The sequence below is a fragment of the Hordeum vulgare genome, chromosome 6H (genome assembly GCF_904849725.1).
Source record: "Hordeum vulgare subsp. vulgare chromosome 6H, MorexV3_pseudomolecules_assembly, whole genome shotgun sequence".
NCBI lineage: Eukaryota > Viridiplantae > Streptophyta > Magnoliopsida > Poales > Poaceae > Hordeum > Hordeum vulgare.
The window spans coordinates 555757323-555829411 of record NC_058523.1 but is presented as its reverse complement, the minus strand read 5'-3'; the positions used below and the strand labels follow the sequence as shown (position 1 = coordinate 555829411).

At 47.4% G+C, this 72089-nt stretch overlaps 2 protein-coding genes and 2 pseudogenes across 6 annotated transcripts in view; all 4 read left to right on the top strand.

Moving 5' to 3' along the window:
• The window catches only part of LOC123402485, a 2460-nt gene extending 1034 nt beyond the window's left edge, over window positions 1-1426 (top strand). The window contains exon 2 of the mRNA XM_045096407.1: window positions 1-1426. This exon is cut by the window's left edge and continues 742 nt beyond it. Within this exon, the coding sequence (XP_044952342.1) occupies window positions 1-1329 (1329 nt within the window). The 3' untranslated portion in view covers window positions 1330-1426.
• A 26466-nt stretch (window positions 1427-27892) lies between these two features.
• Window positions 27893-33437, top strand: LOC123403611 (LRR receptor-like serine/threonine-protein kinase EFR). 5 transcript variants are annotated; one of them, XM_045097533.1, is made up of 3 exons: window positions 27893-28114; window positions 30067-30210; window positions 31903-33437. In XM_045097533.1, the coding sequence occupies exons 2-3, from the start codon at window positions 30168-30170 to the stop codon at window positions 32997-32999; spliced, it is 1140 nt and encodes a 379-aa protein (XP_044953468.1). In that variant the 5' UTR covers window positions 27893-28114; window positions 30067-30167; the 3' UTR covers window positions 33000-33437. The 5 variants fall into 5 exon arrangements, with proteins under 5 accessions (XP_044953468.1, XP_044953467.1, XP_044953470.1 ...); XM_045097532.1 differs by having other exon boundaries at window positions 30026-30210; XM_045097535.1 differs by lacking the exon at window positions 30067-30210 and having other exon boundaries at window positions 27895-28114.
• Window positions 33438-38156: 4719 nt separating this feature from the next.
• On the top strand, window positions 38157-62206 carry LOC123405887 (annotated as a pseudogene).
• Window positions 62207-66833: 4627 nt separating this feature from the next.
• On the top strand, window positions 66834-67440 carry LOC123403849 (annotated as a pseudogene).
• Window positions 67441-72089: the final 4649 nt, after the last annotated feature.

Below are 72089 nucleotides of genomic sequence, written 5' to 3'. Positions count from 1 at the left end.
CAGCTGGTTGGGATGCAGCTCTCTCTGATGCGGGACATTCTCTACACCAAGGCCCTGGTGATTGGAGCTTGGTACGGATGCCTGTCTCGTACTGCCTCCATTGCCGCCACCGTCGTGGCGTTCTGCCTCTTCCGTGAGCACAGTTCCGCTATGGGTGGTGGCAGAGGTTACAGCAGGCGGGACATGGTCGTCACCTACACCTTGTTGGGTGGGGCATTCGTCTTGGAGGTTGTATCCCTGCTGAGGACCATATTGTCTACATGGACATGTGCCTCGTTAAGAGCTTCATCGTGTTCCGTCTTCATACAACTACACGAGGCCGTGTTGCGTGTCCGCCGGGGTGCCAAGGAAGCAGAGGGATGCAGGAAGTGGCCGGCCTCCATCGGGCAGCATGACATTTTTGAGCTGCACAGCTATCGCAAGAGGAGCACATGCTACTTGTTGATGGACTGTTTGCGGCTTGAGCAACGGTGGATCAGGCTGCGTTTCTTCGGCTCTGTCATTATGTCACGCGATGTGGAGGACATGGTGGTGTCCCACATAGAGCATATGGTTCAAGACTATGTAAAAAAGAACCACAACCGCACCCAGAGTGGCCTTGGACAGCTCGTGCTAGGCGGATGGGGCAAGGATGGTGCTGGCGGTTCATTATACGCCAGTGTGGCCGGATTGGACCAGGCTGGTTTTGACGGCAGCATACTCGCTTGGCACTATGCCACCGACGCCTTTCTCTGGAAATGCAATTTGGATAAGCCGACTAGACCCGACATGACCCGTGAAGAGAGGAGACGGCAAAAGAGCCTCGTCAAAACCATCCGCACACTGTCAAGATACATGGTGTTCCTTCTTGTGGAGCGGCCTCACTTGTTGCCAAGCCCTGTTCGCCGAAGCCAGTACGATAGCTTTTGCTCCAACTTCCATGGGTTTATGGATAACCGGCGAGGGCAGCAAGGACCATACGACAATCAACCAGAAGTACAACTTGCATATAAAGTGCTGAATCGGTGCAACAATCGTCGCGGTGTTGAGAGGGTGTTGCGACTCATCGCACGGGTGTGGGTGGAGATGTTGTGCTACGCCGCCAGCCACTGCAGCAATGACTCACATGCCAGGCAGCTCAGCAGCAGCACTGAGTTCATCACGATAACCTGGATTCTCACCACAGCCTTGTACTACAATTGGTGTCACCACAAGGACCCCCGGCGGTTTACGGACATTGCAAGCCGCTTTTTGGAGAGGCACGAAAGGCATAGAAATTCAAGGAAACGACTGTGGTCAACCATAATGGCCTTGATAAGAAGGCTAGTATCGCGTGAGAGACCCTTGTAAATGCACTTTTGTGCTGTATCGTAGGACTCCATGTTTCTCTGTGGTGCAAATAAGTACTATGAGTTGATTATTTGACAAGTTCAGATTGGTAAGCCCAGTGAGTAGACTTGTCTCCTTTGGAACCTGTCCCACCAAACTATTACTTTTTTTAGAAAAGGAGGCCTCGCCCCGGCCTCTGCATCGAGAGATGCATACAGCACCAAGCTATTACTTGACAAATCAAGAATTACCAGTATATTGTAAACCGCAAAGGTGTAGTCATGCTTTTGATCCTTCATAATTGCTGGGATGCTCTCTTCATAGTAGTAATCCTTCGTGTCATGTGACACCACTGCCTTCATTTGCCTTCAAGTTTGACAAAGACCATGGTATTCTTCGGTTCTTCCTGATATGTTGGTATGTGCTATGTCCAAATAATGAAGACCCTGAAGGGAAGTGGGACTCTTAGGGATATGACCATTGAACATATTTGATCTCACTCTAAATATCATCAATTGTGGTTTATTTTTCTGTCAACCATTATGGCAATACTCCAAATAACCTATTGTTAGAAAGATCAAGGAACATCAAGCCTGATGACATTTGAATAAATTTAGGGAATTCACCAGTGAGGTTGTTGTTATTTAGGGCTAACCTGAACATCTCAAAACCCAAACCAAATCGATTTGCAGAGTTTGAATCAGATTCCTTCCATCACTCAATAATATCTCGTGTTAAATGGTTTCCTGATATGTACAATCCTTTTAGTGTAGCCAATTGGCATATAGACTGCGGGATAGTGCCCTTGAATTGATGCAAGCAACAAATCTTTGAGTAATAGAGCATTTAGCTGTGATGGCAATGACCCACAAGAAGAGTTTGATGATAGGTCGAGTCAGGATATAGTTACGGGCAACTGTGCTACTTGACATGTAACCTTATTGGAACCAAGAAGTATATACCGAGCCAACATGTGTTGTAGTTTTGCCGGTAATGAGCCGTGCAATTTGTTTCCTGGTGCTTGCAGGAATGCGCAAAACTAATCAGGAATAACATCACCCAAATGTGCATTAGCAAGAACAAGACCATCAATGTGAGATTGCCATTTTAGCCACTCTGGAAAACTAGGGCCTAGCTAGTTTGCATGACCGGAATCTCGCGACCTTCAATCTGAATTGATGAACCCATTTATGGTTGAAAGCTAACCTCAAAGAGTACGAAAAGTCCATATACTTTAGTTTAAAAAGTCTTGCAAAATGCTCCTCCACAAGCACACTATTTAATTTATTATGGTTGAGGTCCAAATGCTTTTAATTACGTAAACTTGTGGAGTGTTCTTTCAAGAGCAAATCACTGAAGTTGTTATAGCTGACGTGGAAATGGTGTAAATTACTTAAACCTGCAAAATTTTCCTTGAAGAATACACCACTGAAGTTGATGTAGCTGAGGTCCAAACATTTTAAGTTCTCCAAACTTGCAAAATGTTCTTTCAAGAGCATACCGCTCAAGTTATTGTCACCGAGGTCAAGTGTTTTCAAATTGCTGAGTGCTCCAACTCCTATAGGTAGAGTGCTACTTCCTCCGTACCTAAATATAAGTCTTTTAAGATATTTCAATAAGTGTCTACATGCGGAGTAAAATGAGTGAATCTATACTTTAAAATATGTCTATATACATCCGTATGTAGTCCATTAGTGAAACCTCTAGAAAGACTTATATTTAGGAACGGAGGGAGTAGTTAACATGTTTTCAGATGCTTGAAGAACACTGAGATTGGTCCTGTTCCCAATCAAGATGGGAAGATTACCGATCATATTTGCATCATGCATTGAGAATTCTTGCAGTGTATTCCATGAGCACTTTTGCAAGAGCCCCATGAACTCCCTTATGCTCTATCCTAAGTTGTTGCCGTCAAACTGTATCATTGTCAAATTGCACAAATTTTCCAATTTACCTCGCATCAAACCCACGATATTTTTTTAGATAAGGAGGCTTGCCTCTGGCCTCTGCATCAGAGCGATGAATACGTCCTCTTTATTTAAAGTTCAAGCAAAAATATTTGCAGTTCAAAACAAGGTTACAAAGAAGTTCCGGAACAGATAAACAGCCACAACCGGCGTACAATAGGACTAGAAATCTATCCAACTATTCTACTATTGGACCGTCATCCAAACTGATTGTAGATATACTGTGCTACCATCTCCCATCAGATAGATCGAGTAGCCAAAAATTCACTGCTCTCCGCAGGAGTGAGTAGCTACCATGTACGGATCAAGGACGTTGGCATGTACAGAACCTGCAAGAAATTTGTGCGATTTTGTCTGTTAAAGACCATATCATTTCTTCCATTCCAAATAGCCCAAAGTAACGCACAGACTCCTATGCGAATATTCTTTGCCATAACAATGTCTACCCCGTTTAGCCACTTCCCAAACATCATGCGAATGCTAGTTGGAGGTGTGATATTAAAGGCTATGTGAATGGATCTTTAAAGTATTTTTGCTAAAGGACAATCGAGAAAGAGGTGTTTGATAGTTTCAAGTTGATCAGAAAAGCTACATCTTTTGTTTCCAGCCCAATTACGTTTTGCCAACTTATCCTTAGTAAGAATAACTTCCTTGTAAACGAACCACATGAAGATTTTGATTCTTAAAGGAACTTTGATCTTCCAAGTATGAATCAATTTGGGGATTGATCCAAAGTCAATGAGGTCTAAGTACATCGTTTTCACCGAAAAGATGTCATTCTTAGACAACTTGAAATGGAGTGTATCGGCCTCATCCGGTAAATTAACCTCCATCAGTCTCCTGACTAGATCAAGCCATGCCAACCAACGATCTCCCAACAAACTCCTAGGAACTGAATGTTTAGAGGAACAGACTGTAATACAGTGGACACGTAAGCCTCCTTACGTTGCACAATATTATATAGAGCCAGATATTGCGTGGCTAACGGCGTATCGCCCAACCACGTGTCTTCCCAAAACCTCGTAGACTCCCCATTACCCACGATCAACTTAGACCTATGAAAGAACGCCACTTTTGTTCTCATAAGTCCTTTCCAAAAGGGTGAATCACTAGGTTTTGAAGTGGCTTGAGCCAAAGTTTTAGCATGTAGGTACTTATGTCTCAAAATTTGTACCCACATGCCTTCGGACTCTACAGACACTGTAAGACCATTTTCTAAGCAGACATTTGTTTTTGACCTCCAAGTTCTCGATCCCAAGACCTCCTTGTATTTTGGATCTACAAATAATATCCCAACGAGAGAGTCTATATCTTCTTTTGATCTCATCACTCTACCAAAAGAAACGAGATCTATAGAAGTCCAACCTTTTTCGTACCCCAACAAGTATCTCAAAAAATGACAGAAGGAACATTGGCATGCTTTCAATTGGATGTCCATGACTTGAAGGGATGTCATGTTTGCCAAATCACTGGGAATGGGCCCTAGCCATCCCGAATTTGAGAGGTAAAGATCCTTAAGGCCTCTGAGATTTCAAAACCACCCATGCTTGAGTGATGTATTGAAGTTGTCCTCAGACATATCAAGAATTTTTAGACGAGTGAGTTTGTAACGTGATATACTATAGTAGACATGCTAGTATTTCGAATACATTAGGGCAATGGAAGCACTTTAAGAGAAGGAAGCATGTTAACCCTGTGAAGCCAATCCCTCTTAGAACTACGATCAACACCACTCATTTCAAGATGGCTTAACAAAGAGAGACCTGGAGACCATTCATGATCCATTGTTTGGAAATAATTCCAGTTGTGATCAAGATATTGCAACTTAGATAGCTTATGTTATGGCGGAAAGCCAAGAATACAGGGATGCTTGTGCCGTTAAAGTAGCCAAATAAGAGCTCATGTCCCCTGCGACAATCATCAGACCCCCTTCCATTGGCAAAAATCGTCACCCTGCCATGACCGGAGATGGCCAACACGGTCTCGCTGCTGATGCAGGCTCCGGATACACTCGCTTGGCTATGCAAAGTGGACCCTGCTTGGAAGATCAATAGGCAAAGGAGCAGTGCAGTTCCTCGGAAGAGGAGCGCATGCTTAGTCATATTGGTTGGGAATGTTAGAAGTATAATTGGGTTTAAGTTAGAGATAAGGGGACGCAGTCACCACCCTAGGTGCCGACCCATGAGAGACACAATTGATGATGACGCGGCGGAGAATATGACAAAGGCGCATGACTTCAAATTCAGTCGCAATCGTCCACTTCACTCCCTCTACGACTGAGGGGGAATGTTAGAACATACTTTGGGTTTAAAGATAAAGATAAGGAGTAGAGATCGAATAGGTTTAAACCATGTATTACTTGTCTTGTACTCTAAGCCTCTACCCCCTCGTGTATTCTATATATACCCCATATGAGGGTCAGATCAATACAACAAAAACAACACCACAATAATATTAGCCATCTATATTTTCCTCAGGGAAATGGCAGATTGAAAATAGAATGGACGGAGCAACTTCTCTACATTCCAATTCCACCAAGGTAGCAATATACGATAGGAGTATCGGTCTTGCCATGCATACTTTTCCTATATATAAAGCAACAACACCAAAGAGCACATGGCCGAACGATATAATGTGATGAGATGACTCTCTTACAAAGCGGATCGCTAGATACAACGAGAAACTAGAGCAAGCCTAACACCTCGCCTAGGACCAAGCGAGGATACCAAAACTCCACGACAATGCCCCCAGGAGGGTGACGGTGCAATGCGTCGCCACTGCCGAGTCTGAGAACACACAAGGGTTTTCACCCGAAGCCCTAGCATATGAAGAAGACCCACGGCCACGCCTTCGAGAAGGGAACGACACCTAGGGTCGCCGCCGGTGTCGGTGCTAAGTGTGAAGCTTTCGCTTGGGTACTCGCCACTACCACCAGGAGGTGCCCCTGCTGCTCCCCCCGCGAGATACAGCCCAACCCCCGCCAAATTCGGGCAAGACCAGAGCCTGCCAGAGCCATCCACCTCTACCCCCGCCGCCCACACAGACAAGAGGATTAGGCATCAGCGTCACCACGAGGACGGGAAATGCTACACCCACATAATGTTACGTGAGGTTTCTACGTAAAGGCTGATTTAGAGGTAGTTAATTGGATTAGGATTAATGGTTGAGGCCCACCCACGTTGAAATCAGGAGGAAGAAGAGTATTTTGTAAATGATAAGTAAGTAGAACCTTACGTAGATGTAGGATTATTGCACGAGGACCGCCAGAAAGCCCACCGTGGATCCCGCCACCCAAAGTCGCCATCCCGACATCCCCCAACAACTCAACACCGACGCCACAACATGAGGCTGCCTCCCCACCAAGCCACGAGCCTCCACCTCAACCTGTGCAGAGAAATGGCCGAGACAGTTGCAAGAGAGCAACCAGCCCGCGGCAGGGGGACTTAGTCAAACCCCAATACCGGCGGCCAGCTCGCGCTGTTGGCCAACTGCCAACTAGCACTACCTCGAGAGGAGGACACGGAGACCCCATGGCATCCGGGACCTCCGACCATCATGTGGTAACCGGTACCTCCGGCCGCAAATCACCTGGATCCAACGGCTCCCTGCGACATGCTCCGCCCCCTCTACACCAACGTCAAGGGCCACTGCTCCAACCAACAGCACCCAGTTGTCGCATGCCCGCGGCCAAAGATTGTCGCCGCCACCTGACGTCGTCGGGCAAGTGCCATCAATGCGCAGTAACCACCGCCAGATTCGATCGACCGCCGCCCCAAGTCCGTACCACCACTGCCGCCGCCACGCCGGCCCTACCCATGCAACCAGCCGGGAGGAGAAGGCAATGGGCCTTGCTGCCCGCAGGCCCGGCCAGCCCATGATCCGCCGACACCAGATCCGACTAGAGGAGAACGACCCCCGCGCCACCACCCGAAGGAAGTCGTCCCGCATCCACCGCACATCGCCGGGACTCCGCCACCCCGCCTTGGAGCAAAGGACCAGCCGCCTCTCACGCCCATCCTTGCGCCGTCGGGCCGTGCGGCAGCCCAAACCCTCCTCCCCCTCCCCCCTCCCGTCGTTCGGACTCACGGCCTGCGCCGCCCGTGCCGAGAGGGAGGAGCGCCCCACCGCCACCTGCGCAAGCCCGGTGGCTCGCGGCGACGGCGGGGGAGGGAGGTCAGAGTGGGAGGTTCGAGCTACGGTGGCTAGGGTTTGCCCGCTTGTGGGAACAGCTCGGGTCGGAAGCGACTTGGGACCATACTTTTCCTATACTCAATTAGCTAGTGCAGTAGTTGCTAGACTTTGCCATGATTCAGAAAGCCCACCATGCACAGCACGGCAGACAAGTTGGAGTGCTCTTCTTCAAAGTCTCGTTTGATAATAAGCCCACCATTCCTCAAGTTTATTGATCGCTAAATAAAGAAATAAAGAAATTCTTCTTCTACATGCATGCTGCTGTGCGCGCCTGAATGTTGCTTGATTTAAATATAGAATGGCTAGGGGCGAGGCGCCGCTGCTGGAGGCCTGGAGCACGGCATCCGCCTTCGCCGCCGAAGACCACCGCGTTCCTATCGCTTCAACGTACTACTACAATTTGGACGATCTTGGAGAAGTGAGGACCAACCGTTTGTACAGTGTCAAAGGAGAGTAAGATGGCAGTTTTACCCAGGAAACATGGATATCTGTAGATACCCGACCCCAGGGGCAAAGCTGCACCTGCATCTACCGAAATGCTAAACATAGGGACCCTTACATGAACTTTACGGGACCTTCCCTCTAATGCTCTCCACCCTCCCCTGATTTTCAGGTGGATGGCCCCCTTTCTCACCTTAATCCAATGATAATTTGACAGCTCAAACTCAGTTTGTAAAACCCCGTAAGGGTCCGTCGATGTAGCATTACTCTGCATCTATCATGTTGCATCGTTGCTAGCTTAGCCTGATGTATTCATGCACACGCTTGATCCAAATGTCAAACTACTAATAAAAAACAACTTGACCCTCTTGCCGGCGCAATAGGATAGCTGCATGCATGCAGCTTCCTCCCTACCCGATCCGAATGGATAGGGTTTGGATATATTTTTATACCCATTGATAGGTGAATAATCCATGGCGACGAGCCGGGCACGTCCAGTGCGGGTATGGGCGCGCACTGCACATGCTGGACGCGCGCGTCGGGTCCGAGGATCAGGGCGTGCGTGTGTGCGTTGGTTGGGTGCATGGGCGTGTCCGTGCACCAGGGTAGGGTGTGAGTGTGTCTGTTGGCGAGCGTGCGGCGCGATCGGATCGTCTGGTGCAGCTCAGCGCGAGACGCGGGCGCGCGCGGGTGCGTAGCGGGCGCGGCGAGAGCATGCAGGACGTGGAGGAGATCGCGGCCGAGTAGTGGCGTGGGTACGTGCCCAGTACGCTGGCTCGGGGATATAAACCCACGGGATGATTGTTGTAACAGATGACTTGATCGAGTTCGTGCTCGAGGAAAGGAGAAGGCGTTAGAGCGCCGGAAAAATCCCTATGTCCACTGTTGTCTCTGAACTTCTCTGAATCCTTTCTTCCTCCTCTGGCCGATCGAGCTGCGGCAGCTAGGAGCGAGCTAGCTAGGGGTAGACGGGTGCTAGGGCAAGGGGTGGCAGCTCCAACATTTGGTATCAGAGCCTCGGGCGACGGGAGGGCTCGCCGGACATGGCGATGGTCCCGTACTCCGGCGGGACGGGGACGACAATGGCAACGTCCGTCCCGATGCTGACGGGGGACAACTACACCACCTGGGCCATCAAGGTGGAGGCGGACCTCGACGCCGCAGGACTCTGGGAGGCGGTGGCTCCGTCGGAGGGCTCGGCGGCGGTGATCGCCAAGAAAGACAAGTCGGCGAGGGCGTATCTGCTCCGGGCGCTCCCCGACGATCTTCTGTTGCAGGTGGCCGCGAAGAAAACGGCGGCGGAGATATGGGCTAGCCTGAAGGCACGTTTCGTCGGCGCGGACCGTGTGCGCGCGGCTCAGCTGGGCACACTGCGCGGGGAGTTCGAGCTCCTGCGCATGGCCAGCGACGAGTCGCTGGATGCATTTGCGGGGAAAATCAGCGGCATGGCGGCGCGCTACGCCGGGCTGGGAGCAACTCTCGACGACGCGGCTATGGTGAAGAAGTTCCTGGACTGCGTCCCGAATCGCTTGTACGCGGCGGTCGCCGGGATGGAGCAGTTTTGTGACATGCCGACGTTGCTGTTCGAGGACGCGCTCGGACGCTTGAAGGCATTCGACGAGCGGCTGTGCCGGCGCGGGCAGACGGACGGCGAACAGCTCTTGCTCACCGCGACACAGTGGCGTGCGCGTGAGCGGCGTCGAGATGGTGCGCGCAGAGGGGGCGAAGATGACGGCACCGCAAGCACGGCATCGGGCGGCAGGGACAACCGACGTGGGAAGTGCTACACGTGCGGCGTCAGTGGACACTTCAAGAGGGAGTGCCCTTTGCTGCGGAAGGAGCCAGCCGCGGGACATGCACTGATGATGGACGCCGACGTCGAGGACGCCGGCCTGCTCTGAGCCGCGGCTTAGGGCGTGAATGATAGGCGAATAAGCCACGACGACGAGCCGGGCACGTCCAATGCGGGTATGGGCGCGCACTGGACATGCTGGGCGCGTCTGGTCCGAGGATCAGGGCCTGCGTGTGTGCGTGCGTTGGGCGCATGGGCGTGTCCGTGCACCAGGGTAGGGTGTGAGTGTGTCTGTTGGCGAGCGTGCGGCGCGATCGGATCGTTTGGTGCAGCTCAGCGCGAGACGCGGGCGCGCGCGGGTGCGTAGCGGGTGCGACGAGAGCATGCAGGACGTGGAGAAGATCGCGGCCGAGTAGTGGCGTGGGTACGTGCCCAATACACTGGCTCGGGGATATAAACCCACGGGATGATCGTTGTAACAGATGACTTGGTCGAGTTCGTGCTCGAGGAAAGGAGAAGGCGTTAGAGCGCCGAAAGAATCCATGTGTCCACTGTTGTCTCTGAACTTCTCTGAATCCTTTCTTCCTTCTCTGGCCGATCCAGCTGCGGCAGCTAGGAGCGAGCTAGCTAGGGGTAGACGGGTGGCAAGGGGTGGCAGCTCCAACACCCATGAACAACGCCCAAACCCGATCCGACTAATGGTGGGTAGGCATGGATATAATTATGTATACCCAAACGCGACCTAATAATATGACTGGCAAGCAAATATTCTAGGACTTTACTAGGAAGCGGCGCCGTATATTAGTCTTCTCATGCGACGGCTCCCTTTCATTCATTTTGCATGCATGCAACATGACATCATTACGTATTATTTTGATTTTGTATTTTAAAAAAGATTTATCTCTCCAACCGTTATCTCAATTAATGATTTGTTTTCACCACTGACTTTATCGTGACGAAATCTTTAAAACTAGATCCCATGTCGATATGTTTCGATAACTTTTATTTACGTCGGTATTTGCCAAATTATTATCACTTACTTGTCACATTATTTATCACATAGTTCTCACATTAAATCAACTTGGTTACCAGGTTTTAAGAATGTTGATATACACCATAAAAAACTTGATTCATTGTACTTCTACTGGTTCATGCATTTACTTGCTTATTGTTAGTGCTTTAATAACCACTTTTTAGCTTCACATAACACTACAATACTTAAAAAATAAAAATTTATTGTCCCGATAACTATGCATAATTTTTGTGACAACTGTACATCCGTAAAATGACAACTATAATGACATAAATGTGGCAACTAGGAACGACGAAAAAATATCAACGAAACATGTTAATATAGGATCTTATTTTAAAGGTCTCGTCGAGACAAACCTAACGGTGAAGACGAATCTTCAATCAAATTATTAATCTATGAGATAAATCATTTTTAAAATTCAAAAAAGCATTTAATGTGATGATGTTATCATGGGATAGAAGATTTTTGCATGCCCGTGTAAGCCGCCGCATGGAAGTGATGTGATGCGGCGCTTCTCCTTAGATTTTCCCAATATTCTATGATTATGTACCACTATTTTATCCACGTCATATTTTTTCCTTATGTATTATAAAAGCAAAGGAAATAGTGCAATATCCACTGTAATTTATTCCATCGCCCCTTCCTATTCTCCGGTCTCTTGTTAAACGCTTCATTAATGTTGGAGATATTATCTATTAAGTGACCCGCCAGTTATGGGCCGGGTTACCTATAGGGCGATTCACCCTTTAAAGGTTAGTTGGGCTTCTGCCTGGACGGTTCGACGTTCCAAGATGGATATGATTTACGGCAGGTTTCCAGGATTGGCAAGGTGGTGACTTGGAGACCGCGGTGTTCATGATTTGTAAGGAGGAAAGGACTCTTCTAAACCCTAAGGGCTCGACCTATATATAAAGGCGGGTTTAGGGAGGAAGAGGCAGGTTAGAAATCATCGAGTGCTAGGTTAGGGCGAGTTACGCCTCCCTTGTAATCGAATCCACATCAATACACACAAAGCAGGACGTAGGCTATTACCTCTTCTCGGAGGGGCCGAACCTGGGTAAATCGCCGTGTCTCTCCCGCTTAACCCCTTTGAGTCGCCACCAGGGTGCGATGGCTCCAGTACTAAGTCCTTTCACGAGGACATATGCCGTGACAAAACCACGACAGTTGGCGCCCACCGTGGGGCCTACGCACGGTGGAGTTGAGTTCTCAAAGGGAGCCCTACCAGGGTTCGGGAGTTACGCGGCGGCGCTCATGACTTGGAACCGACGCGGCATAGCCTACATCGACAACCAGCGGTGGGGACCCGAAGCAAACTCCTTGGAATCAGGCTACAGGGTCCCCTTCGGCAAGATCAACGTCTTCATCGGCATAATCGGGTCACCCGTCCCTGAGCCGGGCATCTCCTCCGACATCGTCGAGCCGGCCAGGTACGTTCATCCAGTCATAACACGGAATCTGACCCGCCCAGTCTTTGTGGGATTCACGCAGGGCTCGGAGGAGCCGGAACACGCGGCGGCTCAAGGAGTCACCCCCGTCAACTCTGACGACGAGTCATCCATGGGCGATTCAGACTCCATCCAGCCCCTCCACGGAGACGGCCTCGGAGGCTTGTCATTGGCCATGGATCCGGAGATCCTCGACCGAACCCGCCGCCAGATCGCCATCTACATGGCCGGGGCAACTCAACCCGCGCACAATCCCGCCGGGGGCGATGGAACCGGCGGAACGTCCAAAAGTGTGTCGGCGATCCTGGTGGAATTAGCAGCAGAAATCACAAGGCTAATGTTGACCCCCTTGACGCCAGAGAACCAAGAAGAGGTAAATGCGGAGTTAGCAAAATTGAGGGAGGCGCTGGCGAAGGCCCACCAGGACGCAGAGACAGAGTCCGCCAGGATGGAGACTCGACAAGCCCAGATTACGGCCAAGATGATGCGATTCAACACCGACAACTGGCGGCTCGAAAGACAGCAGCGCGCAACCGACGCCGTCCATCAGCGGTGACACCAGGGACGCCTGCCCCACGATCTCAATCCGACTCGCCTGTTCGACACTCCTCAGACACCCGGGATGTGAGCCGCCCCAGCAGGAGGGCTGGGACGCCCCCCTAACCCGCCGAACCAGCCTACCGAGGGTCAAATCCCTCGGTTCCGTACCCCTCGAGGTCACTTCTCGAACCCGGTGGATAATGTGCTTGCCGCAACTCGCCATCTCGAATCTCTCCCGATCCATGGCAACACCCCCGCCGAGATCGAAGCAAGGAACGCCATCGAGATGTTAAAAACGGCGGTGGTCCAAAACGCGCAGTTCTCACACAGCCCCGAGCGATTGCATTCCACCCCCCAGGCGAGCTACACCAGGGGCTGGCCGGAGGACCAGCCAGCCGTAAACAGCGCCCCGCGACAAGACAACCCGCCGGATCGGGACCCGCCGGGCAGAGGTCCCCCTAACATTCAAGACATCCAGACTCCTCCCGCGGGAACCAGAGGGCGAGTGGGGGTGCCCTGTTTATCCCTGGCCCTTCGAAACGAAAGGATGCCCAAGGATTTCAAAGGACCAAGGAAGGTGCCTAATTACACACCAGATCTTGAACCAATATCTTGGATCGAGGGCTATGAGATCGCCATGGACATGCTCGACGTGAACGAGGCGGTTTGCGCCAGATATTTCACCATGATGCTCGAAGGATCGGCGCGCACCTGGTTGAAAAACCTACCCCCCCCCCCAATTCCATCCAGTCCTGGGCCGAGTTGAAGGAGCGTTTCATCAAAAACTTCCGGGGAACCTGCAAACGGCCAATGACGATCGTCGACTTACAGCACTGCGTGCAACGCCCGGAAGAGTCGGCGCACCACTGGTCGCGGCGAGTCGCAGAAATCATTCATTCATCTGATGGCATCACGGCAGCACAAACTGTGCTTATCCTCGAGCACAACTGCCACTATGAACCACTGGTCCAGAAGCTGGGGCGACTCAAGCAGAAGGTTCAGGATATGGGCGAGCTGATGGATACCCTTACTAGGTACGCCGAGGCTGACGATACCAAGGATCCCGGTGAGGATGGTAAAGCTAACTCACCCAAGAAGAGCGACTCGACTAAAAGCCACACCCGCCTCCAAAGCCGGAACCGTCACAACCAGGGGACCAACGGCAAGCGCAGGCCGCATGAGGAGCCCTCGGACCTGGTCGCCAACACCAACGCCAACGACGGCAAAAAGAAGAATCGGGGCTTCAGTGGAAAAAGACCGCGTAACTACGAAGAGCTGCTCAAGGGCCCATGCCCGCACCACGCCACGACCGACGGCCCGGCGGGTCACTCTTGGGAGAACTGCTTCGTGATGCGAGAATTCCGGGCCAAGGCGATCAAAAAGAGCCAGAGCGAAGATCCGAACCGTCGCCAGGACCAACTCGCCGCACCTAACCAAAGGCACAACCCCTTCGGCGGTTTTCCCGAACAGGAGGCACAGGGGGCCCGCAGCCAGGCGGCGGCCAGTACCCGGTGCACCACCACCACCGGCGGTACAACCCGCCGGGAAATTTTCAGCAACCGCCCTCACCGGGGGCCCCGCAGGATCAAGATGACCACGAGGGTTTCCGCAACAACCCTAAACAGCTAAGTAATGGGCAATATCATGTTTTTACCACTAATGCCTGCAGGCGTGATAAAAAGGTACATCACCGGGCGTTCAGCGTGATTGAACCGGCAGTTCCCCGATATCTCCATTGGTCCGAGCAGACCATAACGTGGAGCAGAGAGGATCACCCGCCACGGATAGATAACCCGGGCGACTTGGCACTGGTCGTGGCTCCCCAAGTGGGGGGATACACCCTATCGAAAGTATTAATGGATGGTGGCAGCAGCATCAATATCCTGTACTTCGACACCTTCCGGAGGATGAACCTGTTAGAGAAAGACTTGATGCCTTCAACCACGGTCTTCCACGGCATCGTCCCGGACAAGTCGGCTTATCCCATAGGCCAGGTTAGGCTCTCGGTAGCGTTTGGAACCGCGCAGAATTACAGGTCGGAGTCTTTGACCTTTGAGGTGGTCAAACTAAAAAGCCCATACCATGCGTTGTTCGGGCGACCGGCTTACGCTCGGTTTATGGACCGCCCGTGCTACGTCTACCTCAAGCTCAAAATGCCGGGTCCCAATGGGCCTATCACAATTGACGGAGATAGAAGGATTGCGAAGGAGTGCGAGGAAGGAGACGCGGCCTATGCGGAAGTCACCTGCGCGGCAGAAGAACTCAAAAATCACCGGGCCAATGATGACCCGGCCGACATGTCGCCACTGAAAAAGCCAACTACAGATTCCGAGTCTCCCCTCAAGTTCAAAGCAACGGATGACACGAAGACAGTCGACTTCGTCCCTGGCGACTGATCCCAGCAGTTTACCATTGGGACGGGCCTGGATCCCAAATAGGAAAGCGCGCTCATCGAATTCATCCGTGAGAATCGGGACATCTTTGCATGGAAACCCTCCGACATGCCGGGTGTACCGAGAGAATTCGCTGAGCACCATCTTAATATTGACCCAAAGTGCAAACCTGTCCAGCAATACCTTCGCAGTTTTAATGAGGAGCGACGGAAGGCGATTGGGGAAGAAGTCGCCCGACTCTTAGCTGCTGGGTTCATCGTGGAAGTTTTCCACCCCAAATGGCTAGCTAACCCGGTGTTGGTACTCAAGAAGAATGGCACGTTTCGTATGTGTATTGACTATACGGACCTCAATAGAGCTTGTCCCAAGGATCCTTTCGCTCTTCCCCGCATCGACCAAATTATCGACTCGGTGGCGGGATGCGAACGATTGTGTTTCTTGGACGCCTATTCGGGCTATCATCAGATCAAAATGGTTGTGGAAGATCAGGAGAAGACTGCTTTCATAACCCCGTTCGGGGTCTTTTGCTATGTATCAATGCCGTTCGGGTTCAAGAGCGCGGGGGCGACTTACCAACGCTGCATCCAGAATTGTCTTCATAGCCAAATTGGCCGCAACGTCCACGCTTATGTTGACGACATTGTGGTCAAAACTCGCCGGGGGGAAACGCTTCTCGAGGATCTTAAGGAAACCTTTGATAATTTACGAGTATATCAGATGAAGCTAAACCCTACCAAGTGCGTTTTTGGCGTACCTGCGGGAAAATTACTGGGTTTCTTGGTATCAGAGCGCGGCATCGAGGCTAACCCGGAAAAGATTGAAGCAGTTACCTCACTCGGCAAGCCGACGAACGTCAATCAGGTTCAGCGATTGGCGGGTCGTGTAGCGGCTCTCAGCCGTTTCGTGAGCCGCCTCGGCGAAAAGGCGATTCCTCTCTATCAACTGTTGAGAAAATCGGACCGATTCGTGTGGACAGAGGAGGCTGACGAGGCGTTTCAGGCCTTAAAACATCAATTGATTAACCCGCCGGTCCTGGCGGCCCCGACTGAAAAGGAGCCTATGCTCCTGTATATCGCCGCGAACTCTAGAGCGGTCAGCGTGGCTATGGTCGTCGAAAGAAAGGAGGAAGGAAAGGAATACCCGGTTCAACGCCCGGTGTACTTCGTCAGTGAAGTGTTAACTCTTTCCAAAAAGCGATACCCACATTGGCAGAAGCTAGTCTATGGGGTGTTCATGGCGAGTCGAAAGCTCAAACATTATTTCCAGGAACACCCGATCACCGTGGTCAGTTCCGCACCCCTTGGTGACGTCATCCAAAATCGCGAGGCAATGGGGCGAATCGCCAAATGGGCAATAGAGCTCGGGTCACATCATATACAGTATACCCCTCGCACGGCCATCAAGTCCCAGGCACTAGTTGATTTCGTCAATGACTGGACGGAGCTTCAAGTTCCGGAGGATCGACCTGACCTTACCTATTGGACCATTTATTTTGACGGATCCAGGCAGTTGGAAGGTTCGGGGGCGGGTGTGGTGTTAATATCCCCCCAAGGAGATAAGTTCTGCTACGTCCTCCGGCTCATGTTCCCTTGCACAAATAATGCGGCAGAGTATGAAGCCCTGCTTCACGGTTTGCGCCTGGCAAAAGAGATGAACCTCACCCGAGTCAGATGTTTTGGGGATTCAGATTTGGTGGCGCAACAGGTTTCGGGCACTTGGGACTCTCGAGATCCTATGATGGTGGCTTATAGGCGGGCTGTATCCAACGTGGCGGGCTATTTTCATGGCTACCAGGTTGATCATATTGATCGGCGACTCAACGAGGCAGCCGATGCCCTCTCGCGACTCGGCTCACAGAGAAAGCCAGTTCCCCCTAATGTATTCCTGGATGTCCTGCATAAACCATCTGTGACTATCCCCACGGAGGAGGAATTGGCGATACCAGATCCCGAGTCTCAGCTTGTGGCGGCTCTCCATGTTGCTCCGGATTGGGCTCTGCCTTACTTAGCTTATCTTGCTCGTGGCGAATTACCTACTGACGAAGTTCTGGCTCGCCAGATTGTTCGACGTAGCAAGTCCATGGTTATCATTAATGGCGAGTTGTATAAACGAAGCACTTCGGGAGTCTTTCAGCGGTGCGTTTCTTCCGAAGAAGGGTGCGTGATCCTAAATGACATCCATTCTGGAGACTGTGGGCACCACGCCGGGTCACGTTCTTTGGTATCAAAAGCTTTCCGGCATGGTTTCTTTTGGCTGACGGCCCACGCAGACGCAGAAGACATAGTGCGGCGGTGTGAGGGGTGCCAACGATATGGGAAACAGGCTCATGTGCGGGCTCAAGAATTAAGGATGATCCCCATTACTTGGCCTTTCGCGGTCTGGGGGCTGGACATGGTCGGTCCCTTTAAGATGTCTTCCAACAAGAAAACTCACTTGTTGGTGGCGGTTGATAAATTCACTAAATGGATTGAGGCGGAACCAGTCGGGGCTTGCGACGCAGAGACCGCGGTAAAATTCCTGAAGAAGTTGATTTTCCGTTTTGGATATCCTCACAGCATCATTACAAACAATGGTACCAACTTGTCCCAAGGAGCGATGTTGGATTTCTGTCGCCGTGAACACATTCGGCTGGATGTTTCTGCAGTTGCTCACCCACAGTCGAACGGGCAGGCCGAGCGGGCGAATGAGGAGGTCTTGCGAGGAATCAAACCTCGGCTCATAACTCCCCTAGAAAGAACTCCAGGATGTTGGGTGGAGGAGTTACCTTCGGTATTGTGGAGCATCCGGACCACCCCAAATCGGTCCACGGGGTTCACCCCTTTCTTTTTGGTGTATGGAGCAGAAGCCGTTCTCCCTACCGACATAAGGCATGATTCTCTTAGAGTCGCCGCATATGTGGAGCGGGACAATGAGCGGGCGCGTCAGGATTCTTTGGATGCTTTGGAGGAGGCACGCGACTTAGCGGCGGCTCGCTCGGCGATTTATCAGCAAGATTTGCGGCGTTATCATAGTCGCCGAGTGAAGAGTCGGATTTTCCAGGAAGGAGATTTGGTGCTTCGATTGATTCAAGATCGGGCAGGCATGCACAAACTTTCGTCCCCTTGGGCCTGATCTTACTACTTGATGGATCTTCGGCCTGATCGACCGACCACGGGGGCTGAGTCAACTCGCCCTTGGAATATTGCCCATTTGCGGCCTTACTACACTTGAGTTTTTTTTTAAAAAGCTCCATGCTTTGTAAGTTTTCCAGTTTCATTATGAATTAATATAATGTTTCCCTATCTTGGGAGCTTCTTTAAAAGAAAGCAATATCATCCTGTTGCGACCTTATGAGCCGACAGAACCTGCATTAAGGGTGGGTGCACGAGCTTTCTGACTCGCCTCCCCCTATCGCGACCGTATGAGCCGACGAAACCTGCATTAAGGGTGGGTGCACGAGTTTTCTGACTCGCCTCCCCCTGTCGCGACCGTATGAGCCGACGAAACCTGCATTAAGGGTGGGTGCACGAGTTTTCTGACTCGCCTCCCCCTGTCGCGACCATATGAGCCGACGAAACCTGCATTAAGGGTGGGTGCACGAGCTTTCTGACTCGCCTCCCCCTGTCGCGACCGTATGAGCCGACGAAACCTGCATTAAGGGTGGGTGCACGAGCTTTCTGACTCGCCTCCCCCTGTCGCGACCGTATGAGCCGACGAAACCTACATTAAGGGTGGGTGCACGAGCTTTCTGACTCGCCTCCCCCTGTCGCGACCGTATGAGCCGATGAAACCTGCATTAAGGGTGGGTGCACGAGCTTTCTGACTCGCCTCCCCCTGTCGCGACCGTATGAGCCGATGAAACCTGCATTAAGGGTGGGTGCACGAGCTTTTTGACTCGCCTCCCCCTGTCGCGACCGTATGAGCCGACGAAACCTGCATTAAGGGTGGGTGCGCGAGCTTTCTGACTCGCCTCCCCCTGTCGCGACCGTATGAGCCGACAAAATTACTCGTGATATGACTTGGCCTTGGCAGACTAAGTACTGCAACCATATCTTTGTTAAGGATTAACCAAATATTTTAACCCGCCTCAAGAGCGGTACAAGGGTTTTTTGCAGATGTCATCAAAAGATAGTACTAGCTATTACATGGCTCTTGGGCCAAATTCAAGGAAATTCTAATTCGCTAAGTCCTGGTTTGAGCTCTGACCAGCCTCGATTTGTAAGTCGCCTAGAACCTAGTTACATCGGGACAAAGAGGCAAAATCATCTTCATCAGTCAAGATTGAGGTCAGGTCCGCTTCCCAGTCGAAGGGATTTTTGGGTCGCCGAGGGATCAAGTTGGTCACCACGAAGGTTGGCGGGCTGATCTTCTTATTCTTCTCATCCTAAGCCGCCTGATATTTTGTCAAGTCAAGGCTGGCGGCGAGCTGAGTGGCGGCCAGTCGAGAACCTTTGACGACCTTCTGGTAATCTTCTTCCATGAATTCCGAGCCATCGTCTCTGAGCTGAGGGAAGCCGGCAACCACCTCTTCCAGATTGATTTCCGGAGCGTACGCCGAGCAGCGACTCAGAGCCGTCAGGACCCCCTTTCGGGCGGCTGATCGGGTTAACTCGCCAATTTGAGGAGGCAGCGTGGATAGGTATTCAAGGACCTTTTTGATGGACGTTATGGGCTCCTTTGCACCTATCACAGCTTTGACGGTCAGTACGCTGCCTGTGTACAGCTGTTCCGTCAGAGTATAGACAGCCTTCAGCATCAGCACGCTGTCCTTTTGGAGATTGGCGACTCTCGCACCTGAGATTGAATAACCGGTAAGTCAACGGTAAGGAATTTGCTCAAAAAGAAGATAGGATTCGAAAGTTAGATAAAAACTTACCAAAGATGGCTTGTGTCATGTTGAAAATATGGCGTTTTAAGCCGGATAACTCTTGCTGCACAGTCGCCAATTTCGCCTCTGCTTTGTCGGCTCTTGTCAAGGCAGCATTTCGGTCAGCCCGAGTTTATTCTAACTCGGCTTTGAGTTTTTCCGTTCAACTAGAGCCAACTTGTATTTGTCTTCTGATTGAGCTCGGGCATCCTGCTGGACCGCCAAATTCTTCTTTAAGTCGCCCAGAGCTAGCTCGGCTTGGGCAAGATGTTCCTGTTAAAAGATTTTAAATGAAGACAAGTCTCAGAAATATTGCAAGGCAATACCCCTGACACTTGGGGGCTAATGTATAATTTTCTAAAGGAAATTATACAGGAATCAAGACCCGACTCATCGTTTTACTGATGACTCGGCCCTTGGGGGTTACTGGTCGTGAAGCTTGTTAAAAAGACCCGACTCATCGTTTTACTGATGACCCGGCCCTTGGGGGTTACTGGGAATAGTAGAGTATAAACTTTACCTCATGCTTGTGATTTAACATCTTCAGCAGATTCTTCTCCATTTCATAACTCGTCTGCAGGCGACTTGCGAAGCCAGAACAGAGTTCTTCGAAATCTAGACCTGCGTAATCAGAAAGTTTTGCCTTGGAAGGCCCAGACTCGGGAGTCAATGGAGGAGGTGATGATGTGTGCTTGGAGAGGATCGTTGTTGCCGGCTTAGAGAAACCAAAACCAGTAACAACTACGACATCTGGTTCTTCAGCTGCTGCCATGACGATTGGCGATTTAGGGACATCCGGTGACCCTTTGGGTGAATCAGGAAGGTCCGCTTGGATTGTTGGCTCGTCTTGGCTCGGGCCATCTTGGGTCGGAGCGATTTTCCTTGGAGGTTCAGGAGTGGAGTCAGGGATTGATCCACTGGTCTTCCTTTTTTTTGGCTTGCACCCTAATGAAAGAGACAGGTATGTTAAAAATTAAAAAGCATGTTTTCTCAAGGATCAAGACAAGAAAATTACCCTGGGACTCGGATCATTGGTGGAAGGGTCGACATCACTGAGTCGCCGGAAGTAGGGGGAGAATCCTGCAGAATTTATACATCGATAATACAGGCGGGTTATGATTGTGATCCAAAGCAACACGAACAATGATTGCACAAATAAAGAAAAGGGGGGGAAGTACCTTGCTTGGTTTCTTTTTGCTCGCTGTTGGCAAGCCAGGAGTTAAGTCGCCGGAATGACTCCGTGTTTTCCGTTTCGAGGCATGCTGCATTTTCTTCAGTAAGAAATTTGGATCCAAATGGGCATTTGGATGTGAGAAAGGTACTTTCCCACATATGCGCCGGGCCGGCTTAGGTGGTGAAGGAGATGAATCGGAGGAGATGGAAATTACCTCGACGGAGTCTTCTTGACTTTCGTTATCTTCATTCTGTTACGAAAAGAGTAAGAGATGTAAATGAAAGCTGGAAAGGTGATGGGTGGCGAGTGAAGAAGAGGACGGATTGGTACCTCTGAAAGGGCGTCGCCGGCCTGGGATTCGTCGACTTCAGATGGTTCGGCCGCGGTAGATTTACCCTTGCCTTTGCTCTTCTTGGAAGGCGGCTTAGCACTTTTCATGGCTTGCTTCTTAGGTCTCCTAGACCAGAACTTGTCGCCTTTCTGGAAAGGATATGGCATGAGGTCAAGATGGCAGTAAGGCGGATGAAATAAAATGGCGAGTTAGCTTTGGTTACCTTGGGTGCCGGGTTAATCTTGCAGAAGGGCTTGAGGCCGATCTGGCCGCACTTTGCTGCGGGTTCACCAGTCAATTTCCTGATGATGGCGACGATATCTTTTTCCGTCAACGCTGTGTGGAAATAGCATTGGGGATGATCCAGGGTACCGTCAAAATCGCACATCAGGCCGTCTCGGCGACTCAGAGGAAGAATCCGCCATTCGACCCAGCAGCGGATCAGGTCGATCCCGGTGAGACCATTGTTGGTCAGAGATCTCAACTCGGACAGAACTGGGATAAAATCTGACTCTTCCTCCTCGGTAAGTTTGTCAGGAAGCTTGAAGTTGACTGGAAGGCGGGTTGGCCTGTAGCCCAATAGCTTGTTCTCGCCAGCGGGGGATGTTTCCTTGCAGTAAAACCAAGATTCGCCCCAGCCTTTGGGATGGCTGGGCATAGTGAGTGAAGGGAATGCGCTGTCCCTGCGACGTTGAACATTGACCCCGCCAAGCTCCAAACTGGGACCATTATGGAACTCTGTCTGGCGATTCAAGTGGAAAAAGTACCAGAACAGAGGGACGGAAGGCTCGATCCGTAAGTAAGATTCGCAGAGAACTTGGAACTGACATAGGTTGCTGATGGAGTTGGGTCCCAAATCCTGGAGTCGGACGTTCATGAAACTCAGGGCGTCTCTAAGGAACTTGGATCCTGGCGGCTTGAAACCCCGTTCCAAGTGTTCCACAAAAACCACTATCTCCCCTTCCTTGGGGCAGGGGAGGTCTTCTGCTAACCCGGTGCGCCATCCGATGACTTCCTGAGGATCTAAGCAGCCGGTTTTCACGTAGTTCGCCAACACTGCATCGTCGACCTTGGTGGGAAGCCAGTCGCTCTTGAAAACGGCACCCATGCTACAAATGGGTAAGAGTGGCATTATATGTCTCGTACGTTCACTATGTGAATAGGGGGCGACTCTCCGCTTGACCCGCCGGACTCGATAGCCCAGTCAGGCCGATGTGGCGACTTATAGGAGCAGGGCTATTCTCGAAGAGTACTCTATTCTTTCCGAAACGCTAAGGAAAGGACGAAGTTCACAAACAATTTTCTACAAACAGTGAATGGGAAATAGATCTGGTGGACAGTTATCAGGGTTCATCGGCAGGGCTCAAACATGAACAAAGTACTGTTGGGGTAATGCCTTGTGCTTAAATAAACTAGTACATCCGGCTAAACTGCGAGGAGATAGATGGATAAGGCTGTTTAAGGAGCCGGAACCCTAACGGCGTTTGAACTAATCAGTTCGGAAGTAACATTAGTTGCAAACGAAGGATTTTCTTTGTCGAGGACATGGCAATGGCGGAAGCAATAACAGGCAACAAATCTGTTCTTAAAAGAGGGGAGATGGGTGCCTAACCTGGAGGTCTTGGCCGGAGAAGGACGGCGATAACCGGAGTAGTAGAGGAGTCACGGGGATCCTCGACGGCGGCAGAACTTGGCGGCGGGCGACGGTTTGCAGGAAGCGTCGGGGCTCCTCGGGCAGATGGCTTGCGGGCGGCGCCGGGGTTTTTTCTCGGGCAGCGATGGCTTGCGGGCGGCGCCGGGGTTTTCCTCGAGCAGCGGTGACGCGCGAGCGGCGCCGGAGTCCTCGAGCAGAGGCTGTGGCCGGCGGCGGAGTCTTCGGGATGCGTCGCCTTGCGTTTCCTTGCTGTGATGATGGTGGGGGGGGGGGGGGTCGACAGGACTGGTAGGTAGATGCTGTCAGCCCTGTCCCCTCCGTCTATTTATAAGGAGGGGCGCAGGAATCGAGGCGTCATGAGCGGGAACCGTTGGCAAGGAGAAGATTCGCTTTGATGACGTCCGAAAATTTCGGGATAAGGATGCGCCCGAAGGATCCGTTGGGATTGTGTTGGAGTTCCCAAAAATCAAGGGCTAAGGAAGGCGCCGACGGGAAATGTGCTGGCGATTCAAAGATTTCTTTCGGTATCGTTTGGCGAGTTAAAATTTCTGGCGTATGAAGAGCGTCGAAGAGTGAATCACCTTCAAATGAAATGAAAGCATTGGCATGAGGGTTCAAGTCAATTTGGGGCCTAATGTTGGGGATATTATCTATTAAGTGACCCGCCAGTTATGGGCCGGGTTACCTATAAGGCGATTCACCGTTTAAAGGTTAGTTGGGCTTCTGCCTGGACGGTTCGACGTTCCAAGATGGATATGATTTACGGCAGGTTTCCAGGATTGGCAAGGTGGCGACTTGGAGACCGCGGTGTTCATGATTTGTAAGGAGGAAAGGACTCTTCTAAACCCTAAGGGCTCGACCTATATATAAAGGCGGGTTTAGGAAGGAAGAGGCAGGTTAGAAATCATCGAGTGCTAGGTTAGGGCGAGTTACGCCTCCCTTGTAATCGAATCCACATCAATACACACAAAGCAGGACGTAGGCTATTACCTCTTCTCGGAGGGGCCGAACCTGGGTAAATCGCCGTGTCTCTCCCGCTTAACCCCTTTGAGTCGCCACCAGGGTGCGATGGCTCCAGTACTAAGTCCTTTCACGAGGACATCTGCCGTGACAAAACCACGACAATTAAGGATCGCCTCATCTCCTCGACTTATTATACACACGACCCTCGGTATAACCGACATCGCTAGTCATTGTCTGATTGCCTTCACATATGGTGCACCCTCACGCCCATCAAGCACGGATACGGGTACGGGATAGACGATACGGATACGGAGATATGAGATACAGCAAGTTTTAAAAACAACAATATGGCAAATATATATAAATAATTAATCAAATAATATGCAATAAAGATATATAATATTGATTGGATCAAAATGTTGCTTCATTTGTTGCCTCCATGCCTTTTTTCAAGCTCATGTGTTTTTTTCCCGAGAGTAGTTTTTCTAGCGGTACCGATTTTCATCTAGTAATGGGATGCCTCACATTTCTTTTGAGAATGTGTGCATGTATTGTTCCATTATGATAACATCACACATCGTCTAATACGTATACATCACACATTGTCTAATACGTATACATCACACTATCTTCTCTCTCCTTCCATCAAGCTAACTTTCTTAGCCATCTCTATGACGTGTGGGACCGCTAGCGAGGAAGGCCCCACGTCATAGTGACTAGCGGGTAAGTTTGAAGTAAAAAAAAATAGTATTACATTCCACCCATCCATCGTTCTCAGTCTGACTACATTGTTTGTACCAACTTTATCTTCTGAATGAACTCTCCAATTCACAAACCGTTTGGGTATTAATATTCATAATATTTAACCCTTGAAAACAAAGATTAATTTTGGACACGATTGATTTTATTTAAAATTCAAATTATTTTTTGTTGGATGTTTTCATTGCTTTTTCATTCCGAACATCGGCACTAATTCATTCAGATTTCGTTTCTATTTTTTTAGTCTTGAAATTAAGTTTTCATGTTATTTGGTTAAATTATCTATCATGGTTTGGCTGAGTCCCATGCTATTTTATTTCTGTGGCGCGGCTTTGTTTTCATCATTTTTCCATCCATTCTCTTTTACATGTTTTTCGTCACTGTTTCATTACATACATCATTAATGTTTCATCTTTGGTTTTGATATAAGTTTCACTATGTTTTTTTTGCACGCTCTAATTATTGATTCACTTCGGTTTCGGTGATGTACCACTCGATACTCCATCCATCCATATATATACAGGACCATTCATATATTATGGGTTAACACAATGTTATATGACATGCGCATGTCACGAAAGGCGTACCCTCAAATTCATAGGTGAAAAGAGTTTTTGATGATATAATTTTAGAATCATACATCTCATATATTAATAATTTTATCATTGGTCAAATGCTACGTCGAAAGATGTATTATGCCCTATATATGCGGATAAAGGGAGTATCATATAATTTCCAATATTGTATCAACATTCCAAATTGAACTTATTCAAACTATGTCCAAAATTGATATTGCTTTAAAGATTTAAATGTCATGAAACCGAATCTGTGAAGCGATTAAAAACAGATCATTTGTTCAATAGTTAAAAGTGTTACGGAGTGTGGAATCAAACTAAAAGGATGGGTTAATGATCCTGGGCTGAAATAATAAAATATGTTGAGTGGAATAAATTTCTCTTGTCAAACACTGATTGAGGCCAGGAAAAAATCACATGTGTTAAAGCAAAGTTAGTGGAATACTTCGTATCTGCATTGTGGTGGGTAGGGCATGGATATAATTAAGTATCCATGGTATTCTGTCCCACTATTTTATCCCCCATCATATTTTTTTCCTTATATCTAAAAGCAAAGGAAATTGTGCAATGTCCAATCTAATTTATTCCACTGTCCCTTCCTATTCTCCCATCTCTTGTTAAACGCTTCATTAAGGATCGCCTCATCTCCTCAACTTATTATGCACACAACCCTTGATATATCCGGCATCGTCGGTCATCGTCTTATCGCCTCCACATATGGTGCACCCTCGCGCTTATGAAGCACAGATACGGGGACGGGATAGACGATACGGATACAAGGATACGAGATACAACAATTTTTCAAAACAATAATACGACGATACAGCAAGAATATATAAATAATTAATAAAATATTATGCAATAAAGATGTATAATATTGATTGGATCAAAATGTTGCTTCGTTCGTTGTCTCCGTGCCTTTTTTCAAGCTCATGTGGTATTTGCCTGAGAGTGGTTTTTCTGGCGGTATCGATATTCATCTCGTAGGAAGATGCCTCACATTTCGTTTGAGAATGTGTGCATGTATTGCTCCATTATGATAATCTCACACATTGTCTAATACATATACATCACACTATGTTCTCTCTCCTACCATCAAGCTAACTTTCTTATCCATCTCTATGACGTGTGGGACAGGGAGCGAGGAGGCCCCATGACATAGTGACTAGCGGATAAGTTTGAAGTTAAAAAATAGTATTACATTCCACCCACCCATCCTTTTCAGTCTGATTACATTGTTTGTATCAACTTTATCTTTTCACCAAACTATTCCATTGACAAACCGTTTGGATATTAATATTCATGATATTTAAATCTTCAAAACAAGATTAATTTTGGACACGGTTGATTTTTTTTAAAATTCAAATTATTTTTTCATTGCGTGTTTTCATTGTTTTTCGTTCCAAACATCGGCACTAGTTCATTCAGATTTTTTTTCTATTTTTTTTACTCTTGACATAAGTTTTCATGTTATTTTGTTAAATTATCTTCCATGGTTTGGCTGAGTCCCATACTATTTTATTTCTGTGGTACGGCTCTGTTTTCATTATTTTTCCATGCACTCTCTTTTGCATGTTTTTCCTCACTGTTTCATTCCACACATCATTAATGTTTCATCTTTGATTTTGATATAAGTTTCATTATGCTTTTTTTGCATGTTTTAATTATTGGTTCACTCCGGTTTTAGTGATGTACTATTTGATATATATATATATATATAAAACCCTTCATATATTATTTGTTAACACAACATTATATGACATGCATGTCACAAAAAGCACACCCTCAAATTCGTATGTGAAAAGAGTTTGTGATGATATAATTTTTATATCATATATTAATAATTTTATCATTGGTTAAATGCTACCTCGAAAGACGTATTATGCCCTTTATATGTGGATGGAGGCAGTATCATATAAGTTTCATTATTTTATCAACATTAGAATTTAAACTTATTCAAACCATGTCCCAAATTGAGTGCGTTCATGCTTTCTAAGATTAAAATTTGACCATAAATTTAACCGGCATGACCAACTGTGGCGGGAGTGAAAATTAAATCATTGAAAACTTTTTTCGAATACGAACTCGATGATATCATTTTCACCCACGCAACAGTCGCGCATCTTGGTTAAATTTATAATCAAAGTTGAATCTGGTAAAACACAAACGCATTATATTATGAAACGGATTTATACGTCTTTGCACAATCCGATGAATATCCATCAGGTTTGAACATGGATGCAATCTTTTGCCTGTGGGTTTTTTCTGGATGGATAAGGAATGTCTTCGTGGATTTGGATATGGATTTGCTATTATTCAATCCGAGCCGAATCCTACCGATTGCCATCCTTAAAGGAGAGCATCTCTATCCGATTCCAGCTGAGAAGCACTGAGCAAAGTGGCGAGCGGAGACGTCTATTCTCCTTTCCACTTTTGACAAAATGCCGTGCGTGAGAATATTTTTGCAGGTGCGCGGACGTAACCGTGAGCATGGTTTCCTTTAAAACCCGTGCAAGCAATGCAAGCTGAACGTCCGGCATCCAGTGTTCCAACTTCCAACTCAACTCACAGGCTTCACGGCTGATACATCTCACAGCCCGGCCGGCGGCGGCAAAACCGGCGGCCGGCGGCAAGAGAGGCTGCAGTTCCGTGCGATCCGGCCGAGCAAAGGTGCCCTAGCTACTCTCTCTTGGGCAAAGGTGACCCCTCCTGATTACTCACTCGAGTACTGCTTCTTCCATCTTGTTTGCTGTCAAGAACCAATATCTCCCAACAGGCAAAGCTAATATTTTCACATGGGTTCTACTTGTAATATTGCCCCCATCGGATCATGAAACCTATTAGTATTGTTCATTCATGACCTACCCATAAGTTTTATTTCTCTTTGAAAACAAGATATGCAGCCTAGAGCCTTATGTATAAGTTGATGCACGCAATGGCCACTCTCGCAGTAAACATAGTACGCACAATGTTTTATTCTTCATTCACACTTTGCAGGTGACAGCCTGACAGGGCCCTTGGTCAAGCCCCAAGGCTCACTTCCATCTTTATGTTACTGTCGCTGCTGCTGATTTCTTGTGGAGTCGGCATCATCCCCTGCATGAAACAAGCTCTGCATGCATGAAACAAGCTAACTTTGAGGGCACATATCCAACCTTAGAATCTGATTGCAGATCAACAAGCTCTGCATGAAACATAGTTTGTTTGGTTGTCCAGCCGTCTTGTCGATCGATTTCATCAACCATCTCTTCGCCATCCTCAATTCTCACATACTCTCCTTTCCAATTATCAAACCGTAACAATGCTACCTCTTGTTCTGGACCCCAAAAAATGCTCTCTCCAATTTTTTCCACCATATTCTTCACGACCTTCTCTTCCATGCTCTGTATGTCTTGTGGATCAATCTCTGCAAAATTAATCTCTCACTTCACAATTGTATCTCTCTATATGTCCCGCATGCTACCATCACCTAGCTTCATCTTAGAAGGAAAAATTTCCACAGTGAATTCGAACTTCCGAGCACCATGACCCGTGTTTGTCAATGGCGGGGCAGTATGAGGTGAGCTAGCGGAAGCAGACGAGGCACAAATCGCATAGGTTGGAAAGGATGTTATTGTCTCTGGCGGCTCCACTGTAGTTAGCCTTCCTCCTCCTCATCCAAAACTGGATCAAATCGATCAAAAACAAAGGGAAACAGAGGCGATGTGTTGAGATCTAACTCGATACGGAGGCGAACAGGACAGGGTTCCGGATTAACTCACCACAGCCGTCGCCGTCGCCGAGAACGCAAGCTCCGCCGCCGTTGTCACCCAGAACAAAAAGCACCGCCGCCGCCGCCGGCTCACCGCGGGGAACGAACAGGACGAAGCAACACAGGTTCAGACAGGGATACCCATTCGGACAGGCACGGAGACACGTTTCACCTGATGCACTGACAAGTGGGGCCCGTAACTCGATGCACTGCCAAGTAGGGCCCGCGCTTACGTGGATAAATTATGGGTCCAGCTCTTAACAGCTAATGGGGGGCATCAGTTCGGATTAAGGGCCATCTCCCGTCTGGGCCATTTCCTCGTTCAGAAGTGTCGCATCAAGGCAATTCGGACAAAAAACGTCTCATTCCTCTTAATTCACCTCAAAGATGTCGCATATGAGCTATTGACGCTTTCATTCCAACACAACAGCAATATAGGATACGAGAATCGGTCTTGGCGTGCGTCCTTTTCCAATACTCAATTAGCTAGTGCTGAAGTTGCTATAAACTTTGTCATGATTCAGACAGCGCACCATGCACAACACGTCACACAAGTTGCTAGTGCTGAAGTTGCTAGACTTTGTCATGATTCAGACAGCGCACCATGCACAACAAGTTGCTAATGCTCTTCTTAAAAGTCTTGTCTGGTGATAAGTCATGCTCGCTTTACCAACTCACCATTCGTCAAGTTTGTTGATCGTAAAATCAATAAATAAATAAATTATTTTTCTATATGCTGCCGCGCGTGATAAAGTGAGGTATGTGCGTGTAAAAGAAAGCACTAAGCCCAAGTGGCGAGGTCTATTCTTGTCTGCTTTAGACTTTTAATAAAATGCCGTGCGTGAGAATATTTTTGCAGGTGTGAGCATGCTGGACGCTCAGCTTGCTTTGCTTGCACAGGTTTAAAAGAAACCCATCCGTTCCAGCGTTCAAACTTCCAACTCAACTCACAGGCTTCACGGCTGATACACCTCACAGCTCGGTCGGCCGGCGGCAAAACCATGCAAGAGAGGCTGCCGTTCCGTGTGATCCGGCCGAGCAAAGGTGCCCTAGCTACTCTCTCTTGGGCAAAGGTGCCTCCTCCTCCTCCTGGTTACTCACTCAAGTTCTTCTTCTTTCGTTTGTGTGTGTATGTTTGATTGGACGTGTGCATCTTAATTATGCAGAGACCGTGTGTATATCCATTGTGTTGTATCGTCTTGATGCTTCATTTTAAACCAATAAAATTCACCCTTTGTCGAAATAAAGTATTGCTCTTCCATCTTGTTTGTTGTCAAACACAAAAATCTCGCAAAAAGGCAAAACTAGTTTCATAAGTCTTAGGACTTTTTTAAGTCCCAACTTATAAGTCATAAGTCCTTACATGTTTGTTTACAGGGACTTATAAGTCCCGAGTCCCTACCTGTTTGTTTACAGGGACGATTTATAAGTCCATGTTGCATCTAATAATACACTTGTTCATATGGATCGTCATCAGCCAACGCGTACGACACATAGGATAAGCACTGCTGCAACGAGGCTCAGGAGATGGCCTGTCCGGCGATTGGAGGCACCGCTGCAACGAACCGAGGCAGAACGAACCGAGGCGGGACGGCGACGGGGCGGCGAACCGAGGCAGAACGAACCGAGGCGGGGCGGCGACGGGGCGAGAGGCGGGGCGGCGACGGGCGAGAGGCGGGACGGCGAACCGAGGCAGAACGAACCGAGGCGGGGCGGCGACGGGGCGAGAGGCGGGGCGGCGACGGGCGAGAGGCGGGACGGCGACGGGGCGGCGAACCGAGGCAGAACGAACCGAGGCGGGACGGCGACGGGGCGGCAAACCGAGGCAGAACGAACCGAGGCGGGGCGGCGACGGGCGAGAGGCGGGACGGCGAACCGAGGCAGAACGAACCGAGGCGGGGCGGCGACGGGGCGAGAGGCGGGGCGGCGACGGGCGAGAGGCGGGACGGCGACGGGGCGGCGAACCGAGGCAGAACGAACCGAGACGGGGCGGCGACGGGGCGAGAGGCGGGGCGACGACGGGACGGCGATGGGCGAGGGGCGGGGCGGCGTGCGGGGAACGAGCCTGGAGCGACGCGGGGTAGGTCCGGCCCGGGATAAGTCCCAATAAGCTCCTCCCTGAGAGTCTTATTTGATAAGTCCCAAATCACCACAATAAGTCCCAATAAGCTCCTCCCTGAGAGTCTTATTTGATAAGTCCCAAATCACCACAATAAGTCCCAATAAGTCCCTTGTGTTTGGTTTAGGTGGGACTTATAGGGACTTTTTTAAGTCCCTAAATCAGTAAGTCCCTGGAAACAAACACCCTCTAATATTTTCACATCAGCTCAACTTCTAGTATTTTCCCTAATCGGATCATGAAACCTATTAGTATTGTTCATGAGAGCAACCTCACAAAACCTACTAGTATTGTTGCTGACCCACGCTGCGGCGGAGCGAGGAAAATTTGATTAGGGGGAAAATGAGTGATAATATTGATGAGAGGGGCCAAATGATGGTAATCTTCACAAAATTTCTTTAAATCTGAAGGGAAATAGGGGCATTATACTACACTTACTAGGTCATGGGGGACCCATGGCTCCTGCCAGTCCCCCCTAATAGCTCCGCCACTGAACCTACTCATAAGGTTTTTTTTCTCTTTGGAAACAAGATGGCGTATCGATTGATGCACACAATGACCAATCTCGCGTTAAACATAGTGCGCACAGTGTTTTATTCTTCATTCACACTTTGCAGGTGACAGGGTCCTTGGTAAAGCGCTAAGGCTCGCCCCTATCATTATGTTACTGTCGCTGCTGCTGATTTCTTGTGGAGTCGGCATCATCCGCTGCTCCTCGACGACCATCCATGGTAACATCACGGACATGATCTCGCTGCTAGATTTCAAGTGGGCCATCACTAACGACTCAAGACAAGCCTTGAGATCTTGGCATGCCAGCGTCCCTCTTTGCAGTTGGGAGGGCGTCCACTGCAGCTCGGGGCGAGTCACTAAGCTTTACCTCAGCGGACGAGGGTTGTTGGGCCCGATATCGCCCTCCCTCGGGAACCTAACGTTCCTTAGGACACTGGACCTGTCCAGAAATGGCTTCACCGGCGAGTTACCTCCTCTCAACCGTCTCCACAGATTGGAATACATTGACTTGGGAAACAACTTACTGCAAGGGACCATTCCAGATACTCTCACAAACTGCTCCACGCTAAGGATCCTAGACCTATCTGCCAACTTACTAATGGGTGAAATTCCCCTTGGTATAGGTCGGCTATCTAAGCTAAGGAAAGTATGGCTTTCCTCGAATAATCTCACCGGAACAATCCCACCAAGCCTAAGAAACAGCAGTCGGCTTGAAGACATCGTGCTTACTGATAATAAGCTCACGGGAACCATTCCTGATGAGATGGGAGAATTCACATCTCTTGTTTATTTAGGCCTTGGTGTTAACATGTTATCAGGTGGAATCCCAGAAACCCTGTACAAGTACAACCAGTCTTCACTCCAGTATTTATACTTATATTCCAATATGCTAGGGAAAACAGTGCCATCGAACTTTGGTGACACCCTCCTGAATCTTCAACATCTCTGTTTGGACAACAACAATTTTGAAGGTCATCTCCCTGCTTCGGTAGGCAATATGTCAGGGCTAAGACTGTTAAACTTGTCATCCAACAATTTCATTGGTCAAGTTCCAGGTTCTTTTGGTAATCTTGTATTGTTAGAATACCTAATTCTTCAGCGAAACAATTTTTGGGGCTTCCTCCCAACAGAGCTTGGCGGCTTAAAGCAGCTCACCCATCTGGATTTGTCTGATAATAATCTGCAAGGTGGTGTGCCATGAAACAAGAGTATTCGTTGGAAATAACAGTTCCGTCTCACTTGGAGACAACATGGATTTTTTTTTGAAGGAACATTGGATCTGCTCCCATGTTCTGCCATCTCACGGAGAGAAGAAGCACAGTATGGGACTACTCATAACAATACCTGGTTTCATGTCACTCCTTGATGCAAGGGAGCAGAGGATGCTCTGCCTCAGGGTCACTATATCCTCAATCGCCTCTCCCATTTCACACGCCACAGCCACTCTGAAATATAAATATGGCTGGAGCACACAAATATGTAAGAGACGTACATTTATCTATAGCATGTAGCATTAACAGAAACAGATCTAAATTTTGTGTGCCCTGTACACATTTACAAATCTACCATATCTTTATCTGTATAATCCACATAGTCAATTCATCAAATACTTCAAGGAATGAAACCAGAGCCATTAATACAAGTGGGGCGACAGTTTGCAATCTGATGCAGCCATGGGGCGTAATGTAAGCCCCAAGCCGTCACTTTTATGTGCGATGAATCCTTCTGGAATATGCTAAGGTGGAAGGAGAGCATAATTTTGGTGCCTGCGGCAACAGCGAGAGAAAATTTCTACTGCCACTTCCAACAGCACATGCCAATTACATAAGGAAATAACATTCTTCTAGCACATGCCAGTTACAGAGAAAAATGTCATTCTTCCAATTTCAACTAGTTGGACAGGGATATCATTCAGACTTCCAATCACCGTGTATTCAAAACATGTCCGTCATGTATTCAGAAAAATTGTTCATCGTATATTTGAAAATTGTACATCTTGTATTTAGATCATGTTCACCATGTATTTAGAAAAAAATGTTCGAGTGCATGTAAATGAAAAATGTTCGAGCTCTTTGGAGAGGGGAAGTCAAAGTTGGACCTCTCAAAATGCTTTCCACAAGATAATGTTAGCACATGATTCATTGAGGCCGAGACGGAAGAGTCTTCGACGAATAGCGGTCAGTCCGGTTGTTCTTTAGTCTCGCCTTACTGTTTTAGGCCTAGGTGCTCTGGTATCTGGCTCCGATGATGTCCCCTGATGATGTTTTTGTCTCGTCCCTATCTCCTAATTCCAGTGTCTCTTTTTTCTCGTTTTTCTTTTTTCTTTGTTTTTAGGTTTCATTCGGTTTTCCCTAATTATCCGAGAATGTTAGGTTTTTGGGCCCGGTTTTCCTTACAAACTGGACAAATTCTTTTTTTCTCAATGAACTGCAGGAATCCTGTCCCTCTCGAGGTGTTCTCGAAAAAAAATATGTGAATGCTGCATATATGTCTGTCGACTCCCGCTGAAAAGTATAGAGAAGAATTGGAACAAGGGAACAATGCCACTTGAGTATTTATTCAGGACTGGAGTGAGGTCACTGACAAGGTTGACGGGCTCGAGATCTTCGCTCTGCTATGGCGGGTAGGCTTCAAATAAGGGTGTAAGAAGAACAAGGCATGCAACATCCGGACATCCGAGCGCGTAGAATAGGATGTTGAAGTTTTTTGGTGAGCTCTCGGAGGTCAAAAAAGCAAAGGGGCCAGAACAAAAGATACACGCATATCTGGACATGTACAAAAAACCACTCTCAACGCAAGTGATCGAGACGTTGAGCTCTTTGGAGAGGGGAAGTCAAAGTTGGACCTCTCAGGATGCTTTCTACAAGATAATGTTACCACATGATTCATTGAGGCCGAGACAGAAGAGTCTTCGACGAATAGCGGTCAGTCTGGTTGTTCTTGAGTCTCGCCTTACTCTTTTGGGCCTAGGTGCTCTCGTGTCTGGCTCAGATGATGTCTCATGATGACGTTTTTGTCTCGTCCCTATCTTCTAGTTCTAGTGCCTCTTTTTTCTCGTTTTTCTTTTTTTCTTTGTTTTTTGGTTTCACTCAGTTTTCCCTATTTTTTCGAGAATGTTTGGTTTTTGGGCCCGGTTTTCCTTACCACTGGACAAATTCTTTTCTTCTCAATGAAATGCAGGAACCCTGCCCCTCTTGAGGTGTTCTCGAAACAAATATGCGAATGCTGCATATATCTATGTCGACTCCCGCTATAAAGTATATAGAGGAATTGGAACAAGGGAACAATCCCATTGGAGTATTTATTCAGGACTGGAGCGGTCACTCACAAGGTTGACGGGCTCGAGATCTTCGCTCCGCGATGGCGGGTAGGCTTCAGATAAGGGCGTAAGAAGAACAAGGCATGAAACATCCCGATATCCAAGCGCGCAGAATAGGATGTTGGAGTTTTTTGGTTAGCTGTCGTAGGTCAAAAAAGTGGAGGGGCCAGAACAAAAGATGCACGCATATCTAGACATCTATTAAAAACCACTCTCACTGCAAGTGATCGAGGCATTGAGCTCTTTGGAGAGGATTGTAGGGATGTTAAAGTTGGACCTCTCAGGATGTTTTCCACAAGATAATGTTAACACATAATTCATTAAGGCCGAGACAGAAGAGTCTTCGACGAATAGTGGTCAGTCCAGTTGTTCTTGAGTCTCGTCTTATTGTTTTGGGCCTAGGTGCTGTGGAGTCTCGCTCCGATGATGTCTCTTGATGATGTTTTTGTCTCGTCCCTATCTCCTAGTTCTAGTGCCTCTTTTTTCTCATTTTTCTTTTTTTTGTTTGTTTTTAGGTTTCATTCGGTTTTCCCTAATTATCCGAGAATGTTAGGTTTTTGGGCCCGGTTTTCCTTATAAACTGGACAAATTCTTTTCTTCTCACTGAAATGCAGGAACCTGCCCCTCTCGAGGTGTTCTCGAAAAAAATATGCGAATGCTGCATATATCTCTGTCAACTCCCGCTGAAAAGTATAGAGAAGAATTGAAACAAGGGAATAATCCCACTGGAGTATTTATTCAGCACTGGAGCGGTCACTGATAAGGTTGACGGGCTCGAGGTCTTGGCTCTGCGATGGCGGGTAGGCTTCAGATAAGGACGTAAGAAGAACAAGGCATGCAACATCCCGACATCCAAGCGTGCAGAATAGGATGTTCGAGTTTTTTGCTGAGCTATCGGAGATCAAAAAAGCAAAGGGGCCAGAACAAAAGATACAGGCATATCTGGACATGTACAAAAAACCACTCTCATTGTAAGTGATCGAGGCGTTGAGCTCTTTCGAGAGGATTGCAGGGAAGTCAAAGTTGGACCTCTCAGCATGCTTTCCACAAGATAATGTTAGCACATGCTTCATTGAGGCCGAGACAGAAGAGTCTTCGACGAATAGCGGCCAGTCCAGTTGTTCTTGGATCTCGCCTTACTGTTTTGGGCCTAGGTGCTCTGGTGGTTGGCTACGATGATGTCTCCTGGTTATGTTTTTGTCTCGTCCCTATCTCCTAGTTCGAGTGCATCTTTTTTCTCGTTTTTCTTTTTTCTTTGTTTTTAGGTTTCATTCGGTTTTCCCTAATTATCCCAGAATGTGAGGTTTTTGGGCCCGGTTTTCCTTATAAACTGAACAAATTCTTTTCTTCTCAATGAAATGCAGGAACCCTGCCCCTCTTGAGGTGTTCTCGAAAAAAAATGCAAATGCTGCATATATTTCTGTCGACTCCCGCTGAAAAGTATAGGGAAGAATTGGAACAAGGGAACAATCCCACTCGAGTATTTATTCAGGACTGGAGCGGTCACTGACGAGGTTGACGGGCTCGAGGTCTTCGATGTGCGATGGCGGGTAGGCTTTAGATAAGGGCGTAAGAATAACAAGGCATGCAACATCCCGACATCCAAGCGCGCAGAATAGGATGTTGGAGTTTTTTGGTGAGCTGTCGGAGATCAAAAAAGTAGAGGGGCTAGAACAAAAGATACACACATATCTGGACATGTACAAAAAACCACTCTCACCGCAAGTGATTGAGGCGTTGAGCTCTTTGGAGAGGATTGCAGGGAAGTCAAAGTTTGACCTCTCACGATGCTTTCCACAAGATAATGTTAGCACATGATTCATTGAGGCCGAGACAGAAGAGTCTTCGACGAATAGCGGAAAGTCCGGTTGTTCTTGAGTCTCTCCTTACTATTTTTGGGCCTAGGTGCTCTCGTATCTGGCTCCGATGATGTGTCCTGATGATGTCTTTGTCTCGTCCCTATCTCCTAATTCTAGGGCCTCTTTTTTCTTGTTTTTCTTGTTTTTTCTTTGTTTAAGGTTTCATTTTGTTTTCCCTAATTATCCGAGAATGTTTGGTTTTTGGGCCCGGTTTTCCTTATAAACTGGACAAATTCTTCTCTTCTCAATGAAATGCAGGAACCGTGCCCCTCTCGAGGTGTTCTCGAAAGAAAATATGTGAATGCTGCATATATCTCTGTCGACTCCCGCTGAAAAGTAAAGAGAAGAATTGGAACAAGGGAACAATCCCACTGGAGTATTTATTCAAGACAAGAGCGGTCACTGACAAGGTTGACGGGCTCGAGGTATTCGCTCTGCGATGGCGGGTAGGCTTCAGATAAGGACGTAAGAAGAACAAGGCATGCAACATCCCGACATCCAAGCGCGCAGAACAGGATGTTGGAGTATTTTTGTGAGCTGTCGGAGGTCAAAAAAGCAGAGGAGCCAGAACAAAAGATACAGGCATATCTGGACATGTACAAAAAACCACTCTCACCGCAAGTGATCGAGACGTTGAGCTCTTTGGAGAGGGGAAGTCAAAGTTGGACCTCTCAGAATGCTTTCCACAAGATAATGTTACCACATGATTCATTGAGGCCGAGACGGAAGAGTCTTCGACGAATAGCGGTCAGTCCGGTTGTTCTTGAGTCCCGCCTTACTGTTTTGGGCCTAGGTGTTCTGGTGTCTGGCTCAGATGATGTCTCCTGATGACGTTTTTGTCTCGTCCCTATCTTCTAGTTCTAGTGCCTCTTTTTTCTTGTTTTTCTTTTTTTTCTTTGTTTTTTGGTTTCACTCGGTTTTCCTTATTTTTTCGAGAATGTTTGGTATTTGGGTCCGGTTTTCCTTATCAACTGGACAAATTTTTTTCTTCTCAATGAAATACAGGAACCCTGCCCCTTTTTAGGTGTTCTCGAAAAAATATGGCAATACTGCATATATCTCTGTCGACTCCCGCTATAAAGTATATAGAAGAATTGGAACAAGGGAACAATCCCACTGAAGTATTTATTCAGGAAGCGGTCACTGACAGGGTTGACGAGCTCGAGGTCTTCGCTCTGCGATGCCGGGTAGGCTTCAGAGTTCAAATAAGGCCGTGAGAAAAATTGCAGATAATTTAAACTCAGAAGGCTTTTATGCTGGAGCCTTAGCAAGATGAGGATCCAGCTTACCGCCCCCCCCCCCCCCCCCCCCCCTCCCCGTGGCGGGGCGGCAGCAAAATCATGGAAGGAAGCAGGCCGCCGTTCCGTGCCAACTGGCCGAGCAAAGGTGCCATACGTACTCTGTTCTCCTCATTACTTGTCTCTAAGCAAACATCCATCTTTTCTCTTTGCCGTCAGTTTCGCCATTGCTGCCAGCAAACTCTTTCTTGACACAATTTGTGAAGCCGGCAGCATCCTCGATCTAATGCTACTGCCGTTGCTGGTCTCACTTGCAGGCCAGGGAAGCTTTACATGTGCCAGTCAACCTGTGAGGCTCGCCCAAATCTTTACGCTACTGCCGTCGCTGCTCGTTTCTTCCGGAGTCGGCACCATCCGCTGCTCCTCCTCAACGACGACGGCAGTCCATGATAATAGCACGGACATGATCTCCCTGTTGGATTTCAAGCGGGCCATCACCAACGACTCAAGTCAAGCCTTGAGATCTTGGCACGTCGGCGTCCCCCTTTGCAGATGGAACGGCGTCCAATGCGGCGAGTCATCGAGCTGAGCCTCATGAACCTATCATTGTCGGGCCCGATTTCACCGTCCCTTGGAAATCTAACGTTCCTTAGGCTACTGGAACTGTCCATGAATGGCTTCACCGGCGTGATACCTCCTCTCAACCGTCTCCAAAGATTTCAGTACCTTGACTTGGGGGCAACTCACTTCGAGGGATCATTCTGGATACTCTTACAAACTGCTCTAATCTACAGTTGTTATACCTGTATAGCAACTTACTAATAGGAGAAGTTCCCAGCCGTATAGGCCGCCTATCCAATCTAGTGTCGTTAGATTTTACAGGAAATAATCTCACCGGAACAATCCCACCAAGCCTAAAAAACATCAGTCAGCTTGAAGATATCTTGCTTGCTGCGAATAAGCTCAGCGGAACCATTCCTGATGAGTTGGGAAAACTCCCAAATCTTTCTAAGTTAGTCCTGATGGACCCTCTCGATCACATGGATAGGGGATTAGCGGTAGTAAGAGGATGAGATGGGTGTATACCTTCTCCTTGGCTCGATGAGCTCGCTCGAGTGGCCATGACGGAGGGGCGATGATGGTGGAGGCTGAGAGCGGTGAGCTGGCGGCGATGCTTTCCGTGAGCACTACGCTAACCCTAGATCGGAAGGGGATGTTGGTAGGAAGACTGGCGGCGCAATGAACCTCGTACTACGTGCCCCGGCCCCCACCTCTTTATTTATAGTACGGGTCACGGGGGCCCACCAATCATGGTTTGGTTGGGCGTCTCGATCTGGGCACGATTAAGGGGTCCGGTGGGCCGTTGGGCTCACACGAAAGAGAGATCATCCTAACATTCTTCCCTTTGATCTCAACTTTTCTTTTAACTTTATACTTTACTAGCTTCATCACCGATTAGTACATAAGGCATGTTTCATCGTCACAGCTCAATTGCCGATAGAATCAGACAACTACAACATACATCTCCGTTTTAAAACGAATTCTCTTACTTTTGGGCCTCTCATGATCCAGGAATCATAGGCTTTCCCTTAAAGCCATGCTGGCTAAGTGTTCTTTGAACACATTGGATGGTAAGCTATCATTTGTCCTTATATGCTCGAGACTTATAGTGTGATCTTGGATTTTATCTTTCACAACATAATATTTTATATCTATTGTCTTGGTAGCATTACTCGACTTCTTGTTGTGAGCATAAAATACTGCGGGCTGGTTGTCACAGTACATCTTTAGTGGTTTGTGAATACAATCAACCACTTTCAAGTCGGGTATAAATTTCTTTAACCATATCACCTGCCCGGTGGGTTCAAAACATGCTATATATTCTACTTGCATCATGGACGATGCAACTATGAACTGGTTGGAGCTTATCCATGAAATAGCCCCTCCAGCGAGAGTGAACACGTATCCTGACGTGGATTTTCTATTATCTCTGTCTCCCGCAAAATCTGCGTCTGAATACCCTTTTATCTCTAGGGAATCAGATCTTCTGTATGTTATCATGATGTCCTTTGTGCCCTGCGCATAACACAATGCTTTCTTTACCATCTTTCAGTGCTCTAGGCCTCGTTCTCTTGATATCTACTAAGTACCCCGGTGATAAAAGCTAAGTCAGGGCGAGTGCACACTTGTGCATACTGTAAACTTCCAACACTCGAAGTATATGGCACTGCTTTCATTTGATCGAGCTCATACTGGTTCTTGGGACATTGGAATTTTCCAAAACTATCACCCTTGACTATAGGAGCAGGTGTGACCTTACTCGCATGCATATTATACTTTTTGAATTCCTTCTCTAAATATGCTTTCTGTGATAGTCCTAAAACTCCATTTTTCTATCTCGGTGAATTTCAATGCCCAAAACATATGAAGCATCATCAAGATCTTTCATATCAAAATTTGAGGATAAAAACTTATTTGTTTCTTGTAGTAGACTAACACCGTTGGTAGCGAGCAAGATATCATCCACATACAAAATTAAGAAAATGTATTTCCCATTTTTGAACTTTGCATAAACGCAGTTATCCTCAACATTTTCTTTAAATCCAAAACTTGTACTTGCACTAGTGCAAACGGGCCTTTGGCCAGGACCCTTTAGTCCCGGCCTGCCTCTGGGCCGGGACTAAAGGCCCGGCCACGTCGCCCCAATTCTCAATGCCTCCCTTGAGGCTTTAGTCCCGGCCCGTAAGGAGCCTTTAGTCCCGGTTCGTGTCCCAAATCGGGACTAAAGGGCTACGCGGTGGGCAGTGGTGGTGGCAACCGTTCGTATCCCCCTTTAGTCTCGGTTGGTGGCTCAACCCGGGACTAAAGGCCTAACACGTGGCCTGCCGTAGTGGCGGCAACCGTTGGTATAACTCTTGAGTCCCGGTTGGTGGCTCAACCCGGGACTAAAGGCCCCAACGGTTTGCATCCCGCGTCGTTTCGGGCGATGAAAAGCACGAACCGGAGCAGAGTCGCCATTTCTCTGTTTCTTCTTCTCTCTCGCTCTCGCTCTCTGTTCTTCTCCTCTCTTCTTCCCTTCTCTTCTTCCACCATGCCAACTCGCTTTGAAGAGGTGCTCGCACATGGCACGACCATGCTCGATGTCGTGTACACGAACGAGAGCAGGGAGATGCCTTTTTCTTGAACAGTTGAAGGAACGATGGCTTGACGCCGCAATGGATCATGAGAAGTTCTTGGGGCTTGATTTGGAGTACACGGACGATCAACGCGGTGTTGCCGTCATCAAACTATGCTTCGCACACCATGTCTTGATCTTCCAATGGGCGAGGTAAGTTTTGAGGCTTTCTTTGATCCAAGATAATGACATTGTAAGTTTATTTGTTTCAATCATAGTTGGTTCCCTTCAAATAGTTGTAGTGAAACAATTTTGATTAGTTGAAGGGGAACACAATCTAATTGGAATAGTGTTCCATAATCTGAAAAATCGTATTAGAATCAACTAGTGTTTAAAATGTTCCATTGGAATCATAGTTGGTTCCCTTCAAATAGTTGTAGTGAAACAATTTTGATTAGTTGAAGGGGAACACAATCTGATTGGAATAGTGTTCCATAATCTGAAAAATCGTATTAGAATCAACTAGTGTTTAATATGTTCCATTGGAATCATAGTTGGTTCGCTTCAAATAGTTGTAGTGACACAGTTTTGATTAGTTGAAGGGAACACAATCTGATTGGAATAGTGTTCCACTATCTGAAAAATCTGATTGGTTCAATATGTTCCATTGAAATGATAGTTGTAGTGATACAATTTTATGCGGTGTTCTTTGATCCAAGGTTATGAAAATTGCATATAGCTAGTGATCTCTCTAGGTTCCATTGGATAGCAATATGATATGTCATAGTCATGAAAATTGCATATAGCTAGTGATCTCTCTAGGTTCCATTTGATAGCTATAGTGATCGTTCTAGGTTCCATTGCATATGTTCTATTTGAATCCTAAAGATAATTTTCTCTTTAGTTGTAGTGAAACATGTTTCCTTATTGCAGCAGTATGTAATATTTGTTCCATTTTAATTTGTTTCTGTTGCAGTAGTGACAAGCATTGTCCAGAACTCATGGACTTCCTTCGCAGCGGCATCACTTTTGCTACCGTTGACATAAGGAACGTCAAGCTGAAGATGAGGTACAGCTTCGGTATTGAGATACCAACTGGTTGCCTCATTGATCTCCAAACGGTATTCAGGCTTCGACATGTCAGGACTTCGATGGCTCATATGGCAGTTGCCTTGATCGACGAGGAATATGGTGATATGAAGACCAGTTTCCCAAAGTCTCAGCACAAACTTTGGGAGAAGGCCCCACTTGATCGTATCAACATTGAGTATGCAGCAAAAGATGCATACGTTTCATACGAGTTGTACCGCAAGATTCGAGTCGTCAACTATGGCCAGCGTCACCTCGAGGAAGGTGGACATTCTGATTCAGACGAGTAGTGTTCTCAACGTCGAACACTTGTATATATATCTATGGTAGCTATTATTATGTACTGTTTGGACTAGTATCATGTACTGCTTGGACCAAATTATATATGTCTAGTTTCTGTTTGTGCCATTATAGTTTCCAAATTTGAATGGTTTAGCCCTTTCTAACTTCATTTGCTACTTTTGAATGGTTTAGCCCTTTCTAACTTCATGGTACCATGCATTTCGACCACATATATATACAAAAAGTCTTCAGTTCAAATAAGTTCAAAAAATGAAATCCCTTTTGTAACAGATATGTTTTTGATTAAAACAGTCATTTAAAAATGAAAGACCATTAGTCCCACGTGGCGTGCAGCGAAACCACGTGGCGTCCAGCGGAACCACGTGGCATGCCGCGGAACCACTTTTGTTGTGGGGGTCGCTTTTCCTTCTTCTCCTTGTGCTAGATATTTGTTATGCATTAGGGAAAGAAGGAATAGCGACCATCATCGACGATCAAAAAATCAGGTGAGGGAGTGTCCAACATACATGAGAGAAGAAGAATGTCGACTGTTGCTGTGGGGGTCGTTTCTCCTTCTTCTCCTTGTGAAACGCTGATACTTCGAGAGAGATTGTCCGTTTTGTACACGAAGTGCATCCAGGTTTGTCGTAGCCCTCTCAACTTTTTAACACATGCTATGTGGGTGAAATGATGATAGCATGCCAAATTCTCAAATATGCAAAAAGAATTTTTAATAAACATAGTTTTTAATTGAAACTAACAAAATAGATAATAGTTTGGATAGTCAAAATAATTACTTTTGAAAATAGAAAATAGTTTTGCATTATTTATTCAATTTCAAACACTTTTCATTATCATAGTTTTGTCAAATTCTCAAATATGCAAAAAGAATTTTTAATAAACATAGTTTTAATTGAAAATAACAAAATAGATAATAGTTTGGATAGTCAAAATTATTACTTATGAAAATAGAAAATAGTTTTGCATTATTTATTCAATTTCAAACACTTTTCATTATCATAGTTTTGTCAAATTCTCAAATATGCAAAAAGAATTTTAATAAACATAGTTTTTAATTGAAAATAACAAAATAGATAATAGTTTGGATAGTCAAAATTATTAATTATGAAAATAGAAAAAAATTGAAACTGTATGAGAATTTATAGAGAAAATTCAATCTAAATTCAAAGTGAGTTCACTTTGAATTCAGGTTGAATTTTCTTCATAATTTCGAATATAGTTTCAATTTTCAGTGAGTTTAGGCCCGTAAGCCTGCTTTAGAGAGGAGCTCGTAGGAGAAGCTGCGACGGGGCATATAAACAAGTGTTAGTCCCCCTCGCTGGGTGAGGTGGGACTAAACTTATCGTGCAGCCGAGGAGGGGCTTTAGTCCCGGGTGGAGCTACGCCCCGGGACTAAAGACCCCCTTTAGTCCCGGTTGGAGCTCCGCACCGGGACTAAAGGCCCCTGCTTTCCCGCCTTCTGGTCTGCCGAAAAAGTGCCTTTAGTCCCGGGTCGTGGCTCCAGCCGGGACTAAAGGGGGTCTTTAGTCCCGGTTTGAGCCACTCACCGGGACTAAAGATCCACCTATATAAGCGGGAGTTAGAAAATTCCAACCCAAATCGTCCATTTCTCTTCTTCTTCCTCTCGTTCTCCTGCCCAGCGCGGCACAGCGACGAACTCGATGACGCCGTCAGGCTGCTCGCCGTCCTGCTCGCCGCCGCCTGCCGTCCTCCTCGCCGTCGCCGTCGTACTCCTCGCCGCCGCCGTCCTCCTCGCCGCGCGCCGTCGACACCTCCGGCCGGTAAGCCCCCCGCCCCCTCCCCCCGAACACTCCGGCCAGTAGAAGAAAAGAAGAAAAAGGAGAAGAAAAGAAAAATAATAGAATATTTAGGTTTGTGCTAGATTATTAGGGTTAGTAATATTTAGAATTAGGACAAAGGAAAATAAGAAGAGGAGGAGAAGAAAAGAAGAAAAAGGAGAATAAGAAGAGGAGGAGAGGAGAAGAAGAGGAAAAATAGAAGAAGAGGAGAAGTAGAAGAAGAGAATAAGCAGAGGAGGAGAAGAAAAGAAGAAAAAGGGAAGGAGAAGAAAAGAAGAAAAAGGAGAAGAAAAGAAGAAAAATGAGAAGAAAAGAAGAAAAAGGAGAAGAAAAGAAGAAAAAGGAGAAGAAAAGAAGAAAAAGGAGAAGAAAGGAAGAAAAGGAGAAGAAAAGAAGAAAAAGGAGAAGAAAGGAAGAAAAAGGAGAAGAAAAGAAGAAAAAGAGAAGAAAAGAAGAAAAAGAAAAAGAAAAAGATTTTTTTTTCATTTAATTCCTATTGTTATTAGGTTTGTGCTAGATTATTAGGGTTAGTAATATTTAGAATTAGGTTAGGGTTACAAGAAGAAGAAATATGAACAAAAATAAGAAAATAAGATTAGGAAAAATGAAAATAAGAAGAGGAGGAGAGAACAGAAGCAGATTGATGAGCTTAGAGGAGTAGCGCGCCAGGAAGATCCTGCACTTGATATTACCGGCGCCCCATCTAAGCGGAAAAACAGCGTGGCTGAATCTGAGGCCCCGTCCGACGAGGCGACGATGCACGAAGAATGATTGAGGGCGGTCCCGGCTACCCCGTGGATGGAATCAAGGAGTCAACATCATGTGAACTCCATCAGAAATTCAAGAACATATCCATGAAGGTGGCCGTCGGACAAGCTTTACCTTCTGGCCCTAATGCACGCTGGCATGGTCGTAAGATTCCAGCTAGCTTTGCTAAAGTCGGGGTGGATGAAGTCATGACGGGGTTTCATGATATGGAGCTCGACATAGCTGGACCCGAAGATGAGAGGACACTCGGAGAAGTACTGGGTGGAGTCATCCTATGGGACAAGAACTACATCAAGCTTCCAGGCTCGGCCCCAAGGACAACACCGCCTCCGAGTCGTCGCAGGTCACCTACACCTCCATTACCTCCAAGCCCTCCACATGACGTCGGCCAGCACAACACGAGTCCATCTCGATCACCGCCGCCGGACTTGGGTCGTCCGTCTCCGCCGCCGCCCGCACAGGATACTAAGCGGAAGCGTGCCACCAAGAACGCTCCGCAACGATTCCTAAGCGACGGAGCCCCCCAAAGCGCAAACGGTCGCCCCTCCCAAAGGTACCTCATGCTAATCTTCCTATCAGACCTTATGATCGTACCCCCGAGGAAAATGCCAGGATAGCAAAGGAACATCATGATGCGCAGATGAAAAAGAAGGAACCCGAGCCCCGCCCGGAATACACCGAGAAGCAAATAGCATGGGCAAAAGACTTCATGACCCTTCCATCACAGTATGACTTACACCATAAGCCTGATAACTATACACGCACATTGCAGAAGGAAGTGAAAAAGAGCAGATCACGTGCAAGTGCAAGTGGGAGCAAATCAAGTTCAACTACAAGCAAGAAAAAATCAGACGTTCCTCAGCTTGGACAACAGGCCAAACAGTCGATCCCACCCCTCAAGGTGTTAACCGAGAATGTTCCCCCTCCGGTGCAGGGGCAAGCTTTTGAAATAGCAAAGGAGTTGGCGGCTGAATGTGGTATCTCGGTTGAAGATTTGCTGGCTTCCCAAGACGACAGGATACCCAAGGCTGTGGTAGCCCCTAAGCCATGGTTTGTCATGGGAGAGACTTTGGTCAGCAAAGATGATCTCCCAACAAATATGTGTTACTTGCATCAATGGTACTTAAGTGAATCAAAGAATGGGAGAACGATGATCGTGCTGAGTGTCCCACGGGAGTACTACGGCCGCCCCGAAGAAATCCATATCGACTTTGATGAACTCTTCCAGATGTACAATGGCAACGCCCTCGACAAATTGCTTATGAGTTGCTATTGTCTGTAAGTTTTTCAATTCATTGTCTACAAATAACTTGTTTAGTTATTTCAATTCATTGTCAATATATAACTTGTACTCTATTATGCAGAATGAAGATTCTGGATTGTAAAAGTAAGAACATCCTAAATATTGGGTTTATTGACCCAGATAAAATACATATAGCGACGCTAACTGATAAACCCAAGGAGACGAAGGAAAACCTTCTAAGGTTTCTAATAGATCAAAATTTCTGTGACCACATACTGTTTCCATACAACTTCAGGTGAGGGTCTTTACTCTATTGTGTCCATTCACTTATAAGTGTAATTGATAAGTTACTGACACACACATATATATATATACATGTGCAGCTTCCATTGGATTCTGTTGGACATTCAAATTGATAAGGGAAGTGTTGATGCCTTCGACCCATTATCGAGACCCTTGGAACAGTTCCAAAGCCTGCAGGACATGCTCCAAGGGTAATTTCAATCATTCTTGCGCTCTATCGGTCTCTTTCGATGATTTTCTGATATATCAATTAATGAAAAACTTAGCAAATCATTATCCTTGTCGGGCAGGGTTTGGAAGCGGTTCAAGTGCGTGACTCCCGGTAACTTTCCTGAGAAGCTGACCTTTAGAACGGCTCAGGTAAGTAGTAGTATGGTATACTTCTATTTTCAATACATTTATGATGCTAGATTATTATTTTGATTATATATATTCTATTCTCGTAAAGTGCGACCAGCAGCCACGGGGAACGCATCTATGCGGATACTATGTTTGCGAGACCATTCACACGTTTACCTCTGAGCACAAGGATCACAGATTCGACGTAAGCAATGAACATTCACACCTCTATTTTTACCCGTCATTCTTTGTTATCATGATTGATATTCATATTCACCTCCTCTTCTTATATAGCACACGGCCATGAGGACGAAGGTCCTACCAGAGCAACGCGCGATTGATGTTGCAGAGGAGCTTGCGGGATTTCTGAGGACGGAAGCTATAGATGACAAAGGACGATTTAGTGTAGCTAGGGGCCATTAATGATGTTCGTCCATGTAATCGAATAGACGGGCCCTAGTCCCGATAATTCAGATCTCCATATAATTGTATATATATGCTCGCTTGTAAGATAAGTTAATCTTATATATATATGCATAATTATTTCTATTTAAATTATATGAAAACTAATTCCCGAACACCAAACGAGGCATCACGTTAATCTCCCGAACACCTAAACCCTAAAACCCTAAAACCCAAAAATAATTTCATTCAAAAAAACCCAAAAATAAGCAAAATCTGAAACTCTTTAGTCCCGGTCCGTGTAACGAACCGGGACTAAAGGGCCTGCCCCTGGGGCGCTACGAGGCGCCCACGTGGAGCACCTTTAGTCCCGGATTGTAACAGGGCCTGGACTAAAGGCTAGGCCTTTAGTCCCGCCCCTTTAGTCCCGGTTGGTGAACCGGGACTAAAGCCCCTTACGGGCCGGGGCTAAAGGCCCCGTCCCCACTAGTGTTGTATCATTAAACTTTAGATACCACTGTCTAGAGGCTTTCCTTAGTCCATAAATGGATTTCTTCAGGTGGCATCCCATATCTTCCTTGCCTTCCATGATAAAACCCTTGGGTTGTCTCATGTAGACATTATCTTCTAAATCTCCATTTAGAAATATCGTCTTTACATTCATTTGATGTAACTCTAAATCAAAATGTGCAACTAATGCCATTATGATTCTGAAGGAACCCTTAGAGACTGGGGAAAAAGTCTCATTGTAGTCTATCCCTTCTATTTGTGTAAATTCTTTTGCCACAAGTCGTGCTTTATACTTTTCTATAATCCCATTAGAGTCATACTTAGTTTTGTAGACCCATTTACAACCTACTGTTTTTGGCTCCGTTAGGAATGATTTCTAAGTCCCAAACATTGTTGGAACTCATCGAGTTCATCTCGTCTTTGATTACCTCCAGCCACTTCGATGAGTGAGGACTTCTCATAGCTTCTTCATATGAAGCGGGATCACCTTCCATATGAACCAAGTTTGTGTTATAAACTTTATAATCAATAGAAATAGTTGATCTTCTTGTCCTGTTAGACCTTCTAAGTGCCTCATTCTATAGCACATTCTGTGCCTCAACTTCTGGCACATCTTCTAAAAATGGTTGCTGCACATCCCTTTCATGGTCAACAACATGTTCAGTCGGATCCTGAAGGACAGGTTCCGGGTCTTTTCCCATAGTTGTCATGGTTGGACTCACAACTGGTAGTGAGAAAAATGACTCTTGAATCATCGGATTAGGTGCATGCACCCTCTTCTCCTCAAGATCAATTTTTCGAGCTAACATGCCCCCCCTCTCATCATTTCGTCCTCTACGAAGACTGCATGTCTTGTTTCTACAAACTTTGTGTATATTTCTGGACTGTTGAAACGAAAACCCTTTGATCTATTAGGATATAGCCAATGAAGTGGCAACTTACTGTTTTGGGATCTAATTTTGCAATGTTTGGATTAAACAGTTTGGCCTCAGCTGGGCACCCCCACACCCTGAAATGTTGCAGGGATGGCACTTGTCCTATCCACAGCTCGTACCGTGTTTTGGGTGTTGGAATTATGCCCTAGAGGCAATAATAAATATAGTTATTATTATAATTCATGTATCAAGATAATCGTTTATTATCCATGCTATAATTGTATTGAATGAAGACTCATTTACATTTGTGGATACGTAGACAAAACACCGTCCCTAGCAAGCCTCTAGTTGGCTAGCCAGTTGATCAAAGATAGTTAGTGTCTTCTGATTATGAACAAGGTGTTGTTGCTTGATAACTGGATCACGTCATTAGGAGAATCACGTGATGGACTAGACCCAAACTAATAGACGTAGCATGTTGATCGTGTCATTTTGTTGCTACTGTTTTCTGCGTGTCAAGTATTTATTCCTATGACCATGAGATCATATAACTCACTGACACCGGAGGAATGCTTTGTGTGTATCAAACGTCGCAACGTAACTGGGTGACTATAAAGATGCTCTACAGGTATCTCCGAAGGTGTCAGTTGAGTTAGTATGGATCAAGACTGGGATTTGTCACTCCGTGTGACGGAGAGGTATCTCGGGGCCCACTCGGTAATACAACATCACACACAAGCCTTGCAAGCAATGTAACTTAGTGTAAGTTGTGGGATCTTGTATTACGGAACGAGTAAAGAGACTTGCCGGTGAACGATATTGAAATAGGTATGCGGATACTGACGATCGAATCTCGGGCAAGTAACATACCGAAGGATAAAGGGAATGACATACGGGATTATATGAATCCTTGGCACTGAGGTTCAAACGATAAGATCTTCATAGAATATGTAGGATCCAATATGGGCATCCAGGTCCCGCTATTGGATATTGACCGAGGAGTCTCTCGGGTCATGTCTACATAGTTCTCGAACCCGCAGGGTGTGCACACTTAAGGTTCGACGTTGTTTTATGCGTATTTGAGTTATATGGTTGGTTACCGAATGTAGTTCGGAGTCCTGGATGAGATCACGGACTTCACGAGGGTTTCCGGAATAGTCCGGAAACGAAGATTGATATATAGGATGACCTCATTTGATTACCGGAAGGTTTTCGGAGTTACCGGGAATGTACCGGGAATGACGAATGGGTTCCGGGAGTTCACCGGGGGGGCAACCCACCCCGGGGAAGCCCATAGGCCATAAGGGTGGCGCACCAGCCCTTAGTGGGCTGGTGGGACAGCCCAAAAGGGCCCTATGCGCCATACAAAGAAAAATCAAAGAGAAAGAAAAATAAAGGGAGGTGGGAAGGAAGGGAAGGACTCCCACCCACCAAACCAAGTCCAACTCGGTTTGGGGGGGAGCCTTCCCCCCTTGGACTCGGCCGACCCCCTTGGGGCTCCTTGAGCCCCAAGGCAAGGTCCCCTCCCTCCCACCTATATATACGGAGGTATTGGGGCTGATTTGAGACGACTTTTCCACGGCAGCCCGACCACATACCTCCACAGTTTTTCCTCTAGATCGCGTTTCTGCGGAGCTCGGGCGGAGCCCTGCTGAGACAAGGTCATCACCAACCTCCGGAGCGCCGTCACGCTGCCGGAGAACTCTTCTACCTCTCCGTCTCTCTTGCTGGATCAAGAAGGCCGAGATCATCGTCGAGCTGTACGTGTGCTGAACGCGGAGGTGCCTTCCGTTCGGTACTAGATCGTGGGACTGATCGCGGGATTGTTCGCGGGGCGGATCGAGGGACGTGAGGACGTTCCACTACATCAACCGCGTTCACTAACGCTTCTGCTGTACGATCTACAGGGGTACGTAGATCACTCATCCCCTCTCGTAGATGGACATCACCATGATAGGTCTTCGTGCGCGTAGGAAAATTTTTGTTTCCCATGCGACGTTCCCCAACAGTGGCATCATGAGCTAGGTTCATGCGTAGATGTCTTCTCGAGTAGAACACAAAAGTTTTTGTGGGCGGTGATGTGCGTTTTGCTGCCCTCCTTAGTCTTTTCTTGATTCCGCGGTATTGTTGGATTGAAGTGGCTTGGATCGACATTACTCGTACGCTTACGAGAGACTGGTTTCATCGTTACGAGTAACTCCGTTGCTCAAAGATGACTAGCAAGTGTCGGTTTCTCCAACTTTAGTTGAATCGGATTTGACCGAGGAGGTCCTTGGATGAGGTTAAATAGCAACTCATATATCTCCGTTGTGGTGTTTGCGTAAGTAAGATGCGATCCTACTAGATACCCTTGGTCACCACGTAAAACATGCAACAACAAAATTAGAGGACGTCTAACTTGTTTTTGCACGGTATGCTTGTGATGTGATATGGCCAACGATGTGATGTGATATATTGGATGTATGAGATGATCATGTTGTAATAGAAATATCGACTTGCACGTCGATGGTACGGCAACCGGCAGGAGCCATAGGGTTGTCTTTATACTAACGTTTGTGCTTGCAGATGCGTTTACTATTTTGCTAGGATGTAGCTTTAGTAGTAATAGCATGAGTAGCACGACAACCCCGATGGCAACACGTTGATGGAGATCATGGCATGGCGCCGGTGACAAGAAGGTCGTGTCGGTGCTTTGGTGATGAAGATCAAGAAGCACGTGATGATGGCCATATCATGTCACTTATGAATTGCATGTGATGTTAATCCTTTCATGCACCTTATTTTGCTTAGAACGACGGTAGCATTATGAGGTGATCTCTCACTAAAATTTCAAGACGAAATTGTGTTCTCCCCGACTGTGCACCGTTGCTACAGTTCGTCGTTTCGAGACACCACGTGATGATCGGGTGTGATAGACTCAACGTTCACATACAACGGGTGCAAAACAGTTGCGCACGCGGAACACTCGGGTTAAGCTTGACGAGCCTAGCATGTGCAGACATGGCCTCGGAACACATGAGAACGAAAGGTCGATCATGAATCATATAGATGATATGATTATCATAGGGATGCTTACCACTGAAACTATACTCAACTCACGTGATGATCGGACTTGAGCTAGTGTAAGTGGATCATGAACCACTCAAATGACTAGAGAGATGTACGTTTTGAGTGGGAGTTTAGCGAATAATTTGATTAAGTTAAACTCTGATTATCTTGAACATAGTCTAAGTCCACTTTGAATATATTTGTGTTGTAGATCATGGCTCACGCGACAGTCATCCTGAATTTTAATACGTTCCTAGAGAAAGCTAAGTTGAAAGATGATGGAAGCAACTTTGTAGACTGGGCTCGTAATCTTAAGCTAATCTTACAAGCTGGGAAGAAGGATTATGTCCTTAATGCTGCGTTAGGAGATGAACCACCCGCTACGGCTGATCAGGATGTTAAGAACGCTTGGTTAGCACGTAAGGAGGACTACTCAATAGTTCAATGTGCAGTCTTGTATGGCTTAGAACCGGGACTTCAACGTCGCTTTGAGCGTCATGGAGCATTTGAGATGTTCCAGGAGTTGAAGTTTATCTTTCAGAAGAACGCCCGGATCGAGAGGTATGAGACCTCCGATAAATTCTATGCTTGCAAGATGGAGGAAAACTCATCTGTCAGTGAACATGTGCTCAAAATGTCTGGGTACTCAAACCGTCTAGCTGAGCTGGGGATTGAACTCCCACAAGAAGCTATCACTGACAGAATCCTTCAATCACTGCCGCCAAGCTATAAAGGCTTTGTGTTGAACTACAACATGCAAGGGATGAACAAGTCTCCCGGCGAGTTGGTTGCGATGCTGAAAGTCGCAGAGTCTGAACTCCGTAAAGAGCATCAAGTGTTGATGGTGAATAAGACCACTAGTTTCAAGAGAAACGGCAAATGAAAGAAGGGAAATTCGAAGAAGAGCGGCAAGCCTGTTGCCAATCCGACGAAGAAACCCAAAGCTGGACCTAAGCCTGAAACGGATGTTACTATTGCAAGGGTATGGGTCACTGGAAGCGCAATTGCCCCAAGTATCTGGCAGATAAGAAGGCGACCAAAGAAAAATCAGGTATATTTGATATACATGTTATTGATGTGTACTGAACCGGCTCTCGTAGTAGTGCCTGGGTATTCGATACCGGTTCTGTTGCTCATATTTGCAACTCGAAACAGGAACTGCGGAATAGACGAAGGCTGGCGAAAGATGAAGTGACGATGCGCGTAGGAAATGGTTCCAAGGTTGATGCAATCGCCGTCGGCACAGTGTCACTTCAGTTACCGTCAGGATTAGTGATGAACTTAAATCATTGTTATTTAGTGCCTGCGTTGAGCATGAACATTATATCTGGATCTTGTTTATTGCGAGACGGTTACTCTTTTAAGTCAAAGAATAATGGTTGTTCTATTTCTATGAGTAACATCTTTTATGGTCATGCACCGAATGTGAGAGGATTGTTCATATTGAATCTTGATAGCGATACGCATATACATAACATTGAGACCAAAAGAGTTAGAGTTAACAATGATAGCGCCATATTTTTGTGGCACTGCCGTTTAGGTCATATTGGTGTAAAGCGCATGAAGAAACTCCATGCTGATGGACTTTTGTAGTCACTTGACTTTGATTCACTTGACACGTGCGAACCATGCCTCATGGGCAAGATGACTAAGACTCCGTTCTCTGGAACAATGGAGCGTGCAAGTGACTTGTTGGAAATCATACATACCGGTGTGTGTGGTCCGATGAGCGTGGAGGCACGCGGCGGATATCGTTATTTTCTCACCTTCACTGATGATTTAAGTAGATATGGTTATGTCTACTTGATGAAGCACAAGTCTGAAACATTTGAAAAGTTCAAGCAATTTCAGAGTGAAGTGGAAAATCATCGTAACAAGAAGATCAAGTTCCTACGGTCTGATCGTGGGGGTGAATATCTGAGTTTCGAGTTTGGTACTCACTTAAGACAATGTGGAATTGTTTCACAGTTAACACCGCCTGAAACACCACAGCGTAATGGTGTGTCCGAACGTCGTAATCGTACTCTATTAGAGATGGTGCGATCTATGATGTCTCTTACTGATTTGCCGTTATCGTTTTGGGGTTATGCATTAGAAACAGCTGCATTCACTTTAAATAGGGCACCATCAAAATCCGTTGAGACGACACCATATGAACTGTGGTATGGCAAAAGGCCAAAGTTGTCGTTTCTTAAAGTTTGGGGATGTGATGCTTATGTCAAAAAGCTTCAGCCTGAAAAGCTGGAACCCAAAGCGGAAAAGTGCGTCTTCATAGGTTACCCAAAAGAGACAGTTGGGTACACCTTCTATCTCAAATCCGAGGGCAAAGTGTTTGTTGCTAAAAACGGAGCGTTTCTGGAGAAGGAGTTTCTTTTGAGAGAATTGAGTGGGAGGAAGATAGAACTTGACGAGGTTGTCGAACCTCTCATCCCTCTGGATGGTGGCGCAGGGCAAGGGGAAACCTCTGTCATTGCGACGCCGGTTGAGGAGGAAGTTAATGATGATGATCATGAAACTCCAGTTCAAGTTTCTGTCGAACCACGCAGGTCGACGAGGCCACGTGCTGCTCCGGAGTGGTACGGTAATCCCGTCTTATCAATCATGTTGTTAGACAACAATGAACCTACAAATTATGAAGAAGCAATGGTGGGCCCAGATTCCATCAAATGGCTAGAGTCCATGAAATCCGAGATAGGATCCATGTATGAGAACAAAGTGTGGACTTTGGAGGTACTACCTGAGGGCCGCAAGGCCATTCAGAACAAATGGATCTTTAAGAGGAAGACGGACGCTCACGGCAATGTGACCGTTTATAAAGCTCGACTTGTGGCAAAGGGTTTTTCACAAGTTCAAGGAGTTGACTACGATGAGACTTTCTCACCCGTAGCGATGCTTAAGTCCGTCAGAATCATGTTAGCAATAGCTGCATTTTTCGATTATGAAATCTGGCAAATGGATGTCAAAACGGCGTTCCTTAACGGTTTCCTTAAGGAAGAGTTGTATATGATACAACCCGAAGGTTTTGTCGATCCTAAGAATGCTAACAAGGTGTGCAAGCTCCAGCGATCCATTTATGGACTGGTGCAAGCATCTCGGAGTTGGAACAAACGCTTTGATGAGGTGATCAAAGCATTTGGGTTTATACAAGTGGTTGGAGAATCTTGTATTTACAAGAAAGTGAGTGGGAGCTCTGTGGCGTTTCTAATATTATATGTGGATGACATATTGCTGATTGGAAACAACGTAGAGTTTTTGGAGAGCATAAAAGGTTAATTGAATAAAAGTTTCTCTATGAAGGACCTAGGAGAAGCTGCTTACATTCTAGGCATTAAGATCTATAGGGATAGATCAAAACGCGTGATAGGACTTTCACAAAGCACATACCTTGATAAAGTTTTGAAGAGGTTCAAAATGGAACAATCCAAGAAAGGGTTCTTGCCAGTTCTACAAGGTACGAGATTGAGTAAGACTCAGTGCCCAGCAACTGATGAAGATAGAGAGCATATGCGCTCCTTCCCCTATGCTTCAGCCATAGGTTCTATCATGTATGCGATGCTGTGCACTAGACCGGATGTTAGCCTGGCCATAAGTATGGCAGGTAGGTTCCAGAGTAATCCAGGAGTGGATCACTGGACAGCGGTCAAGAATATCCTGAAGTACCTGAAAAGGACTAAGGAGATGTTTCTCGTGTATGGAGGTGACGAAGAGCTCGCCGTAAAAGGTTACGTCGATGCAAGCTTTGACACAGATCCGGACGACTCTAAGTCGCAAATCGGATACATATTTATTCTTAATGGGGGTGCGGTAAGCTGGTGCAGTTCCAAGCAAAGCGTCGTAGCAGATTCTACATGTGAAGCGGAGTACATGGCTGCCTCGGAGGCGGCTAAGGAGGGTGTCTGGATGAAGCAGTTCATGACGGATCTTGGAGTGGTGCCAAGCGCACTGAATCCAATGACCTTGTTCTATGATAACACGGGTGCCATTGCCTTAGCAAAGGAACCACGGTTTCACAAGAAGACCAGACACGTCAAACGACGCTTCAACCTCATCCGCGACTACGTCGAGGGAGAGGACGTAAATATATGCAAAGTGCACACGGATCTGAATGTAGCAGACCCGCTGACTAAACCTCTTCCACGGCCAAAGCATGATCAACACCAGAACTGTATGGGTGTTAGATTTATTACAATGTAATTCACATGATGATGTGAGGGCTAGATTACTGACTCTAGTGCAAGTGGGAGACTGTTGGAATTATGCCCTAGAGGCAATAATAAATATAGTTATTATTATAATTCCTGTATCAAGATAATCTTTTATTATCCATGCTATAATTGTATTGAATGAAGACTCATTTACATGTGTGGATACGTAGACAAAACACCGTCCCTAGCAAGCCTCTAGTTGGCTAGCCAGTTGATCAAAGATAGTCAGTGTCTTCTGATTATGAAGAAGGTGTTGTTGCTTGATAACTGGATCACGTCATTAGGAGAATCACGTGATGGACTAGACCCAAACTAATAGACGTAGCATGTTGATCGTGTCATTTTGTTGCTACTGTTTTCTGCGTGTCAAGTATTTATTCCTATGACCATGAGATCATATAACTCACTGACACCGGAGGAATGCTTTGTGTGTATCAAACGTCGCAACGTAACTGGGTGACTATAAAGATGCTCTACAGGTATCTCCGAAGGTGTTAGTTGAGTTAGTATGGATCAAGACTGGGATTTGTCACTCCGTGTGACGAAGAGGTATCTCGGGGCCCACTCGGTAATACAACATAACACACAAGCCTTGCAAGCAATGTAACTTAGTGTAAGTTGCGGGATCTTGTATTATGGAACGAGTAAAGAGACTTGCCGGTGAACGAGATTGAAATAGGTATGCGGATACTGACGATCGAATCTCGGGCAAGTAACATACCGAAGGATAAAGGGAATGACATACGGGATTATATGAATCCTTGGCACTGAGGTTCAAACGATAAGATCTTCGTAGAATATGTAGGATCCAATATGGGCATCCAGGTCCCGCTATTGGATATTGACCGAGGAGTCTCTCGGGTCATGTCTACATAGTTCTCGAACCCGCAGGGTCTGCACACTTAAGGTTCGACGTTGTTTTATGCGTATTTGAGTTATATGGTTGGTTACCGAATGTTGTTCGGAGTCCCGGATGAGATCACGGACTTCACGAGGGTTTCCGGAATAGTCCGGAAACGAAGATTGATATATAGGATGACCTCATTTGATTACAGGAAGGTTTTCGGAGTTACCGGGAATGTACCGGGAATGGCGAATGGGTTCCGGGAGTTCACCGGGGGGGGCAACCCACCCCGGGGAAGCCCATAGGCCATAAGGGTGGCGCACCAGCCCTTAGTGGGCTGGTGGGACAGCCCAAAAGGGCCCTATGCGCCATACAAAGAAAAATCAAAGAGAAAGAAAAAAAAGGGAGGTGGGAAGGAAGGGAAGGACTCCCACCCACCAAACCAAGTCCAACTCGGTTTGGGGGGGGAGCCTTCCCCCCTTGGAGTCGGCCAACCCCCTTGGGGCTCCTTGAGCCCCAAGGCAAGGTCCCCTCCCTCCCACCTATATATACGGAGGTATTGGGGCTGATTTGAGACGACTTTTCCACGGCAGCCCGACCACATACCTCCACGGTTTTTCCTCTAGATCGCGTTTCTGCGGAGCTCGGGCGGAGCCCTGCTGAGACAAGGTCATCACCAACCTCCGGAGCGCCGTCACGCTGCCGGAGAACTCTTCTACCTCTCCGTCTCTCTTGCTGGATCAAGAAGGCCGAGATCATCGTCGAGTTGTACGTGTGCTGAACGCGGAGGTGCCGTCCGTTCGGTACTAGATCGTGGGACTGATCGCGGGATTGTTCGCGGGGCGGATCGAGGGACGTGAGGACGTTCCACTACATCAACCGCATTCACTAACGCTTCTGTTGTACAATCTACAAGGATACGTAGATCACTCATCCCCTCTCGTAGATGGACATCACCATGATAGGTCTTCGTGCGCGTAGGAAAATTTTTGTTTCCCATGCGACGTTCCCTAACATTGGGCACCGACTTGCTTGGTACTCTATTTAGAATGTGAATGACGGTTTTAAGCGCCTGCATCCATAATCACAATGGCAAGTTGGAGTAACTCATCATGTTGTGCACCATATCCATAAGTATATGGTTACGCCTTTCAGCTACTCCATTTTGCTGAGGCTCGCCCAACGTTGAGTACTGGGCTACTATGCCAGTCTCCTACAAGAACTTTGCAAAAGGTCCAGGGACTTGGCCATATGGAGTGTGTTGACCGTAGTACTCCCCACCACGGTGAGATCTCACCATATTTATTCTTTTGTCAAGCTGATTTTCAACTTCAGCTTAGAATATTTTAAATTTATCCAATGCTTCATTTCGTTCTTTGATTGGGTAAATATAACCAAATCATTAGTAATTATCTGTGAATGTTATGAACGAGTCATAGCCATCCACACTTTTCACAGGAAATGGTCCACAAATGTCAGTGTGAATTATTTCTAGTGTTCCTGTGCTTCGGTTTGCACCCTTTTTGATTTGTTTTACATACTTTCCTTTAACACAATCAATGCATTGTTCTAAATCTGAGAACTCTAGTGGAAGAAGAATCTCACTTTTAATTAGTCTTTCTATCCTCCCCTTCGAAATATGGCCCAAGCGACAGTGCCATAATTTCGATGATTCGTGAGTTCTCTTTCCTTTCTTTTGTTCTTTGTTCGACGAGGAAACTTGCTCATTCACATTACACACATAATGCACTTTTTCACGAAGTGATAATAAATAAATCTCATTGTGAATTAAAGCATCACACAGATAAGCATTATTAATCCATATGACACACTTGCCATGTCCGAAATAACATTCATAATTGTCTTTATACAAACATGACACACTAATTAAATTTCTGTGACATGAAGGGACATATAAATGTCTCTAAGCAAAAGCTTGAATCCGTCAGCTAACTCCAAGGAGATGTCGCCGACAGCTTCAACTTCTGCTTGGTCACCATTTGCGACTTCAATACTTCTTTCTCTTCTTTGTGTAGTTCTCGTCGAATGGAATCCCTGTAATGAATATGCAACATGAACAGTTGCACCTGAGTCAATCCATCAAGTAGATTTCGGAAACTGTGTATACAGGGATTCATTTACAAAGAAAACAATCGTGTTACCTCTCTTTGCCATTATGGACTTTAACCAGTTGGGGCAATCTTTCTTGTAGTGCCCAGACTACTTGCAGCGGAGACAAGTATCTTTCTCCACTGGAAAAGACTTCTGCTGATGGTGATACTGCGAGACAACTTTACCATGTGGCTTTGAAGGGCAACCATTGCTATTGTGATTATTGAAGTTCCTTTTCTTTTCCTTCACATAGTTCACAGAGCCACCATAAGAGGTTTTAAGTCTCTCCTCTTCTTGAACACACATGGCAATGGTCTTCTCTATGTCCCATTTTTCAGGCGACATGTTATAGTTGATAATAAAAGTCACGAACTCCTTTGGAAACGAAGCCATAACCAGGTGGACAAGGAGCGTAGGTTTGAGGTCCAAGTCCAAATCCATGGGCTTCAGCTTGGCTGCCATGTTGCTCATCATGAGGATGTGATCTCTAATGTCATGTCCACTGCCGGTGTACTTTTCAGCCACTAGTTGTTATAGGAACTGAGTGGCATAAATCTTTGAAGAACCAGTGAACTGGCTCTTTATCTTTTCAAGGTACTCCCCTAAGAAGTACACTCTGCAATTGAGCCCGCAATAGCGTTCTCAATCATGTTCTTTATAAAGGACATACACTTTTTCTTGGCGGTGTGCCACTTTTGGTTATCGAGGGAGTATGACATCTCCAGTGGAGCATAGTCCCTCCTCTTTTTATCGCATGCAGCATCATCATCACTAGTCTCTCTGACTGGCTCTATAGGTCTAACCGGCTGTGGAGTATCCACCACCCAGTCCACCTCAGCACAGACAAATGTCATATCGACTCTTTTTCTCCATTCGGGGTAGTTGTCTCCTCTAAGGGTTGGAATCTCTTTGATGCAGCTCATCTAGTAAAACCCTCCTTGAAAACCACAATGATGTGAGAATGTGACAATAGTTGCATGCATTAATCCAATGTTGGTCAAAATTGAAACATACAACCGTTTATGCAATTTAAATCTATATTACCGTTGGGTAAGAATAGAAATAAATGCACCTTTTACAACAATAATAAAATATGATTATGTTATTAACAACGTTGGTCATAAAAATAACATAATCATATTTATTTGAATAATCACTTTAATATGCTCTTAAAAAATTCACTTTAAACTTTTATTTACTTTTCAAAGGAGCATAATTATTAATTTGCAGCGAAAAACATGAATAAAATTCATGACTTTTATACTATTTCTTTCCGGAGTCATATCTTTTACTTTTCTATTTTCTAAGCAGAATTTTTGTTGGAAATTTTGAATAGAAAAGGAAAAAATAAAGTTGTTTGAATCTGCCAATAAAAACTGGACAAACACACAAAAAACTAAAAAGCGGCCATGGCTATCTGGGCCAAAACCGGCCCATTTGCTCAGCACCCGGGCCCTCTCCCACGTGGACAGTTTGGGCCAAAAGCCGGCCCGGCTGAGCCCCACATGCGTGTGGCCTGGCTACGGTTTGCGTCGCGTCCGTCGGATCGAATCCGACGGTCCAGCGCGCATCTCGCCCGAGAAAAACCCAGGTTGTCGCCGCTGTGGGGGGGAACCCTAATCATCCCCCCCCCCCCCCCGCCTCTCTCTTTTTCTCATGCAGCTAGAGGGTAGTGGGGCTCTAGCCGCCGGCGACGACGTCAAATGGCCGCGCCGCGCGAGTCTGCCTCCCCTCCCCTTTCTCTCGCACGCACTCTCTCGCCTGCAGCACAACATGTCTGCGGGGCTAGGGTGCCGCCAGCCTCCGGCGAAGACGGCGAAACCACCGCGCCGCGCGAGCCCGCCTCCCTTCTCCTTCTCTACCTCCCTTTCTTGTCTATGTCCCGCAACCCCCTCGCATCAAGGTAGACAACGGCGACTGTGCATACGGCGGCGCGATGCGGCGGCGCCCCCTCGTCCCCTTTGCCGGCGTGCGTGAGCACCTCCAAGGTGAACGCGCCGCCGTCAAACGGTACGGAGGTGGTGCCCATTGCCCCTCTCGTGGTGAGTTCTTCTTCCCGAGCCTCGGCATGCCGATGCGCTACGGGATCGAGAGGAACGGCGCGGCCTTGCGGCGGCGCACTTTGCCGACGGGCGCAAGACCCTTCTCCGGTGAGCTTGTCCTTTATTTTTATTTTTGTTTGTTCTTTGCCCTGTTCTAGGGTTCTTTGTGCGGAGGGGAATTGCACTCTTGTTTGTTTCTACCGAAAATCCTAAAGTCAATCTTGGCTCATACCATTGATAAACCCTCTGGATCACATGGGTAGGGGATTAGCGGTTGTAAGAGGATGAGATGGGTGTATACCTTCTCCTTGCCTCGATGAGCTCGCCCAGTGGCCATGACGAAGGGCGGCAAAGGTGGCGGCTTTACTTCCCGTGAGCACTGCGCTAACCCTAGATCGGAATGGGATGTCAGTGGGGAGACTCGCGGCGCGGTGAACCTCGTAACACATGCCCCGGCCCCCACCTCTTTATTTATAGCGCGGGTCACAGGGGCCCACCAACCATGGTTTGCTTGGGCGCCCCCGATCAGGGCGCGATTAAGGGGTTCGGTGGCCCGTTGGACCCACACAGAAGAGAGATCATCCTAACAAGTCCTTGCTGAAAATAGGCTATCAGGTGGAATCCCGGAAACCTTGTACAAGTACAATCAGTCTTCTCTCCATTATTTATCCTTAGGTTCCAATATGCTTGCGAAACCACTGTCATCTAACTTTGGTGATACCTTCCTGAATCTTGCATATCTCTATCTGGACGATAACAATTTTGAAGGTCATCTCCCAGCGTCACTAGGCAATATTTCAAAGTCGTTAGAGTACTTGTCGTTCAACAATTTCGTTGGTCAAGTTCCAAGTTCTTATGGTAATCTTGGACTGTTACAGAACCTAAACCTTCAAGCAAACAATTTGTCGGGCTTCATCCCAAGAGAGCTGGGTGGCTTGCAACACCTCACCAATCTGTATGTGTCTGATAATAATCTGGAAGGTGGGGTACCATGAAACAGAGTCTTCGTTGGAAATAAGCGGGGCAAGAGCCTTTATCAGTATTGGAGGCAACCGGCGGTGGGAACTCCTTTGGAGGAACACTGGATCTGCTCCCATGACCTACTATCTCTCGGACAAAAGATACACATCATTTCCTACCATCTCACCGAATCATTCTAATATTTGGTTTCATGCCACCCATACTGTTGATCTATTTTATGCTCACCAGGATGTCAAGAGCAAGCCTGTCATTCTTGTTTTGTTTTGTTATTTGGCCATGTGTAATTATCGGGGTTGGGACCTTCCCAACCTTCTCCTTGGCAATAAATGATTCAGTGAGATCATGGCTCTCAGTGCTCAGCAATCAGCAAAACAGATCAAAAGGATAGTTTCAGTAAAAATCTTCAGGATTTGTCATGCTAGCCATTAGCGAGTTACCGACCACCGACCACTCCCATTGTATGGTGTACAAGAAAATCTAGTCCACGTCTAGGTCTTGTCATGCTGACTGTTCTAATATTGGAGTTATCGCAAAAAAAAAACCTTTGTTTAGCTTAGAGTTATCTTAAAGATGATAACGAGTCAATAAGCTGCTGCTTTTTTGCGAGAAGCCAAGAACATAGGGATGCTTGTGCATTGAAGTCATTCAAGCTCAGATCAACATACCTCAGGTGTTGTAAAGTAGCCAAAGAGGAGCTCATCTCGCTTGTCGACAACCTCAACGAGCTTCTCGTGTCCACGTAGATGTAGTCATCCATGAAGTACATGTTGTTGTCCGGGTATTCCCTGTAGTCGGACCGGCCGGCGTAAACCATGTGTCTGTTGCGGAGGTTGAGCTTGATGAGAATGCCTGTTATGTTGCTGCACTGGACTCCCTTCCATTGGCAACAATCCTCACCCTGCCATGACGAGAGATGGCCAGCAAGGTCAAGATGCTTGCCTTGAAGGACAAAAGCGCATCTCGCTCGCTGTTGATGCAGGCCCCTGATACACTCACTTAACCATGGGACGTGGATGCTGCTTGGAAGATCAACAGGTAAAGCAGTAGTGCAGTTCCTCGGATGAGAAGCACGAGCTTAGTCATGGAAATGAGATTGGACAGAGCAACTTATCTCTATCCCGGTTCGACCACAACTGTAGTGCCAGTCATGGCGTGGAGATTGGATCACGCTCTGATAACCAGGTCAAAATAAATGGAATCTTTTTTGCCATGCCTGGTACTACGGACTTGCATACTATTAGTAATATGGCAATCTTGATTGCCAGGTTTGGTTTTAATCTGCTAATCACATAATAATCTGCATAGGGAATAACTACCCCGAGAAATTTAAACAACAACCCGGGCCAGTGCTCCTCATGAGTGTTGGCCCCATCTGAGCGATGTCCGGGGCCCCACTGGTCACCCAGAGGTTTAGCCATCCCAACGTCTAGCTCATCTGTCGTGTCCTGAAACTGAGATACGCGGCTCTTATCAGGGTCGTCGACACGACGGGAGGTCCTGCTGGTCTTGTCTTACCTTAGCGGTATATCTTGCGTATAGGAATCCCAATGAAGCTTTGGTTTCCCCCAGAGTTGAGGTTTTCCTCTAAGGAATCCGACGAGATCACGAGATTCGTGATAGAGGATGCCTTTGTGGCCTGTGTTCGTTTGTGATGGACTAGTTGGAGCATCCCTGCAGGGTTTAATCTTTCGGAAAGCCGTGCCCTGCGAGGCGCTGCTGGGCGCGGACGCGTGGTTCGCCGGCTGGTGCGCGCGAGGCGCTGTCGGGCGTGGACGCGTGGTCCGCCGGCTGGTGCGCGCGAGGTGCTTGCCGAGCGCGGACGCGTGGTCTGCCGGTTGGCTGTTTTCATCGGGGGCGTGCAAGCGCACCCGCTGGGTGTAGCCTTCGAGCCTTTGGGTGAATTGGAGAGTCGTGCGGCGGCTTCTTGCTGTTGTTGTAGCAGATGTTGATGATGTTGGCCGGCTACGGGCCACAGCCGGCAAGGCCCTAGCCGGACAGGAGTAGCCAGCAGCCGAAAGCCGGCCGGGCTCCAGCCATCCGAGTGATGGGAGGTTCCCGCCAAGATGATCATGCAAAAGACAAGTTTAGTTGATGCATACATGTCAAATATTTGGTTTTAGGAGTGCAAGTCGATGCAAAGGGTGCCGACTCGGTTTCGATCGAGCCCCCTTAAGTCTTTTTCATGTCCTCTCCGCTCTTTGGCTTTTGCTCCTGCTAGCCGGACAACCGGGAGCCGGTCCGTAGCTGAGGCGAAGAGTGGGCCGCGGAATGGAGCGTACAGTACTCGGAACGTGTGAGCAGACTCGGCCGGACAGATGCTCACAAATGAAACGACCGTGTCGGCTTAAGCCGTTTTCTCCGTGGACGTTTTTCGCGTGTGGTGACCTCCAGCTTTTGCTCTCGCTAGCTGGATAGCCACGGTGCGGTTTGTAGCTGAGACAAAGAGTGGGCCTTCGGTACCGTACGCGCTACTAAGCCGTCCCATGGAATGAACGTATCGGACCAAGCGGCCGGCCCCGGGCGAGACTAGCTGGCGCCGGGATGAACAGTAAAGCAACTGAAACAAATGCGGAGATGGCTCCCGCGGGTCGCTCGGGGTATCCCTCTTTTGTACATGATGTAAAAATATATGGATGAACAGCTTACATTGTTTTTTTTGGAGTCGGCAAGATGGTTGTTGTGGCCTTTTCCCAACTAAGCGCGTCGAGGCACCCGCTGGGTGTGGCCACCGAACCTTCGGTGGTAATGGTTGCGCCAGCCGGTGCGCGGGGGACGGTGGCTGGAGCCAGGTTGACGGAGACGCGGATGAGGCCTTACGTAAGTGCGGCGGCAGGCCTGCAGCCGGTCAAACGGGCAGGCGGCCAGGTACGTACGTAACGCAGCCGGCCAGACCTGCAGCTGGTCAAACGGGCAGGCGGCCAGGCACGCGCATGCGGTGCAGCCGGCCACACAGGCGAGCACGCCGCCGGCCAGGGCCATGCAGCCGGCTACGCATGCAGCCGGGCACGGCTCGCTGGCCATGCACGCACGTAGGAAGGCAGCCTCCAGCCATGCACGTACTTTTTCTTCTCATTTTCTTCTTTGCTTTAGCCAGGCCTGGACGGCCAACCCCCTTCTTGCGCCATCCGACCTCGGCAGGAAGCCGGCTTGGTGGATGGGCGGCGCGAGCCGGCAGGGGCGCGGCCGGCTGGTACGAGGAACGCAGCGCACACGAGCCCAACAAGCTAGCTAAGCCAGCATGTGCTAGCTAGCTGGTCACAAAAATCTGTACGTATAGGAGAGCCCCGCCGGCGCGCGGACAACGCAGCGACGTGGCGACTGGGGCACACGTCGTGCAGCGGCGCGGTGGTGCCGGTCCGAAGCAGCGACGGGAGCGTCCGGAGACCGAGCGCGGACAGAGCTGGGCGACAATGCGCAGCGCATCGGCGCTGCCGCCTCCAGCAAGGATGCGGCAGGCGCAGTTGCGAGCACCCGGCGGCGTGTTGATGTCGAGCCCACGAACGCCTTCGGAGAGACGACGACGACGGCGCGATGGTGATGATGAAGATGGTCCCGCCCGGACCGCGGTTCCAGCGGCAACTGGCCCCACGTTGGGCGTCAAATATCGTCGTTTTCATATAGGGGTACCCTGATGACATATGCCATGGGATGGCTAATCGAGGTGAGGGCAAGGCTGCCGTGAAGGATCCGGGACCAGATAGGGTAATGGCACACGTGGTTTACCCAGGTTCGGGGGTCTCCGGAGAGATAATACCCCTACTCCTGCATGTGTGTATATGATGTATATTGGCAGTACAAGGTTGCTCCTGGAGCTGTATTAGAGGAGGAAGAGAGCTGAGTGCATCCTCCTTGGCCTCATGTCTTGGTGGTGTAGGTGAAGGAGTGAGAGCTGATGGCAATAAGCCACGGCGACCGCGTCGGGTGCGCGTGCGTGCGCGGGACGCATCAGGCTCGTGGCGAGCGTGTGTGCGTGTGTGAGTTGGTTAGACGGACGCGCGGGTGTGGCCGAGCCGGGCGCTGGAACCAGCTGCGTTCCGTTGGCGTGCGTGCGCGGCGGGCGGCCGAGTCTCCAGAAGATCGCGTACGTGCGCGTAGAGCTCGGCGGCGGGCGTTGCGTGGGCGCTGCGTCAAGCTGCATGCATGCCCGTGTATAAATACCGTCTGTTGTAGCTCGCTGTGCATTGAGTTGGTGCTCAAGGAAAACAAGACGCCGTTCGTGCGGCGGGTGGCGTACGTGTGCCAGGAAAACACCTGTGTCTTTGTGCCCTTCTTCTTCCACGAGCATAGAGAAAGAGAGAGAGGGGTAGAGCTCCGGTGAGGACGGACAAGGCTGCGGCTCTAACAGTTGGTATCAGAGCTTCGGTTCAGGAGATCACTGCGGACCATGGCGCTCGTCCCACACGGCGGCGGCGCGAGCGGATCGGGGTCGATGGCGACGCCGATGCTCACGCCGGACAACTACACGGTGTGGGCGATCAAGGCGCAGGCGATTCTCGACATCCATACCGTGTGGGAGGCGGTGGCGCCGGGCGACGCGGCGGTGAACGCCAAGAAGGACAAGGCAGCGCGCGCGATGCTCCTTGGAGCGCTGCGGGAGGACGTGCTGCTGCAGGTGGCGACGAAGCTCACCGCCAAGGAGGTATGGGACTCCTTGAAGGTGAGGTTCGTCGGCGCCGATCATGTCCGCGCGGCGAGGTTGGCGACGCTGCGCGGGGACTTTGACCGCCTGAAGATGGCGGACGGCGAGGCGCTGGACGCGTACGCCGGGAGGCTGGCAGGGATGACGGCGCGGTTCGCGAGCCTAGGGGAGACGCTGGGCGACGCGGTGCTCGTGAAGAAGCTGCTGGACACCGTCCCGGATCGGCTGTTCCCCGTCGTCGCCGGCATCGAGCAGTTTTGCGATGTGGCGACCATGGCGTTCGACGAGGCACTCGGGCGGCTGAGCGCGTTTGAGGAGCGGGTTCAGCGTCGTGGACAAGACGGCGGCGAGCGTGACGGCGAACAACTGCTGCTGACGGCGGCGCAGTGGGCAGCACGGGAGCGTCGACACGGCGACGCTCGGGACGACGACGACGATCAGAGGAGCGAGGCGTCGGGCAGCGGAAGAGGACGGCGAGGTCGCTGCTACAATTGCGGCCAGAGGGGGCATTTCAAGCGCGACTGCACCCCGCCGAAGAAGGAGGCAGCGGCGGTGGAGCAGGCGCTGCTGGCGGACGTCGTCGGAGTGGAGGACGACGGGCTCCTCTGAGCCGCGGCTTAGGGGGTGTGTGTTGGCAATAAGCCACGGCGACCGCGTCAGGTGCGCGTGCGTGCGTGCACGGGACGCGTCAGGCTCGTAGCGAGCGTGTGTGCGTTTGTGAGTTGGTTAGACGGACGTGCGGGGTGTGGCCGAGCCGGAGCGTGTGTGCGTGCGTGCGCGGCGGGCGGCCGAGTCTCCAGGAGATCGCGTACGTGCGGCGGGCGTTGCGTGGGCGCTGCGTCAAGCTGCATGCATGCCCGTGTATAACTACCGTCTGTTGTAGCTCGCGCTGTGCATTGAGTTGGTGCTCAAGAAAAACAAGACGCCGTTCGTGCGGCGGGTGGCGTACGTGCGCCAGGAAAACGCATGTGTCTTTGTGCCCTTCTTCTTCTACGAGCATAGAGAAAGAGAGAGAGGGGTAGAGCTCCGGTGAGGATGGACAAGGCTGCGGCTCTAACAAGAGCATGAGAGGATGAGAGGCAGCCTAAGACCTTTTGTATGGATGTGCCGCTTGGTATGTAAGCTACAGTGGGTAGCTTACATACCAAGCTGCTTGGCATGTTAGCTACCATGGGTAGCTTACATGCCAAGCTATATGTAGCTTGGGAGTTAAGCGATGCTTGTCCCCGGGGGCACTCTATAAACCAGCGCTCATGGGACAAGTTACACTGTAGATGAAGCCGTACGACGTCCGAAGGGACGTCGTAGTTGACTCCGGGCAGCTGCCTGACTGGCGTAGCTGGCTGGTCAGAGGAGCCGGTCGTGGGCGGAATGGGAGCAGCCGGCCTGGGCAGGCATGCATCCCGCTCGACTCTGCGTCTTTGGGGTACCTGGGGATCATTCCCCCGACAATCAAAATGGTATCCTTTTCCTTTATGAGGGTACCCAATGAAAAAAAACTAATTGTCTTTGGGTCCAACTTCATAATATGTGGATTGAATACTTTAGCTTCACCTGGGCAGCCCCACACACGCAAGTAATTCATGCTCGGTTTCTTTCCCGTCCATATTTCATAAGGTGTGCTCGGTGGTGACTTAGTTGGAGCAAGATTCAAGATGTGTGCACATGTTTTCAATGCCTCCATCCAAAGGTTTACTCGTAAGCTTGCATGACTAAGCATGCTTGGCACCATATCCATCAGGGTGCAGTTGCGACGCTCAGCTACACCATTTTGCGGAGGTTCACCGGGCATTGAATATTGGGCAATAATTCCATTTTCAGCAAGATATTTGGCAAATGGTCCTGGAATTTGCCCATAATAAGGAGCATGCGTGCCATAATATTCTCCCCCGCGATCAGAGCGTACTACTTTGATCTTTAGATCGAGTTGGTTTTCAACCTCTGCTTTATAAATCTCAAATTTGTCCAAAGCTTCGCACCGATCACGTATAGGGTAAATGTAGCCAGATCGAGAGAAATCATCCGTGAAGGTAATGAAGGAATCAAAACCATCCATAGATTTTACGTCAAAAGGTCTGCATATATCAGTATGTATAAGTTCAAGAACCCTTGTGGCTCTTACTGCTCCTTTCTTAATTGTTTTTACATACTTTCCCTTAATGCAGTCAATGAAATTGCCCGCGTTAAAGAAATCTAGTGGAGGAAGTATTTCTACTTTAATCAATCGTTCCATTCTCCCCCTCAAAATGTGGCCTAAGCGATGGTGCCACAATTTCGAAGAAGGATTAGTACTTCTCCCATTTTTCATGATTGCATTCCTTCACATTCAGTTCACAGAGATTCACACATATAGGATATTCGGAAAGATTCAACATATAAAGTTTGCCTCGTTAGACGGCGAGACCAACATCCTTATTACAATATTTTAAAAAACATTGTTTCTTCCCGAAGGTGAAGTGAAAACCATAATCATCTAAACATGAAACTAGTGTGCCTACTCAATGTAGGTACATAAAGAACGTCCTCGAGCTGAAGTAGGAAACTAGTGTGCAACTTCAAAGTGAGGGAGCCACAACTTCAACTTCAGCCTCCTTCCCATTTGCGACATTAGGTCTTCTTGAACCCCTTCTTAGGGTATGACTTGTATGGAATAGTCGCTCCTGAGTGAATCCACCATGTAGATTCAGAAAAATCAACATATAAAGATTCATCTACGAGAGTGATCTCATCCTTACCATTTTTATTCAGCCACTTAAGAAAACCTGGACAGTCTGCCTTGACATGACCTGGCTGTTTGCAAAAGTTGCAAAGCCTTTCTCCAGTGGAATTAGGGAGATTGAGTGGAGCAACCGCTGGAGGAGCGGGACGTGAAGAGCTTGCCTCATTGCATTGCTTAGGCTTTGGCTGAGTCTTTTTGAAAAATTGCCTTTTGTTGGGGACATTATTGCCAGGAGCATTGTTCTCATGCTTCCTTTTTCCAGAGTTAACATGGAAAACTTGATCCTTTTGTTCACTTTTCATTCTCTCTTCCTCGTGAACACAATGTTTAATGAGCCCAAGTAGTTTCCATTTAGTTTCGAGAGAGTTACAATTTATCTTGAATGGATTGAACTGTGAGGGTAATGACCTAAAAACAAGGAGCACAAGAAGCTCTTCGTTCAAGTCACACTTCACGGTTTTAAGCTTTGCCGCGGCATTGCTCATACTTAATATGTGTTCACTCACACTTATGTGCCCATCATATTTTGAAAGCAGCTTGTGCAAAATCTCATGAGCATACACTTTCTCTGAGCCCTTAAATTATTCTTCCACCGATTTCAAATATTCGACGGCATTTTCCTTAGTGAGAATAGCCCCTTTAATCTCAATCGAGATGGAGAAGTTCATAATTAGGAGTGTCATTCTGTTTGACCTCTCCCACTTCTTAAGCTCAGCATACCCAGTGGCACCCTTTGCAGATTCCTCTGGTTTACTTTCCCTAAGCGCGAGGTCAACCTCATGCCAACCCAAGTGCAATAGCAACGAGTCCTTCCATGTTTGGAAGTTGTTTCCCGTTAGTGCACTAGTAGAAATAAGGGCTTTGGTCCAGGCTCGAAAAACACATTAGTCCCGGTTCCTTTACGAACCGGGACTAATGTTAGTATTAGTCCCGGTTCGAGCGGCAAAGGCGCCGGTCGGGCATTAGTCCCGGTTCAAATGGAACCTTTAGTCCCGGTTAGTGTCTCGAACCGGGACTAAAGGGTTTGGAGGATTTAGTCCCGGTTCGTGTCTTGGACCTTTAGTCCCGGTTCGCGTCTCGAACCGGGACTAAAGGTGTTCAGATATTTTTTTTCTGTTTTTAAATTCTTGTTTGTAGTTTCTGTTTTAAATTGCTTATATCTTTTAGGATATTTGGTGTTTTTGATTGATTCTTTTTGCATTAGATTCAAAATTTTGTCTAGTTTGTGTTTGTGCCATTAGTTTTCAAATTTGAATGGTTTAAATTTGAATTTGTTTAAATTTGCTTCAAACCCAGTTTTTGAATAACTTGAGTTTACAAATAGTTCTTAATTTAATTCTTTTTGGTCCCACTCATATGTTAGATTGTTGTCACAGTAAGATTTATTTGGTTATTTTTAGAATAATTTAAATTAGGATTTTAATTAAAGAAATATTGTTTTGCTTATATAATTGTTTTAGTCATTTAATTGTTGTTTTTATTATTATTTTTAGTTAGTTCTTTCTGTAGATTTTAACATGGTGTAGTATGGTGCATATTTAATGCACAAAAAAATCTACAGTTTAATTAATTTGAAAAAAATGCCTTTGTAGCAGATGGGTTTTCGTCTGAAACCTTGATACTTTGAGTTTTGTAGAAAATAAACAAAAATGATAAAATCTTTAAAAAATAAACAAAAATGATAAAATCTTCAAAAAATAAAATCCTTTGAGATGTTGTTAGGTTTTAGTGTCTAGTCGGTATAGAAATTTTGAGATATGAATTTTGACCGTTTTTGCAAAAAAAAGGAAAAAAAATAAACGGCCATAACTTTTGCATACGACGTCCAAAAAAATTAATATATAAAAAAAACTAGAAAAAATTGGTACTCAATTTCACCCGGGCTTGCCCGGTGAAGTTTTCTCACATGCTCAAATTTCCAAATGGAAAAAAAGTTATTTCAAAAAGAAATTTTTTCCAAAAAAAAGAAAAATAATTTTATTTAAAAATATTAGGTTGTTTTCATTGAAATTCACTATTATTGTTACTTATTAAGTTTATTTTAATAATTGTTTGTAATTCAACAAATTAAATCATGTGACATGACATCAAGACCCAAGTTGTTTAGGATGGATAGCTTACTATTGTCAGGAAAACAACAAGTGCACACTTGGTAACTAGGGGCGATAGAACTAGAAAGTTAAGCGTGCTCGGGCTGAATCAGTGAAAGGATGGGTGATCGGCCGCGAAGTTAGACGATTTGAAATGAGTGATCTCACGCTAGAGCAGCGAGGATGGGTGATTAGAGATTAAATTGTTAAATAATTCAAAGATTATAAAATTAGAATAAAACATAAAAAATATTCAAAAATAAAATTTGAATTTTTTTTGTGAAAAAATCTACCTTTTCGGGTCAAACAAAAAAAAAAACAGACGGATCCTTTATTCCCGGTTCTTAAGTAGAATCGGGACTAAAGATACTCCCTTCGAGGCGACCACGTGGAGCATCTTTGGTCCCGGCTTGGAACAGGACCGGGACTAAAGGTTAGGCCTTTAGTCT

Coding starts and splice junctions, on each gene's coding strand:
- LOC123403611 (XM_045097533.1), top strand. CDS start 30,168: ATGCAAGAGAGGCTGCCGTTCCGTGTGATCCGGCCGAGCAAAG. Junction 30,211..31,902: donor TGTGATCCGGCCGAGCAAAG/GTGCCCTAGCTA, acceptor CACACTTTGCAG/GTGACAGGGTCCTTGGTAAA.